This window comes from Aythya marila (assembly GCF_965140915.1).
Source record: "Aythya marila genome assembly, chromosome: 6".
Taxonomy (NCBI): Eukaryota; Metazoa; Chordata; class Aves; order Anseriformes; family Anatidae; genus Aythya; species Aythya marila.
The window spans coordinates 13,719,420-13,776,266 of record NC_139047.1 but is presented as its reverse complement, the minus strand read 5'-3'; the positions used below and the strand labels follow the sequence as shown (position 1 = coordinate 13,776,266).

Below are 56,847 nucleotides of genomic sequence, written 5' to 3'. Positions count from 1 at the left end.
TCAGCTAACCTCATGAAAACTTTAGGAATAGGAAAAGATCATACATATGAAGTGACAAAGTCAAGTATCTAAGTGATTGGAAATGAACTGTTTAAATTAGAGCAAGAGCTGCAATTTGGATAAGAAAAGAAGCCATACTCTTGAGAACACAATGATGTTTTGTGCCCTTTTAAAATCCTAGAAAACAAAGAAATGCAGATGAGTCGGGAGCTATTTGAAAAGAAGAAGAAAAAAAAAAGGAAGAAAAATTAAAAAATAATAATAAGAAGAAATAAAGCCCTTCTATACTCCAAGGATCAAAAGGAAACCATTAGGCAAAACTAAAAGCAAGACTGAGGGACCGGAGGCTCTGGGGAGGGCAATACTGATACAGCTGTTCATCAGCACAAGGAGAACTGACACACCATGGCTTGGTCTCTAGGGCTACCTGCAGTGGATAATTTCTCAGTGGTCCTGCTTCCCTCTCCTCTATTCCACCAGTCCAGTCTCTGTTTGCAATTGGTGCTTTGGTCTGTCCTCACTGTGGGAGAGGCACATGAGGAGGGATAAGGGGTAGAACAGGTCCATGGCCACGCTGAAGGGAGCCCACGCTGATGCCTCTTGGTTTTTGTTAGCGGTATTCCTAGGGCAGAGTCTCTTCATACATAGCTGCAGAGACACTAAAATGTTTCCACAGTTAGGACTCCTCTGCTTATCCTTTTCCAATATATGCCAGTGCAATGAATGGCTCTAGCTGCTCTCCTCTTTTGTTACTGCCCAATGCAATATATATTCTGCTAACCCTGTAACGAGCGGACAGCGTACTCCGTGCATTTTCAGTCTGTGTCCTAAATCCAGAAAGGATCTGACAGCCAGGGTGCAGAAGCATGCAGCAGGCATTATAAACATCGTGCAGTTACCTGAGCCAGAAGACATGACAGCAGCATTTTTCATCTCCAGGAGAGGGCAACTCAGCAAAAAGATAATGAATTTTCTAATTGTGTTGGGGGATTCTCCCTTCAGTTTAAGCTGGGACATTTCCACTGATAACTGCAGGTACACTCACAGAATTCAAATAAGGCATCAGGATATTTATCAAGAAACCACAAAGGTGGGCTAAGAGGGAATCTGACTTCTCTCTCTCTCTCTCTCTCAAAGCACAAGGGAATTTCAAAACTTTCAATATTGCAAGAAATTTACATCAATTACAAACCTTAAGAATCTTGTTAAAATTCCTAGACTGTAAATGGGTATACCAGGTAAGGCTGCTCCTACATTACATAGATAATTTTAAATAAAACACAGCTTAAAAACCTCAGAGGCTAAGGGAAAAGGAAGAACAGTTCATCCTTTTTACAACAGCCCAGTTTTCTTTAAAGTCTTCCTGCTAAGCACCTCCCATTTTCTCTCAAATAAATCACAGATAGCTACAGGCATTGATAGTTGAATATTTCTACTTTGTTGGACAGAAGTAAATAGTTATTAGCCAGAGCTCTCCAGTTACAAAAGCCATTAATGCACTCTCACGATCCGGCTGTTTCAAAGGGAGAGATGACATCAGGTCTGCAGGGCAAAGAAGAGTGAGCATTTATCAGGTGAGGCCAAGAGAAAAACTTTAAATAGTAAGACTTTAGTAAAAGCATCAGTTGAGCAGTGTGCTTTGCTGCATGCTGCCTCTATTTAGATGTCAATTGGACTACAGTCATACTCATTTATAACTCAGGATGTTTTTCCAGAAGGGAAGGTATAACAGATCAGCTCCTTCTTGCACTGTTTGGACTGCATTTAGATGGTAAGCTGATGTAGCACAATGCAAATGGACAAACCTAGATCACTGCTCTTAAAATATATTGGCATTCCTGGTGGCTGGGAAGGCAGGCAGGAGCGAGGCAGCAGGCCAAGGGAGGAAGGTTTCTGCTCCTGGGAGCGAGGAGAGCTGGGCTTCCTGAGCACACAGCTTCCCGAGGGGCCAGGTTTGGCCACCAGGAACTTGGAAACTGCCGTTCCCTTCTACCGTGGCGATGGGAACGGAGTGGTATGTATATGCTCTCGGTAAAGGAAGAGCACTGCACCTCTGGGGGATCCGCTTCTCCCCCGGTAGGGGCAACCCTGCAAAGCCCCAGGCAGGAGCACACATCCTGCAGCACAGAGACTGCACTGCACAGGGTGGGCTGCGCTGCTGGCAGGCGCTACTAGGTCTTGCAGAGGCACAGGGGAGACTTCCTAAGGGTAAAGCCACCAAACGAGTGAACTTCCTGTTCGAACACTTCCATTGCAGTGGTTTCACTTGGCTGTGCATCATGTGCTGCGGAGGGAGGAGGAGAGAAGCTGTGTGAGCAAGCGAGGGTGCAGCCTGGCCCCACGGGGACGGGACGGCTGGTGGCGTGGGGCCCGGGGAGACCTGGAGTGCCTGCAGGGGGTGGGGACAAGGCCGCGGGCCCACCATCAGCACCATGCTCCTGGGGATCCTCGTGGTGCTCTGCTTCATCCCCGCTGCCGATGTAACAGGTAACAAAAGCAGGGTGCCGACCCTTTCCGCCAGTTTTCAACATTTGCACCATTGGAGGGGGGAGAAGGTCTAGCACGGCTCTGAGTCTATTTTGCAGAAATTGGTCTGTTTGGATGTACAGGGGGAGACAGAGTATGCTGCTAGGACTGCATATGGATCAGCTTGCTGTAAAAGAGCCTGATTTTTCTTCTTCCACAAGCATCCCTCCAGGACCCAAGAGCTTTCTTTTTCATCCGCCATCTCTTGAGATGCATTTGGAAACTGCATGTGTATTTACAGGGGGGTTATTTCACCTTCCCCCAGCCCGTACAGATTTTGCTCACACAAGTGCTTCGTGGCTTTTTAGCCTCTGCTGGGGGGATCTGGGCTGAGCTGGTGCCAGTGCCCCCCTTGGGGCAGCCTCTCGGCCACCTGCAAGCCTGCTGTGTGCAGCTCCGTGGCCCAGCTCGGTGCCCACCTGCATCCCCCCAGAGCTAACACACAAAAGGAACAACAGCAGAGCAGCTTACGGAGCTCAAAGGTGGGAGCGTGGGAATTGCTGGGTTTCTGAGTTTTGCACTGTTTAGTAGTTTACTGGTACTAACGAGATACCCAGCTTCTTTCTGGAAATACCTGCAACAACACAAATGTCTATTTGTGATTTAGGAGCCTGGAGTCTTGGTGAATCTTTCTGAATCTTCAGTTGTTGTGGCTGAGGGTGTTTTGTCTGGGTGTTGTCTCTCACTTAAGCAGTATGTTCAGAGTTAACGTCTTTTCAAGGGATACATCAAAATGCAAAGCAAGGCGAGGGATGATGGTTTCTGTAAGGATAATCTTGAGACAGACAATTTTTCAAGTCACTGGTCTGTGAACTGTTGTTATTTGCTCTTCTCCAAATATCAGCATTTTGTATTTGATGGAGAATTTACAGGTAAGAACAAAAATCTGACTTCCAGTACAAAAACTTTCACATATAGAACATCTTTAAAGAGTTGCTTTTCCTAATACAAGAGATACAACTGATCACATTTTGCCTAACTTGTGTTATTTTTCTGCAACGCTTTTCCTCAGTGAAGGCATTGTGATTTGCATGAAGCAATGGTATGTCTTTGAGAGATGATAGTCTTTGCCTTCCTTGTCCTTCTACCATGTTTATCGTTCTGTGCTTGCAATGTCATAATGATTTCCACAGACGGCCACTGGGTTGTCAGAGAAGACATTAATTCCAGAAGGGGATAAGTAGCAGCAACGGGTTAACAGTTTTAAAAACATTTCCATGAGGTGTGAACAACTTTTATGCAACTCTTTTAAATTGCAACAAAATAAAGCGTGTGGTTATCAGACACTGGGGTTATGCCGTGATTCTCTAGACGTCTGCACACTTGCTTTACATTGAGAGCTTGAATTTCTCCAACAGCTTCACTGAGACTGTACAACTGCTTAAAGAGAAGCACACAAGTTAGCTTGCTTCTCAGGGCTCTCAGCTTTATTTCATATCTCTTTTCTACCTCTTCTTTTCATTTTGATCCTGAGATTAATGATCCTTACTGCATGGAAAAAACTAAGGCAGGTCAAGACCCTACAGGACTTCCTCGAGCCACAAAATGTATTATAGGCCTCAGATACTTTGTTCTAGTGAAGACAAACAAATTTGTCCCATTCTGCTGCTGTTAGACTGCCAGGGAGTACAGCAAGTTGAGCTTGAATGGTGGAACTCTAAAGCTGGGAAGAGACGTGAACGATCAGATTGCTCATTCCCCTTTTGCAGTAACACCGATGTTTACACAGCTTGTCCCTCCCCATCCCCATCACCCCCTCTCTGTTGACTAAATAATTATGTTGCTGCAGTCTGCCAGAGAGGCAGGCAGAGCACGTTGGCTACCTGTGTGTTTTATGAAATAAAGTAATGTACGTGGGTTCCCACTGCAGTGGACCACAAACGATCTCATCTTTTCAGTACTTGCCTCACATTCTGGCTGGTGTTAAAAACAGACTCAGGGTGTAAAAGTTAACCTCGAACCCACCGAGGTTACCAGAATGCAGAAGAAGTACACGGTGGTTAGCTGTGATTAGGATGACATCAACAAATGCTGGTTTAAAAAAAAAATCACAAATGGACAAGAAGAAATCCTGTGCTCCAACTGGGCTTGGTTACAGCAGGAATTACCTGTGCTTTGTGCAGCACTGTGCTTCCTGCAGTATTCGCCCCAAAGGAGGAAAGTTTAGCAAACCCCAAGTTTATCACGGTTAGAAGGGGCAGATCCCTCCAGCTGCACGCTACACCCACTGCTGGGTCACCTGGAACCAAAGTATCAGACAAAGACTCTTGTACCTGGGGAAGCAGAGTAAAAAGGTAATTGAACAACGAAACAGCAGCAGTAAAAAAATGGGATGGCTTGGTGTGTAACATAGCTGTGTATCTTTCCATTTGTGGATTAAGCAAGTTCCTTGCAGAATCCAGTGTCTATAGAAATCCCAACTTATCCCAGACTCCTTGCCTGGCAAATAGCTCCCTGGAATCAATTGGCATGGGAAAGAAAGGAGAGTAGAAAATATTTTTAGCAGAACGTTTTTTTTCCAATAGTTGATAATGATTCATGGAAACTTCTGGAAAAAAAAAATCAAAATAGTTAGTTTCCATACTCTGTCATCTTTATTTCACTTTCTTGGCAAAGAAAGAAAGAAAGAAACTTCAGTGAAGTTTTGCCTGCACCGGGGTCCATGATGAGGGAGTCTGTGTATTACAGATACGGATGGCCAACATTTTGTCATGATACAAAAAAACCTCACGTGTGATTATAAGATATGTCAAGCATGACAAATAACATACAAAAAAGCTCAACAGTGCACTGTTGCTTATACAACCTATGATCCCGAGAAAGCCCGCAGCATGCGCACTCTGATTTAAATGATTTTACTTTTCTAGACCTTACTGATTTTTGAAACTGTAGACAAAGATTTTTCGTAACTGACATTTTCTGGCTAAGGCCAAGACACAGATATTTATTACTATGCAGCATGACTGAACACAGCTTTGGAAATAGCAATCTTGAGCCTATTTAGGGGAAAACATATGCTATTGGAAACACATATGAGATGTTTCGGAGTTTCACCATTTTAACAAACCCAAAGAGACACGAGAAGAACTTCCTTTGTGAAGGCAAAAGCAACTTCAGCTCAAGTTTGCTCAGACTGGTCCAGATCCTACAAAGAATATACTCAAATCCTATTCAGAACAGAAATGAAAAAAGGGATGTTTTGCCTTACTTTCTCTTCACTGCAAAATTAGAACACATCTTGGCATGACTGATGCTCTTCGATTTGAAAAAAACGCGAGCCTGGAGGAGCAGGATGCCAGCAGGGCCTGTCTAACTTGCCTGTGGGGTAAGCCTGCCCTGCCCCAGCCCTGCTGGCATTGCAACCCAACCAATTCATGTGGTGCTCATTAGTTCCCATAAATGAAAAACAAAAGACCTCCCTCAACCAGTTCAGATTTGACATAGCAGAGCCACTTTCTGAAAGCAGATTCAGTTTAAGCTTGGCGTAAACAAATCACTTAGGCACAGTCTTTGTTTAATGCTCCGCAAGTAAGCTTTTTGCAACTGGTCAGCCACCTCAACATCATGAGGCTGGGTTATCATCACCCAGCCTGCATGGCAAGACTGGGCCAAAAGTCCAAGAAATAAGTTGAAGGAAATTATTTTCTTCACTGGCTGCATCTAAAATGTCCGGTTGACAATTAGCAAAATATCATGGCAGGGACAGAAATAGTTCAAAGCTGTAATGAAATAGCGGAGCTTGAGGCATGAAGCTATGTCCTGCTGTACATCAGGAATCCGGACTAGCTCACAGCAGCAAAAGGTGGGGGAAGGTCACTGGGCTCTGCAGAAGAGTGTAAACAGCACTTGAAGGTGGTCCCCCGGTTTTTCGGTGTTCTTTGTCTTTCCTCTGGACATAGTGAAAATCTGCTCAGGCTAAGCAATAAACATCCACCTGTTTTTCTGTAAGTACTTGCGCTGAAAAACAGGTGTTGGTAAGCACTTGCAGTGAAAAACAGGCAAGCATTTTTTCGGAGGTGTAGTGCTTCTGCAAGCGTCTCTTCCAGGATGCCTGTTTTGGTTGTAAGCTCTGAAACAGAAAAATCCCTTCTGAAGGTGTATTCGGTTCCTGTGACAGTCAGGGTTGTAGTGGTGGGCACTACTGGGGTGAAAATCAGAACGAGTGTCTCAAGTGAGATGTGCAGAATTCTGCTATGCTAAAAGCAGAACAACTCTGCTGGGGTCTTGCACATTCCCACCTGGGCCAAAGACCAGTTTTCTGGCCAAGAAAAATATGATCAAACACTTTGTCTAAAGGGGTGGAATGCAAACCTCACTCCTTGCTTAGAATGCCTTATAAGCCTATGTGAGAACCTTTGTCGGAAAGTGCTGATTCGATGAAACTGAAATGTTTTGCTGAAATGTCTTCATTTCGATGAAAATTCACCACAGGCAACACCTCCGATAGAAACCTGCCTTGTCTGCTGTTATTCGGCCTCCCTGTGCTGGGATTCCAAGACGTGTGGCTCTTTGTGCTGGAAAGCATGGAAATGCTCACTCTTCATCAAAATAAAAAGTTTCATGGTGTTTGGGTTCCCTGCTAACATGAGATTTGTGAGCTGTGACGAGCTCTGCTCCAACCTCCAAGCTAGCTGTGCTGAACGGAGAGACACAAGGAGGATGGACTGCGAAATCTTTCTTTGCTAAAGACAAGGCACTAGAGCATTCCTTGTCTCATGTCCTTCTGCTCTCATGAGAAGAAAGGGCTGCAAACGAGGCTTTCCGTGAGAAAATGAACAACTTCAGCAGTTTCATGGGCTGGGCTGGTAACTGGAGAACCTGCTGGCCGTGGATTGTTTTTACTGCCCACATCCTACCACTAGTCCTGGCAAAATCATGTATCTCTTCATGTTTACTTCACTCCCTGTTCCAGTCTTGTTCCCTTCGTGGCTTACAATTGGTATGCCAGGGTATACCTAGCAGAGGGTTTCTGGCTCAGCTTCTTAACTTCCTCATAAATCAGCAGTGGCTGATGAAAGAAATCTAGCACGAACTTCTCTCAAGCCTCTGGGGAGCTGGAGAGCAGCAGCCTTACAGACCCTTTTACCAGCTTACAGCTAAGTAGAGCTGCTTGGAAATTTTCAGATGCAGAGTGGTAGGAGAATGGGAGCTGGCAGGGAAATAGCAATTTATTAGGAAAATGTCTAGCAACCACAAAAATTAATAAGAATGGGAGCCAGAGCCTAGGATAATCACATGGAGAAAGGTTTTCACTCTGAATTTGGAAGACCCACACTCAAGTCCATCTTCTGTTTTGATTCTGAGCAGGGGTTACACCTGAATCTCTCATGTCCCCGATAGCCGTGACCACCATGTATGTTCACTGTCTTCACTCACAGCTCTCATAATGAAAGTTGAGCAAAGCGAGGTAGTTTCAACATGAAAAAGTGCCTTCATAACACCTGTGGATACACTGTGTGGTATTTGGAGCAGATGTTCTTCGGACCTGTGTAAATAATGTGTCAATTGTACTAACAGATCTGTTTTCTCTGCCTTTTGTCCTATGTCTGACTGAAAGCGGAGCACTAGACAGGATGACTTCAGTGGTCTGTTCCAGCCTAACATTTGTGCAGCTCCCAAGAAGCCCAGTCTCTCACCAAGCTTGAGGGAGGCAGGTGTAGGTCTCTCACCAAGCCAGAGCACAGAACTGAACTTGGGCCCCCTACACCCCAAAAGAGTGTCCTACTCAAGAGGCTGGGGTGGTCCCTCTTCCTGTGCCTGTGTGAACACACTGCATGTAGCCATTTAGTCCTAAATATTGAACACATTGAAACACTTATATTCCGGGCATTCTGGATCTGGCCCCCATCCCACTCCATTTCCCTAACCAGCCTTTTCAAGTATCCTCACGTGGATGAAGCAGAATGAAGGCAAGTTTTGCAGCAGACTTTGGAGGAGACACAATTGCCATTCTCTCAACCACAGCAATTCTCAGTGATCCATCAAAGGTTACTGAGACCTCCTATGAATTGCACTTGCATGTGGTTATATACACACACAAAAGGGCTTTCCTTGCTTCTGGCAAGTTCCTAGCTTAAGAACCCAAACCTCCTTCCTCTTACAGGTCACAATTTGAGAAGTAAGGCCCCATTGGCACAGGATGAATTGTCTTGGAAGAAGCTGTCTCTCTGCACAGCCTATGCAGTGTTTCATTGTTCAGCTAATCATAGCACGGAGTTCTACATGTCAGAAAACATTTCCTGTTTATCTATCAGTCCAGTCAATCCAAATTGAATTATACCTTCATATGACATGCTTTTTTGCAGGCCATTCAAATGCTAAGTGCCAACAGTGTCAGATTAGTCAGATCCCAACTCCTCTGAGAGATTAAGAATCTGCTGCAGCTGCTAGCTAGTGAAATGAATTATTTAAAATTAAAATGATAGCAGTTCATGCTTTTAGTGCTCTTTGTCCAAGGCCCAAACCCTTGAAACAGTTAAACAAATTCCACCTGCAAACTCTTCAAGACTGTCCTTGGATTACAAAGCAATTGTATCAATAATACTCTCTTACCTGACTACTTAAGTAAGCATTAAATTCATAGTATTTTGACTCTGTAGTGTTCCCTGGGAATCTGCTTGCTAAGGAAAGGGTAAAAAGGTGGCCTTAAATACACACAAACAAACAAATAAAGAAACAAGGCAGCCTTTTGGGCCTTGATGCTCAATCTTTATCACATGAGCCACTTTCTGTCCTAGTGTCCTGACTCTAAAGAAAAACACCCTCGACCTCACATGCTCCCCTAGTGACTTTGTAGTTGTTTATAAAGAGGGGGATTGCTGCAACAAGCTCCTGTGAGAAACTGCTTCTGCAGCTTGGTGGTTATGTGTTCCCCTGTAGGGAGCATCAGCAGAGGAGAGGAGACACGGAGAAGAGCTGCAGAGGAGGATGTGTGGTTCTGAAGCCTCATGGTGTACCTTGCAAACAAGTGTTTTTCTCTCTTTCTGCCCTCCCTTCCAGAAAACAAGATTTTAGTGGCTCAGCATCCTCTGCTCATCGTAGCCAACAAAACGGCAAACCTAGTCTGCAACTACTCATACAATGGAACAGGGAAGGAATTTCGAGCTTCGCTGCACAAAGGAACAAACAGTGCAGTTGAAGTCTGCTTTATTTCATGGAACAAGACCAAATCTAGCAGTAATTCCAACAAAGAATTCAACTGCCAGGGGACATTTTATGAAGACAAAGTAATCTTCAATCTTTGGAACATGAATGCCAACCAAACTGACATCTACTTCTGCAAAATTGAGGCCATGTATCCACCTCCGTATGTCTACAATGAGAAGAGCAACGGGACTGTCATTCATGTGAAAGGTAAGCTGAGGGATCTCTGTAGGCCAGTATCCTCCCTATAGACACTCCTTATACGATGGCTTGAGGCAGTTTGTTCCCTTATAAAGAAAAAAAAATAGTTGGGTTGCCTCCTAAAATGACATTCCTGCTGCTGATATCTCAAGAAAGATGTCTTAAACAGGTGTATGATACGGTTAATATAAATGGCATGTTGGAACAAAGAACAAGTAAGTGGAGACGGAGGTTTTTGCTTTTAAGTGCTTAAAGTTCTTTTTGTTCTTTTCTTTAAAGAGACACCCGTCCAAACACAAGAGCCTCAGTCTGCAATTTCTTACTGGGTTATGGTGGCAGTGACGGGACTTCTTGCTTTCTACAGTATCCTAATAACTGCAATCTTTATTAGCTACTGGGTAAGAAACCATTTTCCTTTGCTCTATATGCTCTTTGTTCTTAGCTCATCTCTCCGGCTATTCCTGCCTTATTTACCACAAGCTCACTGGTATCCCTCACTTCAGGATCGCAGCGCTTCTTTACCCCAGCTACACGTGCACACCTGTGCTGTGCCCCCAGACAGCTGGAACATCAGATGCTCACCAGGTGGGCAGTCAGCCTCTGTAGTAGAGTCCTAAAGCAAACAGTAACGCCATAACGTTTGCCATGCCCAGCACACCAGCCAAACTGGGACACGGTCTCCAGCTCCAGCCAGCTGTCCCTGTCAGGGAAATCTACCTCTCCAAGCACTCCTGGCAAACTCCCTTAAGGCTAATCTGACAGAAGGTGCTCACCTACAGTAAAACAATCTTTAGGGAGCCCTCAGCTGGCTCAAGACCATCCGCACTGATGTTTCGTGCTTATCCAGCAATTCCTTCTCATGCTCACTCTTTTTGGCAGCTTGACTGCAAGAGAACAGGGGCACAAGGGTCTCAATAGTGTATTTACCCTAAGAAAGCAGAGACAGCCTTGTGGCTCATTATTTTTGCTTTCTAATCTATCTGAACATTTGCCTGGCCCACATCGCATTCAGTTCTGCCTGGTTCAACAAGCAGCCCTGTTGGAGTAAAGAGAGTGTGGGGTGTGAGGCAGGGGCAGCAGAATGCCACCTCCCAGGACAAGTCCTGGGATCCCAATTTCCCAGAGGTGATTTTACTCTTCTTACTCCATGTGGGAAAGACTTGAGCAACGACCGTGAAGAGTTCTGTTCCTTGCACTCCTCTCCCCTCTATCTTTGCCATTAAATAGCTTCTTATGGTTATGATGTAGCCTGTATAAAAAAGGTCCCAGGGTCCCTGACAGGCTAAATGCTGCACGTGCACAGAAAACCACTCTCAGTGCTAGCTGAAGCTTGAGCTCTGCTAGCTGTTTCACAAAAATACACTTGCTCAGTATATACATATTTCTAATGCAAAACAGTTGAACCAGACATTGTCAAAGCAAGCTGCAAAGGCAGGTTACGTGGTCCCTCTTTGTGCCTTATGTAGAGACTGAGAGGAGAGCCAAGAGGATTACAGCAAACAGGTGCTGGTGTTACCGTGCTGTGTGACGGTGGCTGATGCGATATTATAGCTTCAAATCCATCGTTCACAATCTGAACCATTTTCTCTCTGCTATTTTCTTTCGATACCCAATGGCTACGCGCTGTGCTACTAAGATGTCTGCTCCCAGCAAGAGTGACAAGGCTGCACTGTGATGCGTGCTGTTTGCTGCATCAGTTTGTACCTGCTGTTATCGCTGCTGGTGGTATTCTCCTGATAACGCACGCCGTGAGCGTGGATGTACTTGGAGTGCTGTTGAATGTAAATAAAGCTGCCTACATGACATTGTAGACGTTAAAATGAGGTTCTAAAAATGATACCTGACAGCCATAGCAAGCCTGTTTCACTCGAGTTCCTGAAAGCAGCTAAAGATTTGTCTAATTCCTCACAGTTCTGCCTGCCTTGGAGGAAAACTGCTTTTCTCTCCAGAAGCAGCCATACTTTATCCCAGAACAATCCAGCACTCACTCACGCTAGCAAAATGTATTTCTCTAATGAGAAATTACCTCTTCAATTTCAACAGATTTTTTAATATATATTTTTTTTAATATTACGGAGATAAAGAAAGACAGATAAAACTTTTGTACCTAATGATTAAATGCACCATCTGCATTGCATAGCTTCAGCAGCATGTAATTTCCATTCAACACCTTGCATATATATAACATTAACATCAAAAAGCTTGAAGTGTCTCATAGCAATTAACTGCCTCACGCTGCAGGTAGAGCATAATTCAGCCATTAGATTTGCTAAGGCAGACCTCCTCCAATTCCACAGCATCACACATACACTGCAGCATATGTGTGTATGTATGTATGTAGAAAGGAGATTTCAGTAAAAAGGAGATTGTAAAAATGTATAATCAGTCTTAAGGAAAAAGAATGGAAGCACTTTCCCCAGTCCCTGTAGGAAGGCCTTAAGCTATGCAAGAACACTAACCTTATGCACAGCCTGCAGGAGCCACAGGTGCAAATTCTGCTGTAGCCACAAACTTCCTCTATCATTACAGGCAAACCATTTCACCTGTCTTCTGCTACTCTTAGTTCTGAAAGAGATGCCTTCCCTGTCTCACAGGGGCCCTATAAGGCAGAAATTCAACATTGGAAATGAGATTTTTAGGGCCCAGATAAAACATTAACATGAGCTCTGGCTCTTTTTCCTCTTGAAACAGTGCTCAGCACCACGTATACATTACGTGTTCCTGCTGTAAATGGTAGGCAAGTCATGATATATATAGCCTAGGCTGATTTTTCCTGCTTATTCTGCTTCAGTTAAGCCAATTTCTTTTCCTTCCTAATAAATGAGGACAGCTTTCACTGCTCAGGCTGCATCGCTTCTGCTGAGTCATTCCGTAGCTGAGAAACGGTGGTGAGAGAAATCAGTTTGTCTCCTTGGTCTGCAGCATTCCTTCACCTGGAGAACTGATGCTCCGCATCCCTCAGCAGATGAGCTGTAGACTTGTAGTAGGGTTTGGCAAATTCCATGGATTATATTATGAGAACATGTGTTCTAATTCTTCTGTAAACGTATTTAAACCTGAGGCTTTCTTATGAATACGCCTGCTTCCTTGAACCAGGACCCAGAGCCAGGACCATCAGCAGTTAATGTATCTGACAGTCAGATGAGACTATTTGTTAACTCAAAAAAGGAAAAAATAAAATGTATCGCTCATGTTTCTCACATCTTATTAATGCTCAAAAGCTCTCTGCTCAAAGGATCCCTCTTCCCTTTCTTTTCTTCCCCTTTTTGAATGTTCACCCCAGGTGGGACAGGCTACTTGCAGAAATGGTTTCACACTTTTCTTGCCCCTTCTCCCACAGCAAAAGTCCAAGAAGAACAGGTACCACCAGAGTGACTACATGAACATGACTCCCCGGCACCCACCCTACCAGAAGAACAAGGGCTACCCATCCTATGCACCAACACGAGACTACACTGCGTATCGCTCCTGGCAGCCGTGAGAGCCACCAGCCGAGCCACCACCATCCTCTTGTGCTTCTAGGCAGTCACTTGCTCCTGGACAGCGAAGGACAGCCTGTTTTTTTCTCATCATGTTTGTTATTAATGACCATGGATACCTACACCAAAGCAAGGATTGGCTAAACTTCAGTGTTATGCAAAAAGAAAAGGAAAGGGAAAAAAAAAAAAAAAGCAAACATAAAAATGGGGGAAAAGTAAAAAAGGATTGTTTTCCATGATGGCTGACAAGGAGATGCAACTTGTGTTGAGGGATGTCAGTGGGTAAGAGAGAAGGATGGCATCAGGTCTCGGAGCTGGTCTCCTCTTAACACTGGTGGTTTTGCCCAGCTGTTGGGGGAACCAGCACCAGAACATCTGACCTTTCCCAATAACTGCTCCCTTAGATTTAGCCTGTAATTTCTTTTCCTGAATGTCTAATCCTCAGAAACCATTGTTGCTGTTAAATATGGAAAAATGGGGAAAAAACAAGCTGTCTTCCCTCTGAGAGCAAGGCACAGTTTGAAAGTCAAGACACATGCTTGAAAGAGATGGAAAAGTCAGCCAGAAGGCACCAAGTAATTAGGCTACAGTGCAAATGGGCCATCGGGACAAACCAGGACCGAAAGAAAATGACTCAACATTCAACATGTGAGTCCTTAGGTTGGGCACTTTGTAAATGTTCATAAAGGCCATCTGAAGTCATAAGCAAGCAACTACACAGAGCATGAAACCAATGCATCTGAAGAAAAAATCAAATGGGAGAGGAAGAAAGGTCTGCTGTCATCATGAAAAGCCCCGTTTGTTTGCCTACAGCAAGGGAACACAAAGCAACATGGGAAGCATTAGAAGATGTGGAAGTCAGATTTGGAGGAGATCTTTACCCTCATTTTTGAATTTTTGTTTCTATCCAAAAGGCATTCTGCTGAGTCCTCCTGAAAAATCATCACTTTTTCTGGTACCAAGGCTGTACCAGAGCTCTCTTGAAAATCGGCATCCACTAAGGAGTGACTAAAGATCACTTGAATTTTTTCCTAGTAAGCAACCAACATTTTGGGTGCGAGAGGGTCCTCAGGTCCTACCATTGTGAACAGAGACTGCTCCAGGCACTTTGAACTTTGTGCTGACTGAAGGTTGCCTTTTTATCTAAAGATGTTCTTTAGGGATGCTCCGTGCTGGAGTGGAATGAAGTCTTCAACAAAAACCTGCTTCATACCTTTAATTAAGTATGTTTACATTAACAAGGCATCCTAAACTGTAATTGGGGTTGTCTTAGCGTAAGGTCCCTTTTCATACTGAGGAGATTAGATTTATTTTATAGAGACTACTGAGTAAACAAACAAAAAAATAAAAATAAATCCATACTCCCACTTTGAAATAAAATTGGGATTGTTCAAAATTTATTTTCCTTCAAATCAGGATGAGAAGATTCTTTTTCTTTTTGAGGGGACATGACAAAAACAGAGACACAGAAGTGTGGAAGTGTGGCAACAACCTGCTTTGACATCTTAACCCGAGTACAACTCTTGCTACTTCCAACTTGGAAGTTTTATTTGAATTTGTAGACCAGGCCCCAAACTATTCACTCTGGTTCCTACGCTTTACACTTTTCCACATACATTTTTGACTCTCTTCCTAAAATGCCCCTTACTGTGCCTTTGTACTACAGCCATGACAGTGAGAAGCATGTGGAGGGGCTTAGGGGAAGGGGCCAGGCAGGTCCCTGCATGGTCCCAGCTGGGCCCTGCTTGCTGGCACTGACCATTGGGATGCTCCCACCCTGCTCCTCCCTCCTTGCCTGGCCCCGTCAGCATGCTGGCCTTGTGTCGGGGCCTCCAGCCACTCTTTGCACAGCATCAGTCTGGTCGACTCTGTCTCACCCAGCTCCACACCATCCACCAGCGTTGTCATTGTGTAATGCAACATTAACAAGTGCTTTGATCTCAATGTGGTGTGAAAAATCACATCTTCTAGTGCAAATGTGAGGTGAGATGGCAAATGTGTACTGAAAGCATAAAACAGGGTCAACTTCTTCACTTCAACTGCTTGTGCACATTTTTACGTGTAGATGCATCTGTTTCACATCTATATTCTTTATAGTTTTATTATACTTTTTGCAATCTCCTCTTAAAATTATTAAATAGATACAGTAAATTAAATCTTGAATAAATGCATTGGGCCTGAGGCTAGTCAGGGGAAAGTATTACTTTCTAAAGCAAATGTTGGTATAATTTGTTTTCCTTCCCCTAACACTTTTGCAATTTCCATATTTTAAATGTACCGATGGCTCCCAGGACATGATACTGGAAAGTCAGACCTGGAACAGCTGGAATAACTATTAAATATGTTGGCTGACCAAAAAGAAAGGGAGATACAGCGAAACATCCTAAACAAATAATGAAAAAAATAATGAGGAGAACCAGGACAGGAAGAGCCTAAGCCCTGTGTTAGAATGGACACTGCCATTGAAGCACTTTAGTGACACGAATTACAGACTGCTGGAGATGAGATACCAGTATAAATACCTTTTATCCACCACTGTAAGGGACTAAAAGAAAGTGTTTGCAGAGAAGCAAGCCAGTTAAGCCTCAGGTCTGGCTCTGCATATGTGGATTAGCATAGATGACAAACAGAGCAATCCTAATTTATTCCATCTGGTCTCAGGCAACGCGTAACATGCCAGGACAGTCCTGGCCCACCCTGCCCCTGCCTTTGGGGTCTATATGCTCTTTATAGATGATGTAAAGAGAATCCTCCCTCTGCTGCTGCTCTCAACTTGGAAACTGGCCCTCATGGAGGGTGGTGAGAGATCAGTAGAGTTTTCTGCTTTGCAGACAGGGTTAATTCAAATGCAACTATCATCCCGATGAACAGTGATTTAATTTTTCATCCTCCTGTCTTCCATGTTTGGATCTCTGTGTCAAATGAGCATCTGAACTGCAGTCATCATATCTGAACAGCAATCAGCACGTGTTGCAAGGGGTCAAGCAAGGGTTGTGCAGCTCCAGCCCCTGCGTGTGATCCCTGTTCTGCACGTCTCCAGCACAGCACAAACCGAGGGGCTGGCTGTTCTGCACTTCCAGGAACCAAGCTCCTGGGAGACGGATGCTGAGGAGGTAGCCTGTGCTGTGCTTGCAAGTATCTCAAACCTTCACTGTAGGGGTTGTCAGGTTTACTGAAGCCAAAAGCCTTGGGCATCCCTTCAGGTTTGAATTCCCCAACTTCCCAAATCTCCTGTAGCAGATTTTTCAGAATGTCCCTTCTTTCTTCTCTGGCTATAAACACGAACCCTGCATGTCTGTCGAACAATATCATATCTTCCCCCTTTGCATATTATCACTTTTACTTTCATTTCTGTGCCAGACTCAGCAGTTCAGGAACCCATCCAACTTGTTAATCCCCAGCACCATTGTGCAACCTTCCACACGCAGCCATGAGCAGCTCCTTGCTTCACAGGCTGTGTTGTATGCCACGTTCCTCTTCACTGCTGGGTAGGGAGTTGCCATAGGAGATTGGAGCCATGTGGGGATTTGATATGCACTCGTCTTCTGTTTGAAGGATTTGGGGTCTTTCATCCCTTTGATTTTCCCATCATCTTTCCCATTGCCAAACAGCCATGTGGGAATCCCACACACCACGTGCTCCCCACAGTGCGTTTAACTTCTGTGCGTTTCGTTTCCTGTGCATAGCAGGCTTCTGACTCCTGCCAAGCTCATTATGCCTGTATACATGCCCTGACAGCAGAAGCAACTTTGGCTACTGATGGTATGTTTGATACCGATAACGTGGTACAAACTGCTTGAGTTTTAGGAGCACAAAAGCAAATGCTAAAGATCAAATCTTTCCGCTTTCAGCAAGGCTTTTGCTGTGTGACTGGAAAATAGTTTATTCAAGATGAATCACAGACCAAGACAATTTTGTTAGTCACTCGCACTAACCAGAAAACAGGTTAGGGTAATGAGTACAATACCAGCTTTGTCTGGTGAAGAATGGGGAAGCATTGAAAACAGTACTAGGCAGTAATTTGTAGCCAGTGGTGTCTGCAAGTGGCTGTGAGAGGGAAGCATTACTAGCTGCTTATCTTGATGCAAATGGATTGTTCTTCACAATTAGGCGCTTTTGTTAGAGCATCACATTACAGTATGTTACTATTCCAGCCTCAAGGGCATGCAGATAGTCTGATGTGGCCAATTTGGCTGACAAAGTATTATGAGGCTGCCAGTTTCATACAAACCCTTTTGCAAAGAGACAAAAAGTTGAATGGTCGCAAATTCATGATTTTTCTTTTTTCTTTTTTCTTTTCTTCCCTCCTTCCTTCCTTCCTTCCTTCCTTCCTTCCTTCCTTCCTTCCTTCCTTCCTTCCTTCCTTCCTTCCTTCCTTCCTTCCTTCCTTCCTTCCTTCCTTCCTTCCTTCCTTTTTTCCCTGCATCTCCAGGAGATTAGGGCAGTGGTTCTCACTTTTTTCTCCTGTTTGTTAATAAAAGCGTAACAAAATCTTTTTTTCAGGGCTCATAAACTCACCAGGAGCACCTCAGGTTTTGGGAGTTGGCTCTGTCTGATTTATGTGACTGTTGACATGACCAGGAGTTTTCAAACGTCACAGTTTTCCTAGCCATTATATCATTCTGTAGCCACATCATTCCTTTCCCTCACTTGGTTTTTTGTTCCTTCAGGGGAACTATTCTGGATCAGGCTGAAATGTTCTCATGCACTGGAACAACTCCTCTTTTTCAGTCCAGAAGGATCACTCTCTAACCAGCAAAAATGAAGGTGCAAACAAGCAATGTGTAACAGTGAGGTGGTGTGGAAATCAACGTAGTGGTTTCAATCTGGTAGGAGGATTAAATGGCCTTTTTGCAAAATCCTTTTGCTCTCAAATAAAGAAGCTAAAGAAGCTACAACAGACTGAAGGACCTTAACAGAAGAGGTCAGGTTGCCAAATTCAGCAATCCAAGGCAGAACAGCCAGCAGGAAGCTTTCCCACCCAGCCTCACTTCTGCCCCCTGCTGCGAGTGAAGTGGCTCCATCACCACGGGGGCATTTTGTGCTGCCCGCAGGAGCCGTGCCCTCTGCTCCCAGCACAGACACACAAAGAGGCTCCCCTCTCGCACAGATGCTGCAGGTCCAGAGCTCGAGTGAGCCCAAGCCCCTTGGACAGCGGGCAGCAGCAGGATACGGCCGTGGCCCTAACTCTGCCCTCAGGCGCCTGTGGCCAGCTGAGCCCACGCTGGCCTGGCCGGCACGTGTGGCCACGCGGGGCGAGGGAGGGCAACGTGGCTGCAAATTGCATCCAGCCACAGCCACAGAGGGAAGCGGGTGAAGGCTTGGACAATGCACCCAGGCCAGCCGGAGGAGGATAATAGCTAACTTAATGCCCGACGGCCTTGTCAGTGCCCCGTTAAATTAGATCACTCTGTTGTGAGTCAGAATGAACTCATTTTCCTGCTATGCTTGCTGCCTGTGACAGCCCTCGGGCTACTTTAATCTTCAAACACCAGTGGTCAAGATGAGAACTGATTTTTTGTCTTTTTTTTTTTTTTGGCTTGTGAAAACGATGAAGTAGGCTGCTCGCATTTCTTCGTGGGCTTCTCAGCCTTTCCCAGCCAAGTCAAAACTGGCTGGAGAATTGAAATCATTGCTCTCTTTGCACAGCTCATCCGCTGCTGATGCACAGGGACAGAGGCCGAAGTCCAGGGCAGAATGTCAGCTTTGGGAGCACTATCCCAGCTAGGTCTTTTTCTCATTAGCAGCATGCTGAGGTGATGCCAATGTTTTCTCTTAACAACAAGAATTAAGGATGACGCTGCGAAGATACAGCCACGGACAGAAGGGAATAACCACTGTCCCTGCTGCAGACGCACACAGTTGACACTAATTTCAAGTCCAGCCCTGTGATGGAGCAACCCACCACTAAAGGTGGGAGAAGCAAGAAGGGGTTAATGGAGAAACCACCCTAAAACCACTTCAGTGCAACTCTGGAAGAGTCCCGCAGGGATCAGCAATGAACAAACCAGCTGCAGGATGCACTACGCAAAGCAGACTTCTGCCTCTCCCTGGCCACACACTAGAAATAACAGCATTAAAAACACCCTGGTCCTTCTTGCCTCAAAAAGTACTTTTTAGTGCACAGGCTGCTCTGCACCAATGAGGAACTAACCGCACTGTTTGGGTCCTGTGAGCAGGCTTGGGCACACATTTGAATCCCAGGAAGTTTTCGAGACAAAGGCAGCAAATTATATTCATAGGGCAGGCAGTGGCCAAATAAACCACAGCAGGCTGGGAAGGCAGGACAGCTGAATGGCAGACTGCAGGAAAAGTGGAGCTAAGTGACTCCAGGGCTTGTCTCCAGCAGCTAGAGAAATGCATTAGTTTGGACTGAAGCTCCAGTGAATTTCCAATAAAAGCAGTCCTTGGAAGGATGGAGAATCTGTGGTTATTTCCTGAGATTATTAAAATCAAACTAACTATGCATATACGCTTAACTAAAAAAGGATTTTTTTAATACATTTATTTCTGCCTTTTCTTCTTTCTTAACTAAAGGATCTGTTACTTACAAATCCCACATTCCACTTGCAGTATAAGGTTTTAAAATCAGAGTATTCCCTTCTTGTTACTCTTTTTTTTTTTTTTTTTTTTCCTTGTTATGAAGGCATTTCTGTTGTAGTTCTGCAATCTGATTTCAAACCACTGAGGCAGAGAGGCAAACTGAGAACCAGGATATAAGCACAGGATGTATCTACTGCAGCTCTGCGCTTCACGGCAGTGCCAACACACCGTGAAAGGTAGCAAGCACAAGATGAAGTTCAAAGAGTCCACAGGTTACATGAGCGACTTGGTCTGTGAGGAAATGTCAGTTAGAAGCGAGCAGCACAAAACAGCTCTGTTTTCCTATTGCTGTGGCTTTGCTTGGTGACGATGACACACAAAGATTAAGTCTAACTGCACGAGCTCCAGTTGTTTATCTCCTTTATTATCATCGCCAGTAAGTGAAGGAGATGTGTGGGTGTCACCTGCAAAAAAAGAAGTTGCATTTCTGAGAGAAAAAACATCTGCAGATCAGAGAAGGCACATGGTCTTGTTTAATTCATGCATATCCAATTTCCTTCCTGTCACTAATCTGCAGCACTGAATTTAGTCTCCTGGATTTCCTTAGCTTTGCTATGCTGAGAGAGTTCAAGAGAGTGGGAGACGGAGGGACTTGAGCAACATCAAGAGCCCAGAAAGCCTGCAGAGCATCGAGGTCATTTGCAAATCACTAAGATAGCCTGGCTCCCACGGCACGGAATTTGATTTTCCCTCCCTCACTTCCCATCTGCTGAACTATGGGGATTTATCTGCTGTGCAATCAGTTTACAGAAGAACATTCTGTTCAGGATGCTATCGAGGGCTGCTAGCAGAAACTGGAAGCCCTGGGTCACCACCTATGGCACGAGTGTTAGCATCTGTGTAGAGTATGTGGAACATGTGGTTCCTCTGTGCTTGCACGCTTGTGGCTGTGACAGAGCGAATTCCTACACACAGTTAAATGCTGCTTGCTGCATACACCGCATGAGAAATTAGTATTTTAAGAAAGAAAGGTTTTAAGAAAAGACATCTACATTGGAACTACTAAGGGATACCTTATGTATGAACATGCAACCAGCTATACAAACACAGATACAAGCTTCTGTCTTTTCTCCCCATCATTACATAACTAAAAAAATAACAATAATAACCCAGAGTGAGTACCAATGCCTTAGACATCAAGCACAATACGCTCATTGGGTCTAAGACATCTCTACATTAATGACGTTTACCTTGGCTGTGTGCTGACTTGCCTGGATCAACTCACCATCCTCTGAGACATAAGAAGTACCAGAAAACTGAACAAAAATAAATTCAGAGGATCTGTATTTAAAAAAGATTTTTTTCCCACCTCCAAACTTGCTATAATTTGTTCTAGCCCTGGATGTGAGATATATTGAGAAGACTCTCCCTTTTAGCACTAAGCTCAGTGAAAACTCTGACAACCATCCCTTTCCAACTGCAGATCAGGGAGTGGATTCTCTCTGGCTCTGCTACAGCTTTTCAGCAAGCAAGAGGGCATTTTGCACTCTTGTTGTGCCCCAGCCACAGCTCAAGCAAACCAAGGACCTGACTAGTTCTTCTTGCCCAGGTGCAAAATGTGACATTCACCTGCCCCACTAAACAGACCTCTTTACAAAAATTAAACTCACTTGTTCTTGATAGCTGCCATAAGGAATGCTTGGTCAACAATTATTCATTCCTTGTTCTTGCAAATGACAAGTTGTTGTGCCCATTATACTGAGGGGAGGAATCCAATTGCTGTCAGCATGATAAGTTGGCTGAGAAAGTCACACAACTGTGCAACCTGCTGTGGGAGTGTCTTCTTCCCTCACATAAATGCTGGTTGCAGTCTGCGTCAACAAACTGATGTTTAGCACTTTTGGCTAGAGAACGGCACAAGAAAAATATCAGAAGCAAAGACCCATGCAATGTGGGGCACTGCTTAGACCAGTGCCTCTGGCTGAACGGCATGAGCACTAGCAACTGAGTACCATTTTGGGATTGGTGAGGAGTGAGCTCTGGCTGAAATCACTCTGGGTTTGGATCTCAGATGCACGCAGACTGCAAAGACACGGCAAAATGCTAAAGGATCCAAGGCAGGGGGGAAAGCACGGGGGAGCAACAGGCTTAACTTGCTGAAGGCAAACGGCACTTGCACTGGGAACAGGAAGCTGAGAGACTGTGCGAGGGATGTCGCAGGTGTCGGAAAGGCCGCCCCCGCAGTCGCTGTGCACACGTGGGTGACTGCCAGCTGGCACTCCGGGGTCCCTCCTCTCCCAGCTGGAGCCAGGGGGCTCATCCTGCCTGGCCTCTCCACGCCTCACCTCCGGTACGGTACCGTCTGGAAAGCAGTGGGGCTAGAAGCAGTACGTGTGACATGTTCAAACACACAGGAGTGATGTGCCAAGCGATGTGCTTGAGGTGCTTAAAAATGAAAAAAAAAAAAAAAAAAAAAAAAAAAAAAAACATCAAGAAAATAAGAGGGAAGCAGAGGCAGGGTGGTCTTCATGCAGAGGTATGAAGCTCAGCAGCTGTGAGGGCAGGAAGCAGATCTGGGTCTCCGGTACTTACTGCACCACACCAAGCTGGAACACACGACGTGTGCGTGGGCATCCTTGCCCCCCCTGCCCTGCAGGAACACGAGGAACTTGTGGTCTGAGCCAGGAAATGTCCACTCTGGTCACAGCTGCAGTTTCATTTCTACTCTTCTGCCACAGCTCAGACCTCCCAGCTGGGCTCCCAGACACCAGCTGCAGAGCACAACGATGCTTTTACAGGCCCTGCATTTCTCCTCTCCTCCCCTACCTTCTTGCACCACAAGAAATGGTCAGTTTGTGTTTGTGTGCCCTGCACGGATCCGCCTGCTTCTCAGCGACAAAACCTAACCCCTGTCTCATCACTTGCAGGGTTGTTTTGTTTTGCCTTCATAGTGAGTTCTTCTGTGGTCACAAAGTTGCCCGTCTGTCACAGACTGTCCATAATCCAGGCTGTCCCCTAACACTCATGGACAGAGGATCGCAACATTTCATTACCAGAAAATGAAGCTGGGAAGGAGATGACTTGTATGCTGCTGTGGGATTGAAGGTGTAAAGGGGCATGGCAGTACACTGTGGTATGGAAGTGTGACAAACTGAAGGCAGCAGAAAGCCCAAGATCTGTGTCAGAATGTGTTTGCACCAGCAGGCTGGCTGTTGTGAAGGTCATCTGTCCACATTGCTTTTCAGGAAAGATCGGGAACGTACCTCATCTCGCAGCAAGGAGGCAAGTGAAGGTGATGAGTCTGGCTTGGGAACAGGTTCAGACACACAGCTTTCTTCCTCACGAAGACTGCCAGGGTATGGACAGAGCAGTCTAGCCATACATTCCCCTGTAAACCATGGAACTTGCATTGTCTACCAAGATTACATTGCTCTACAATTTATTCTTGCATAAATAGTGAGCATATTCATGCATAGCAAGAATAAAGATATGTATGATACAAACAAAAAATACATTCTGCTATGCATACTAACCTACAATGTATTTGCTACTCACTAGAACAGACTGGACTCTATTCCTCCATCTATTGCTGCAGATGCCCTGAAGCTCTTTGAATCTCTGGGTAGGTACAAAGCCAGTCTAAGACACCTTCTGTCCCTGCAACTTCACAATTTGGTGGAAAGATCAACTGGGCTGAGTGGTCATCAGAAAGATTTGGCAGACACAGTGTAATGCTAGAGATGACACAGGAAAGTGGAGACAGATAAGCTTTACCCTCAGTACTGCCTCTGAGCTTCTGGCCCTTTCATTGACACTTCTCTTCCCATTCACCTTTCTTACCGACACAGCAAGCTCTTAGGGCTATGTGTTACTAGTCATTATGTCTTCGTACAGCATCTGGGACCCTAAGGCTTGGGCAAGACCTTCATATTGTAGCACAAACAGCTGTGCTAACTTTAGCAGGTGTTACATCAGATCCTAGGTCCATTCCTCAGCAAATGTCAGGACTGAATGGTACGGAAGGGAAAGCATTACTGAAAAAAATGTCAAATTGGAGGGACTGGGAGAGAAACAAGTCTATGTTCTCATTTTCTATCCTCCACACATTTCACTTCCTTCCTTATGGGTCTCTTATTTACCACTTGGAACATATCTGGCTGTCACAGCTTTGGTCCTATCAGTGTTTATTCTTCACTTTATCAGTTACTTATATGGCTACACAAGACACCATCAAAGAGAAGGCAAGAAAGCATTATCAGCAGAGAGCTCTGCAAGAGATCTCTCTCATTTCACAACCTAGAAACCACAGGTAATCCCCTCACACTGTATTTGAGCACTGTGCTGCTCTGAAGCAGTTCCACAGAGAGGGAGGATTGCTGATGCTTGACTCAACAACTTTGCAGCATCACAGTGCTGGGGATGATACAAGGAGGAACAGAGTGCATTTCAAGCACACATACACAAGCAAGAAGACAAATGAACATATCCCAAAGACCAGAAGGAAGATCTTTTACGGATCTCCAAAAGCCTCTTCCCAAAAGTAGCACACATAAAAATGTTTTTCCCCATGGGGAAGGTGTGTTTATGGTCGGGAAGGTGATAACATATACACATACAGGCAGTTCTGTGAATATCATGTTTCTTTTACAGTCATGCCAGCATCATTTTGCTATTTCCCCACTTTGCTCAATGTAAGGCCCCTTTGCACAGCTAGCCCGTGCTGCTCTCAGTGACTGCCGATTGCCCTGCTCTCTGGCTGGCAAAGCACGGCCCTTTCTAATGGGAAAAAACATGCGTGGGGAAACTTGCTATTTGAATGCATCCATCAGCTTTCTTACAAACTGCATCTTATTAGCTGTCTTGCCTCATCCAGGCATCCCAGAACTCTTGAGGCTTTTCACAAGCATTTTGCACCACGACATAAGCACACAGACCCATGCTCCATCTGGCAGTGGTATCTTGTTTCCAACAAACCTGGCTGCTCCAAATGAAGACATACAGCCTTCATGACCCGCTAGCTTGCCCTGAAAGAAATATGTTTCTCTCATTAGCTAGCAATCATCTCATGGCCTTTAACAGGAGCTTTGAGAAATAATCTTTATGATTTCCATTTTTCTGCAACTGCAATCATTGTGATCACAAATATGCACTTACATTACAGTAATAGTCAAAGATGTCTTTTCTTCACACCGTACAAGCTGAAAAGTAATATTCCATGCCCTGAAGAGTTTAAAGGTCAAAAGAAAAACAGGTGAGAGCTGATGGATTTGGAAATAGAATATAAGAAAATTGTAATGTCATTGGCATGTGTGGCTGTTTGCTTTGACACTGTGTGTATAACCAAGGGAAAAGGAAAGAAAGGAAAGGAATATATATTGTGAGCACCTTGTGGGCTTATCTAGCTTTCTGGTCAGTCGGGCACCAGATTAATGCTTGAGAAGAGGAAACATTCTGCCTTTCAGCTACACAGCACTGAACTGTCAGTGGTGACTGTATGGGCTTTATGCTGGTGCATGAGCATGAAACTTGGAACTGGACCCATCTTTTTTTTTTTTTCTTTTTCTCTTTTCGTAACAGCATAACCTGCCATAGCAAGGAATCTGCAAAGGACTGTCTCAAATTTCTGGCTATGTGATACAACAGCCTCTCTTTTCTTGGGTACTGACACTTTCATTAACTTCCTCTCTTCTCCCATGTATCATTCCCAAAGACTTTTGGTAGGAAGCTGCCAGATGCACTTGTGAAGAAAAGATTTCTTCGCACTGAAAGGGAGAGGGAGGTGATCCCATTTTCCTTTCCTCACAAGCTATGGTGCCTCTTCCTGCCAGCACGTGACTGAGGTACAGAACTGGGCTCTGTATTTTATGCCTCATCCTGGCCTTGATTGCAGCATTGCATCCACTTCATTCATTAATTACAAGTCTTCTTTATTGCAAGCTGTAAAACGGGAGTAATAAACCTAATGGCATTATGCACTGTAGTCTCCAAGTCACGTTATTATTCACTCAGAGCTGACACTGTGCAGAAGAAGGGACTGCTGCTTAATTAACCTCTTTCTGTAGTGAAGAAGCCTTGGCAATTGCATCAGGTTAATTTAGATTTCAGCAGTGATGCCCTGTTATCAGCAACCTTTTATTTCAAAGGAACACTCCCTTCCTTGGGTCTAAACAAATTTGTCATCTACAGCGCATTGGCCTGCAGGTTGCAGCTGTGCTTGCAAATATTGACGTAGAGGACAGGCAGGTTGGCTACTGTGATGCTGAATGAAAGCTAAAGCACTGCGTCCTCTTGTCAACATCAGCATGAGCTGATTTTGTCCAGCATGAGCTGATTTTGTCCGTCACACATTGAATCTCTGTGAGGACACTAACTGCGGGAAGGGATGCCCTCCGTGTTGCAGCAGGAATCTCATTCCCCAAGGAAATAGTATGGCACCTTTTAAGTTAGTTTGTTCCTAAAGCAAAGCCCTCTCGATGTGGTTGGTGAGTCCTGTGTGTGGATAGGACAGTCACGTGAAGAAGAGTTCCTTCAAAACCTCAGAAGAAATTCAGCCATCTGCTTGGCAGCACCCTGGGCCCAGAGAACATGGGAAGTCTTGCTGTGAAGAGTGAGATGCACAAAGAACAGCTGCACCTTCAAAGCAACCTTCTGTTGCAAAACAAACAAACAAACAAAAAACACAAGAAGGACAAGAAGCTCTTCAAGGAATCAGACTGAAGCAACAAAAACACAAATCAATATGAGATTCCTATTCCAGACAGACAAGTACCTGAAAGTGATTTAAATAAATCAGGATGTACCAGCAGAGACCAATTCAGGCACTATAAGGCTGAACTATGCATGCCAACTACATAATCCATTAAGTTTTCAGGACGTGAATTCTTTTAAAAGCCTTTGAATTTTCCATATACTTTGAGGGAGCCCCATATGAGACCAAAATGTTGGATCATCTTATCTTTTCCCTACTGAATAAAGGAAATCATTTTGCAAAACGTTTGCAGATGCTCTTACTTGAAACGTATTTCAGGAGACAGCTTGAATCTTTCATCTAAATGGAGAGCCTGACTGTCAACTTTTTATTTCTTTCACATGGCAAAGAGGATGGAGAGAAGGGATGCTCATTTGATCAGAAGGAAGTGGAAGTTTCTCCACTATGTCAAAGCTAAAATGTCATTCCATACCTGTGCAAAATCTGTTTCCTTTTCTAGGGAGTTGTTTTAGGTTCTGAAGGGCTAAATTACCAGTATGCAGCAACTCCAAACAGTGCAGAAAAAAAAGGCCATGGGATCTTTTCAGTGGTGTGCATGTGCATGCAGTGTGATGTATCTGCAAACCATACTGAATTATGTGATCAGAAAGTGTGAAGAAACAAAGGCAGCCCGCAGTGAGTAAATGAGATCCCATGCAGAATCCATCTGCCAGCAAAGCAATTAAAAAGATGGACTTAGGACAGCGGTGATTGTCATTTTTGCATGACACTCAGTGGGCTATCATTTCCTCAGACAATACTCATGCATTGCAGCACCTGGTGAAGGCTATGTGATGATCATTATGCAGGCTACTACATTTTCAATAGTCAGTGTTAGTTTAGTCCTGAGCTAAGTTATTTACTGGGTGAGAAAGAGAGTAAGGACTTGCTCTCCACACAGAGACAGTGTGGCAGAAAGATGCTTGTGTGGTTTTTATTTCCTGTAAATGTGTTTCTCAGAAGGTTTGTGGGCATGTATCTCCCTCCTCTGGTGCACAATAAAGTAACACCCTGGTGGAAGAAATGAGAGACTTGTAGCAAAAAATGAAAACTGGGAAAGAGCAGTGCTCAGTGAAGGAGCTCGATACTTAAATCTACATGGGAGACAGGGTATTCTCTTTGCTTCTCCTTTTCATTTGCTATCATCATGTAACTATTACAGCTGTCTTCTACACCTGGACACCTTACAATCATGAACATTTTGCCCTAGAAATAGGTTAGCTTGGCTAATGACTTGATGTCAAATCTCCATGGATTTGAGTCCATTATTTTGCTCCTGTCAAATTGATTCCAGGATCTATTTGCATACAAGGATTATGCAGAGATCCTTTCCCCCGTTTTCCTAGTTGCTTTGTTTACTCACGAAAAATAGTATTGTTGTAAGTTGTCAGTTCATGTGGTTTAAACTGCCTGTATTTCAGATATTTTAGGTAGTTCTATAATTAACAGTACAGGGAGTTCATAGTTACGGCCTATGACAGAGAGCCTAAAGAAATGGGGTTCATCTCATCTAAGTTAGACATCTCCAATAAACAGATTATTTCTCTCTGCTGATTTGAAAGGGGCTCCGTAAAATGACCTTAGATGAAGACATCTGCATTGGCTAGCAGCCTGCCTCAGGCAGCTCCAAGGGAAAAGGCTATCCATCACTTGTGTTTCACTCTACCTTCTCTTTGGTTCATTTTCTGAGCTGGCTATTCTGCCAGAAATCCTCGGTGAATTATCCGCTTGCATGGCTGTCAGTGGCCTAGTCTGCAACATCAGCTGGAAAGGAAGAGTGATCTGGACAGGGAGCAACAAGTCATCACACTGACATGCATATGCTGAAGAACAAGTATTTCCTCACAGGTGGGTAGAAAACTGGTTGCTGCTCCTCCAAGCGCTGTGGTGACCTCCAAGCCCCACTGACGAGAGCAGTGGGACCTTTTCTCTAAGGGAACATTCCTGTCTGCTGTCACCCACACCTGCATATTCAGACTCAGATGCTTCAAATGTGGAGTGACTCTTGCCTAAGCTGGACTAGTCACGATGGTACAGAAAAATCATTTTAGAGGAGAAATTTTTTCCAGTGCAGACTTCTTTGTCACGGTTGAAGGAACCATCTTCAAAGGAGGCAGTGTTTCCTGCCTGTCCTCCTCCCCCCTCCCCCGGATAAATCCATCTTGTTCAACAGCTTCAAAAGAAACTGCTATTTTGAGAACAGAAATGTCTCACCCCCTTTTGCAACTTGATTTTTAAATGTTTCTGATGCTGTTTTGTCCATTTGCCAGACTAAATAGAAAAAATAAAGAATAAAAAACTAACACTATAGCACTGAGAGAAAATATTAAACATACTTTAAACCAGAATTGAAGCTGACTTGAAGCTAGTCAGTACCTCAATTATGATTTCCTACTGGATGCTCCATCGTGCAACCACAGCAGCACTTCTCATCCATTATAAGGGTTGTGTTTGTTCAACACAACTCTACTACACCCAGCAGCCACTTCTATGAGCATTTACACAACAGAAAATAGGCAAGCATTTTAAAATGTTGATGCATTAGAATGATGTTTCTAGAGAGACTGTTTCTGTCCTCATCATTCACTGCCATCTAATCAAACAAGAACTGCAGCCAGAGCTGTGCTGTCAGTGATGATGTTCGGATACTCACCAGCATCAGATGCTGTGCCCCGATTCACACTAATGCCAGGAATGGGGCTCTGTCTGCTGGCTCTGATCTGCTGGAACATGCTGATTAATAACAGCACAACCTCATCCACCACTCTTAAGTCCTGCCTAGCTAACTCCAAGAGTTTTCTCAGACCAGCTGAAGAGAAGTTGTGGAAAGCACGTTGGTTCTGCAGTCCTTGAAGGCCATCTGCTTCTGGCTGGAGCGAAGCTACGCTGTGAACCCACAGCAAGAAGATCCTCAGCCAGCTCCTCACGCAGCCTGCTGCTGTTGGGCTCAAGACTCTCAAAGATTTCACAGAGGAAGAGAGACACAAGCTAAGGGAAGCCCTCGGGGAAGAACAACTCTGTAGGCTTAAGTGATCACTATGAGAAAATGAATGAAAAGGCTTTATTGTGTCCAGAGCTTCGCAGAAGCAGCTGCCAAAGAGCTATTTTGCTTAAATAGCCTCACAAAAACTCCCTGTCTCTGTATCATGGCTGCTCAGATAACCGTATCAGTTGTACAATAACTCATGTAGGGTTATCCTGGGGGGACGAGGAGGCACACTGCTCGTCTATCTGGACACCCAGACATCCTCTAATTGCTACAACAGTCACAGGAGTCTGAGGTGTTGCCTGAAGTAACCAGGTCTCACAGGGGAAAAGGCATAAGCAACAGCTCAGCTCTGTTTACTTTTTCAGTTTTTATTCGGCTTTCCAGCAATTCAGCTTTTCCCTTGAAAACAGGGAATCTAAACCTCACAGCTTCCATCATCTCAGGTGGGAATGTTACCCACCCAGCATTCAGGGGTCATTTGGACTCATGGTCTGACTGATCGTGTTGGAAAGCCAGAATATTTGGATGGTGACTCAGCAGTGCTCTGAGAGGGGATTTTTCTTTGGTCAGTTGCTAATTATGGTAGAGAGGATGTGTGCTAAAGAGTCAGACAGTGGGTTTTTGCAGTACACCAGTGAGCTTTTGCATGCAAAGGTTGAGTAACATGGTAAATGACAGCTAGCAATTGATAAAGGGTAGATATGGTTTTGGTTAAAAATATACATACATATATATAGCTTCATGCCAAGCCCTCAAAATAATAAAGCAAACTAAGCTTCTGCACGTGGGTAGCCTTTAAGCTATACAAAGATAAAGAAAACAGGAGATAAATGAATCAAGAATTAAAAGGAACATCTAATGATAAGAGAAGAAATAATGAAATACAGAGTATGATCCCGAAACATAACGCTCACCAATGCCTTTCTTGCTCTCAGAATAGAACAGGAACCACCTTTTAAATAAATCACTGTATGTGCCCTATACCTAGAAATTCATTTGCTTTGCTAACTGTGACACAAGTGTGTAAGGCAGAGTGATTTTAAAGGACTGAAATTTCATTAAGAAATAAAATCTGCAAGTCATTTCCCTGCCTTTAACCTTGCAGTGTTTGTACAGTGTGTCAGCGCCGTCCCCAGACTAAAAAAAGAATTCATTCTTTCACAGGAGCTCTTGAGTCACAGATATTAAGCAAGAAATGCTCCAGTGGGGTTGAAGAGGCCACGTTTTTCTTCTCCAGGCTCTCCAGCCAGGGGATTCATCTTGCTCTGTAAGCTGCAGTGATGGAAAAGCACTGGGCTTCAGCAGCATCCAGAATCTGCAGAAAGCTGTGCTCATGCTTCCATCTCCTTTCCCCGCACCGTGGCCTCAGATCTGGCGAGGCAGGCTGCACCCGCACCGCCTGGAGCCTGCGATGCTGCCGGCACTGTGCTGTGCGGGAAGGTGGGGAGTGCCCCAACGCCCTCGCACCAGGTCTTTGCAACCCCCAGCAGGCACCTTCCTCTTGTGCACACCTCCCCTCTTGTGTGCACCTTCCCTGAAGGGCAAAGCACGGCCCAGGGCTGCATCCTGACTCCCCTCAGCCTCTCACTGACCCGCAGCCCTTCTGCCACAAGTGCCTGGGAGCAGTGGGGTGCAGCTGGCAGGGGTGACTGATCCTGGGGCCTGAGTCAGCGGTGTTTCCCCACTTGCTGATCCTTACGGATCAAAATGCTCCTTCTGCCCTTAAAGGCACACGTGGAAGAAGGAGCTATCAGCTCCCTACAGATTTTGGGACACGGTTTGCCTCAGTTCTGGGCCATGCACCTAGTTGTGCTGCTGCAAGAAGAGGAAGTCATGTAGCTGGAAGCTGCGCATCCCTCCTGGCAAACCCTCTACTCTGGCGTGCTGCTAAGCACAAGGGGCTGCAATCCTCTCAGCAGTGTGGGCAGTTTGTAACCGAGCCTAGGAAAACAGTACGTGGGAAAAGGTGCCTCTTCTGCTGAGATCGCGGCCGGCCTCTCCCCAGGGTCCCCGGGAATGTGGTGCATTTCCGAGAGCAGCAAATGCTCTTGCAAGCAGTGACTTCCCGGGCTGAGTAGCAGAGGTCTCCCAGGCCTGGCCTGGCCAGTTCCCACACAAGAGGGTGTGGGGAGGGAGAGGAGGATCGGGGGTCTGTTAGCTGATTCCTTCTTTCTGTGAACACAGAGTGAGTGCCCAGGTGGCTCCAGGAGGTTCTCCACAGCTCTCGCAATCTTTCATTCTATAGTGCTCTCTTGGCTCCAACACCAAAGCCAAATGGTGCAAAACCCAGGAACACATTTTGCTTCATCTAGTCAACAGTTCCTGGTTTAGCCTTGTGCCTCCTGGCTCAGATGTGTGCAGGCTGAATGTGAGCCCACCCCAGGAGAGCAGGAGATATTCCCCACATTCCCCTCAAGCTCCCAAACTACCGACAAACCGCGGGGTTCTCCCCTCGCACCACTTTGCACCGACGCTCCTTCAGCCCCACAACAGCTCGGAGTCACAACCGCAGCGGCACCGAGCACCGCGTGGTGCTGATGAAATGCTCCCTGGCAGGAGGTTCGGCTCTGCACAAACACGGCCATGCAAGCAGTCCTGGGCTGGCGTGCACACCGCTCTGACAGCCCACCCTGAGGCTGAGGGGCCCCGGCCCGGCATGCTGGCAGCCTGAACGCTGTGCTGATTGCTGGGGTAAGGCCACAGCACCTCAAGGGCTTTTCTACACGGCACTTCCACCTGAATGGCTGCGAGGATGCTACGCCCGCAGCGCCTTCCCTGCTGACAGGAGCTTGGCGCTGCGTTGCCTGAGCAGGGAGGAAGCAACGTGGAGAGCTGGATGTGCACCAGCTCTGGGCTGGTCCCTGTGACAGTGACAGCATGTTTCCTTGTCCCTCGTACGTGGTCACACGAGTCTCTGCAGCCGGACATGGTGACAACGGGTCTGTCACCAACAGAAGGGCAGCGAGCTCTGAGCTGTGGTCAGCCCGGCAGGGCTGTGAGCAAGATGGAGCAGAGAAGAGAGGGTGCACATTCCCTTCTTGACAACACATGACAGGGGGACCCAGCTGTGCTGCACGTTCACTCAGTGTTCAGGCAAGAAGCAGCAGCGCTGAGGAGGCTGTGCAGGGAAAGGCAGGGCTCACGCGTGTTTCGGTCACCCTCGGCGTGTCGTCATCCGTGCCCAGGGCGCAGCGCTGCTGCTTCTGAGAACGCAGCGTGCCAAGTGACATTTGGCTGTGGCGGAGCTGTTTGACAATGACGCCTCGAACAAACCCACAACTCTCACGCAGAGAAGGGGGAGGGCTTGCGAGAAATGAATTCTTCAGGAAGGAATGGCAGATGCTTTTCTAAGAATATATTGCATGATAACTTCTAATGCTCTGGCCAAAGGGGAAAGGCGTAAGGATCTGTGTGGAGCCATCTACTGAGGAGGTCTGATAAAACCAGCAGTGTGCACTCAACTCAATTTTCCTTGCTTTTAAGTTAGTTTTTCTTTGTTGTCCATTTATAGCAGAGTTTTTACCTAATCGACTATAGTTAAATATTTTAGGGGAAAGCTGAATTCAGAGAAATTCAACCGAGATTCACCCCCACACACTAATTTATCTTTCCTCATCTGCTGGGCAGACAAGCTACTGCGGTCAGCAACCGTCTCTTCTTGTGACAGCAGCAATCACAGCCCTGTTTACAAATACTAGATTCAGAGATTACGAAACCGGGCTGGAAGGCGATGGTGAGGATGACCAGACTATCAATGTGAAGCATGAATATGTGGGTGTATTTAAGGGGGAGGGAGGGGAAAAGCTAGTGATGCTTCTAAGATCTGAGGCCCACTCTTTAATGTAAGAGCTATGTTCTTCCTAGAAGGGGAGAATCTCATGACTTATTTATAAAGCCTCAGGGTGCCAAACCCGAGTTACAGGAACATCTGCTCAGGAAGCTTGTAAAAAAAGCTCCCTCTGCACCATTTCCCTGTGGCTAAATCTCATTTTGGACTGTATGACTTGTGTCTGTTAGTAAATGAAATAGGTCCAGGAACAGCCCTGGGAAAAGCCTGCAGCCTCCCAAACTGTGTGGCTGCATCCAAGCTGCTTGCTTGGAGCTGGTGCTGGAATGGCCTCGCTCAGGACGCGTGGGTCCCTTGGTGAGGGCACCCACTGGCTCCCTGCAGCCGCTGGGACGATGGCCCATGCCTGGGCTGGGTGGCTGACCCCCTCCTGCCATCGCTTCTGGCTGAGCTTCGGTGCTGCTCTTACCACGGACAGCAAACTGGTAGTGAACACCCCACTGCTGAGTGTAAATGCCGCTCAGGCACAGCTGCTGGACAACACGGCTGGGTGCAGCCAGAGCATTCCTCAAGGCCAGAGCTGTTCGTTCCACAGCAAGCATCTGATGGCAAACACCCAGAGCACTGCCTGCTGCTCACACAGGCACGTAGCTGGGTTCCTCACATCTCCCTCATTCCTATGGCTGTTAATGATCCAGCAGGATTTACCTTATAAGCACAGAAAGCTGCAGTGAAATCCTGGGCACCCAGAAGTCCCTTTCCCTGAGCTTCCTCTCTTGATGAGGAAGATACTCAAGAGTTGCCCGATCCTTTGGGGAGCTCAGCCCAGCTTTAATCCAGTCCATTTGCTTGCCATGCCTGTCTCTCTGGAATGACCTGTGCGGATCTGTCTCTAGAAGACATTCCCCTGCCCAAATTCAGTATCGCTGATAGTGACACAGCAATCGCTCAACCAGCCCCACCTTCAGCCCCTTCTATCACAGCAAATGTGGCATCTTCTCAGACTTTACTACTGCAGTCATTACTTGAGGCCTTTGGTGTCACAGCTGAGTAAATCTCCAGTGCCTCATCAAGCAACTGCAGAAATACATTTCTATTTTAAAGATTCATTCCATTGATTTACTCACTGAGCTGTCACTGCTCACACAGCCCAGCCGTATCACAGATCACATGTTTAGGATTTAATTACCTTCACTATGCATTAAATATACTGTATATGGTGCACTGGAGAGTCAAGACTCAGAAAGATTTATACACAAATGAAATGCACATGGTTGAAGTGAAAGCCTTGAGGAATACTCGAGCTCTGCCTTGACTGTCAGAAGAGTTTTGCTCCTTGTAATCTTTTAGTCCGTGCTTTCATGATCCGCTTTACCTGCTCTCAGTCAGCACTGCCAAGAAAAGGCAGTGCCATCTAGCTGGCCCCTGCCCTCCAATTAATGCTGACGCTGACATTAATTTGGGTGTGGGATGAACTACAGCAGGAAAATGATTTAGCTTGCACAGCTGCACAAGGGCTGGTTCTTCTCTGAGGGAGGCAGAGGAATGGGGCTAAGGCCTCTGGGGGCAGGGAATGAATGACCCTGCCCATTTTGGTAGTGGTTGCTCTTTCCCGGGGTCAGTCTGATGGTGAAAGATATCACAGGACAGGGGCCCCTCCTTCTTTTTTGGGCTATCAGAAGATTGGGGCATTGTGCAGTGTCTTCACATTCTGATCGCACTAATGAATACAGTAAAACCCCACCAGTTTGACAGGTTAGAAGATGGCAGTTTTGGCCTGAGAGAAATGCTGAGGTGGGAGGGCAACAGGCACGCTCCCTGCCAGGTACCAGCTGACCCCTGGCAGCGGCACGCCCAACAGCTGGACTCGCGGCACGCCAGTCCTCCCCTTGGCAGGGAACACCTCACACTGCTGTGTGCGAGGCTGCTCTCACAACAGGAACCTTTTAGCAGCTCTACAGCAGCACAGCAATGCCTACAACAAACACGTGCCTGCAGTGTAACAGGAGAGGTGGCCCTGTGCTGGCACGCAGTGCTGCTCCCTGGGGAGCATTTCAGCTCGGAGGCTCCTGATTGCCAATGCAAATAGGAGCTGCCTGCAGCCTGCAGCTAAAGAGCACGAGGACAAACTCTGCCGTGTCTCACCAGAAGCCAAGCCACATGGAATGTGATTTCCCACTGCAATATGTTAATTGACCATGTTGATTATCCCTGAAATGAGCACAAACAGCTTAGAAGATAAGATGCCATCAGTAAGCCTTCCTCTTGTGTGCTCCGTGCAAGGACTGGAGCTCTTAGCGGCACTGGGATTAAATAACAGATGTGTCCTTGATAAAAAAATACCTTGGTATCTGCTCTCCCTTTCCTGTTCAGTGGGTGACGGTCCCGTTAGGCACCCACTCTTGTAGAAAACATCCAGCTATCGAGGTGGAAAAATGGCCAACAACTATGTAGACAACCATGACAGGCATTTACGGAGTTTGGTGTGCACAAACACCAGCTGAGGCCTTTAGGCCTTTATGCCATCTGCTGTTAAACCATGTCGCTGGGCAAAAAAACTCCTGAAGGAACTATGGGCGCTTGATAGCAAAGAGATAGCAAAGATCCCATCAACAGCACATGCAGGTTAGCTAAAAATGTAGTAAGCCCCTGAAAGTGTGGCACATACATGTATGGAGTGCAGTGTGCACTGTACAGACGTGGCTCTGTGTTTCAGTGCAAAGCAAAGGACAGGAATGCTGCGGGGAGCACCTGTGCTCGGCTGGGGCAGCCGGGACAGCACACGTGGGAGCTGCTGGCCCTGCGCATGAGCTAGAGGAGCAGGAAAGCGAGCCCGACACGTGCGCGAACTGCAAGCAGCAATACTAAAAGCAAGAGGCAGGTGTGTTCCTCTTTAAGGTCAGCCGAAGGGCCTGGTAGTACATGGGTGAATGAGGCCAGGATCCTGCTTCAGGGAGGCTGCTGGGGAGGGAAAGAGTGTGATTCACTTCAGGAGAGAGCTGGTTGACTGCGAGGAGGAGGCTGGCAGCCCTCGCTTCCCACCACGCTGGCTCGTGCAGTGTCTGCAGTCACGGGGTACAGAGAAGAAGGAAATGAAGAGAGCAGGGTGGCTGCAAGAGGAAGGAGGGAACAAAGTTTCTTCCTCTCTCCCCTCTGCTTCTGGCTCCTCATCGCTCAGTGTCTCCCTGGAGGCCCAGTGGGGAGGCCAGACCCGTGCGAGGAGCTCCCCTTCCTCCCCGTGCCCTGCCCCACATCCTGACAACACGGCTGCTAGGCCAGGCCCTCCGACCCAACCTGTACCTGCACTGCTCACCTGCCCTGCACGCCTCGGGGTTCATGGGGCCATGCACGGCTGCTGGCAAAATGCCCCCTGCAGCACCGGCACCCCGACACCGCCCAGCCTCCGCGCCCCTTCTGCCGGCACCGAAGGAGCAGGGAGGCAGCATGTTCTAGCAGCAACTGCACCAGCAAAGACGTTTAACCATTTCTGTCCTCCCCGCTGCATTTGCCTCACAGGATGGCAGCGTTTGATATTTCGAAAGATAAAGAATATTTTGTTGTAAGCAAAGGAAAAACAGAGAATATCGATGGTGGTAGTAGGGGGGAAATGAGCTGAAAACCATAGATGAGGCAAAAGTCTGAATAATCAGATGAGTGAGGAGGGTTATAGTGTGCAAGCGAAGAGGCATTGAGTCACATTGCGAGCTTGTACCATAAAATGATCTACACCTATTTCCCAGAAGGTGATTAGTTTGCATAATTGAGAAGTTTTATGAAGGGTGTTCATTGGAACTCGATGAATAATTAATTTTTTGTGTTTCGTTGGCAGATTTGGAAAGTTAAGAGGACTCATTTCAATCACACTGAAAGGAAAAAAATTTGATTTTTTTTGTGAATTGAAAAGTAAAACAAGTAATAATTTGTAGGCTTCAAGTGAGACATTTGTTCCTAAAAAAAAAATATTAATGTTTTAATTAATTTTGATGGTGGCTATTTAAATATGATTTGAATATTTCAAAATAACCGGGATTTTTGAACAAAAATGTTGCTTTGAACAAGAAAAATCAGAACAGTTAATTTGAAGAAGAAAGTTAAGAACTATTTCACTGGAAATTCTGAAGTTTTTGTGTTTTTTTTTTTTTTTTCTCCCCATGAAACTAAAGAATATGACAGTATAGGCCAAAGTCCTGAACTATTTCACCATCTCCTAAACTTTTGGCTGCAGTTGTTCTTTTCAAAACCAAAAGCCCCTTCCCTGTCCCAGCTGTTCATCAGGCAGATCCACAAGTCTCAGGACTCCAGAGTCCGCTGCCCCACATGCCCCTGTGCAGCCCAGCTCCTCAGCACTCCAGGAGCTCAGCAAAGCATTGAGTAGTGACTGCAAAGTCACTCGAATGCAGACAGAAACTACAGCTACACTCTCTTCAGAGCCTGCGTTTGCCAGGTCAGTGTACATGTATTCTGACCTACTGCACAGCCCACTGTTAAATAGCTTGCAAATGAAATTATTCAGTTTCGGGATGCAGTATTAAAAAAGCAACAACAAAGTCACTCATATCGTTTGTAGTTAAATCCCTTCAAGACAGGAATAGACAGTTCTGTAGTTTTGTAGCTGTTGAAGGAATCGAGGAAGGATAATGGAGGTAGACTGAGTTCTGCCTAAGTCATCTGGCCCAAAGACCCTGGTACAGAGATGCCACTTATTTTCAATGAATTTTAACATCTGGCAATAGTTAACACACTACAGGCTGATACATCTATGCCAATGCAACTGCAATCATTCTAGAGAAGGTAATGCTGCAGCAACGCCACTTCTAAGGTTGTGGAAGCAATATTTGTTGATGCATTCAGGTCTTTACAGTGATGAGAACCAGGCCTTCTACTTAGCACTTTTTCTTTTACAAGACTTAGGTTTGTTGCTGACATTTGAAAATCATAAAAAGTGGGTTAATATGATGGCCATTTAAATGAGCAAACATAGCAAAAAAACTTAGGAAGTGAAACTTTCTCAAGAAAGCTCTGCTTAACTGCAGTTGCTCTTGCTGCAAAGGGTTCCCTTCGCATTTTTCTCATTTCACCACGTACTGGTTCTAGGCAGAAAAAAGGCATATATGACATTCTGCCAATACGTAAGAGAACTTTATTTTCTTTACAACAAAGCTGATGATTTAAAAATGAAAAATGATGGGGGGAGGGGGCTGGAAAAAAGCTTTAGGAAAAGATATATATGCATTTTCTCAAAAATTTTCCCCTGTCCTTCAACATTTTATCAAATTTTAAAATTCAAAACATTTCCCCTATTTTGCGTAGGACTTGATTTTCATTGGACCCCATCCAACACATTTGTTTTCTTTGTATGTACCAGATATAATCTCACTGCTATCTGAAAGAAAAATTCCCCAGGTGGTGGTTACCCACAAGCCCATCCTCCTTTTTATCCCTTCTTACTGGCTCTGCAGCCCTATTTCATAACCTCTGTCCCCTCCTAGAAACTACATCCTCAATTCATCCCTAGCCCCCATACCAACCAAACTACTCACTATCATACTTTTTTGGTATCCACTATCTCTGTGGCCAAAACTTTAAGAGATCTTTTGGATGCTGCATGTGAATTTTAAAATGTAGGATTTCCTAGCTGGGTTTGCAGGTGATGACAGTGGGAGCAGGCAGCTGGAGCTGAGAAGACACACATTAGTTGGATGCTTGCTACAACCAGAGGCTTTACAACAGCATTGACTCAAATAAGCAGGCGGGTGAGGTAGCCACACACTGACATTTAAATTAATACTCTGAGAGTTGCTAATAGATACAGCTAATAGATAAAGCTTGCAGGGAGTGGTATGTCAGTAAAGAGGTATAATAAGAAAGAGCTTCTGAGCACAGGGGTAGAGGCTCACCAGCTTTTTCAAACTACCAGTTTGGCTAATGAAAGACTGTGTCCCCTTGCACATCTGGCCTCCCTGACATTTCATCTTTTCTTTTTTTTTTTTTTTTCATACTTGTTGTTCATGTGGCCTTTGGGAAAGGGGAATTGCTAAGTCCTAAAGTGTGGTTTTCAACACTTTGTAAACTAGTAAAGACAAAGGAAGTTTGAGTTATCGCTAACATAAGGGTAAGATTTTGTACACAAGATCAGATTCTGTGGTGAAGAGTGGGCTGAACAACAAATCCTGCAGACGATCAATTTTGGAAAGCATAGGACTTGTTTTAGTTCACTGACTCACATGATGCCAGCCACAAACCCAGTGCTTGGCTACACCATCCCACTTGCCGAGAGGTCTGGGTTATGGGGTGACAATTTGTTTTGCAACTGTTGCACTGCAAAAAACAGGAAGATTCTTGTGAAGTCTGGGATTTATTGTAAAACCTCCTGTCAAAAATCCCTTACCTTCATTTTCCAGAGCCTCCAGCCTATTATTTACCACATATTCTAATGCAAACTTACAAATCTTTCACATATCACTGTAAATTTTTAGCAACATGTGATGGCCCATGGACCAAAGGAATACAGAACAAGTGTATCACTTCGATACATCAGGGCACCACCCATGCGGATATTAGACATGATTCCCAGGAAGAGGTTCTCTGACAAGCTCTGGATAAACGACCTGTAATAAAGACACTATCAATTCCATGTTTTTTGTAGATAAAACTGCAAGAAAGTAGGCAAGGAGAAGGAGTGGAAAGCAGAAAAACAAAGCAAGGTTAGAGCAAGCAGGGATTCTGAAGCACCAGTACGCGGTCCCCATCCCTTGGCGCTGTGTTTTCCTTACCACCTTGCTCTGTCATGCAAATTTTAAAGAGCCTTAATGAAGTGGATGCAGGTGGTGCACTATCTGGACTTCACTAAAATATGCTTTTATTTGTAATTGGCTTCTGGGTAGCTTTTGTCTGTGAATATGCTTTATTCCCAGCCTAACAGTTACATCTGAAAGCTACACACTTCATTCATCCAGCCACTCATATTTCTCCACAAAACATCCCTTCCCCTCTTGGCATTCTCATTTCCCTATTTCTGTCTCATCAAGAGCCCTGTCAGATTTTTTAATGCAGAAGCTGTTTCCCTAGGATGTCCAAAACTTGTAGCTCCTGTTCCCAAATTCTGTGTGCCCACGGGAAGGGATACCCATGTTGCAGTCCTGAGATCCATTCCCTACACAGGCAAATCACACTGAATGTAGAGGTGTGACAAAACACCTTTAGAAGCCTTCATCCATGATCCCAAGTCACATCTTGATTGCTGAAACATTCTCTTCTCAGGCCTTGACAAACCTTGGCTCACTGCTAAGTATTCAAAATGTTACTGCGAATCTGTCACTTTGAATGCCTTGTCATTCTCTTTGTGTCTGTCCACTGGTTTCCCCCTTCTGCTATACTATTAAGTTTTCTTTTCTACGTTTCATTTCGTTTCATTTCATTTCATTTCATTTCATTTCATTTCATTTCATTTTCCAGTCCATTCCATTCTAACTATCAGCTCTCATTCATTCTTCAGAAATGGCCTCCAGACTTGAACTGGTGAGCAAAGCTGATCTTCATTACCCACTTGTCGTTAATTCAAAGAAATGTGCTCCATGCCATCCTTGGATTTGAAAATAATTCCCCATTGTGAGTTTAGGAGAATGCCTTTCTTTGTCAGGTCTCCTATCTTTAAAATATTTGGATTCTGCATATGTACACTGATTTGGAGCACTATCTCCTTTACGTAAAATTGTTTCAATGCTTTGTTTGATGTATGTTGAATGGAAAGGTTTAAAGGCTTTCCAGGAGTCCTGCTTTAACCTTGTGGTTTGAAATGCCATAACAATTAAAAAAAAAAAAAAAAAGAAAAAAAAAAGAAAAGAAAGAAAGAAAGAAATACAGGGAATATTTAGCCCTATGAAAACTGAACAGGAAGCAAGATCTTAAAGTATATACTACGGGTGAGTTACATGTCTCCTCTGTACCCTTTAAAAATTATTTCTTAGGCTTCTTACTTTTGAGGAGAACAGTGCTCCTCACATGTTTTCAACAAATCTTTATAATGATTTATGCTTGAGATCCTTGTTAAGTGCAAACTTCTGTACTGTCAGAGCCTGAGACTATTAGATTACAACTATCTTTAGCTGGTTTTCCTTTTTGCAATGTTTTAAGAAACAAAGGAAAGCAGAAGTAAAACCATTCTCCAGTATTTTTCCATGTCTTCACATTTGCAGCTAATCACAGGGTATACCCAACTGCTTTGCCTTCAGATGTGAGGGATTCCTTCAGCTCTTTTTTTGCTTTCTCCTGACCACCACGTAGTTTTTAGTGATCACTCCAGGATGAAGGTGTCCCCTTAATTGTGTGTTCAATCCTGAGTGACCAGCCTCCTAAGAAGAGCTTTGTGGTGCTCTGCTTTGCAAAGCTCCTTTCTTAAAGGCAAGTCCTTACACATCTGCCAAGTCACTTTAGGGCTTGTTTGAGTTCCTCCTAAAATCTCTCCCTTGCCATAACCCTCTATAGAAAACTGGAGAATAAGGAAGCTGATGTGTAAAGGTTTTTTGCCTGTTACTTCTCAGTCTTTATTTCCTCTTACTTCTGCCTGTACCTTTTTCCATAGTCTCCCATCTTACCTTTTGACTGCAAGCTGCATGGGGCACAGGGTCCTGGTTGCTGGCAGGTGTGCACTTACTGGTCAAATACACAAATACCGTGTACCAAACCCAGGCAGATAAGAGATACAAGGCAGACCTTCAAGGCCAGCTGAGAACTGTTAACATGGAAAGCTGGGAGGCAATTCCTCTTTGTTAGGTAACTGTGGATGCCCTGAATTTCAGGAAAAAAACTTGGATGTAATTAGCTTTACAGTAGTGGAAACAAAGCCTGGAGTTTAAAAAGGAAGTACCAACAGCACAAATAAAAGGCACTGTCACACACCCACCTGTGCCTCAAATCCTTCTGGACAGTTGAGCAGCCAGCAGAAGGGCACAAGAAGTGCAACCCCCGTGTGCCCTGAGAGGCAGTGGCATGAGAATTCCTCAGTCAGTGCTGTCCTCGCCTCTGCTCATCTCTGCTGAGGCTGGACGGAGGGCATAGGCTTAGGACTAGAGAGCAGCACCTGCGAATCCAGGTTAGAAGCTGGCAGAAAGGCCACAGTTCTGAGAGATTTAAGAATCGGTGGTTTTGTGATGTGAGTTGTGGTTCCTTCAGGAACCAAGACCGATCCACCAAACTTGGTCATATCTAGGGCTTTACTTAGACTAACCAGGTTTTAGTCCTTTAATGGTAATGAAACAATATTTTTTTCCAGTTACTGTGTTATTTCCTTTTCTCTTTACCTATTGTTTTGTAGAAAAGGCTTTTTCTTCAGCCATATCACCTAGAGGTCTGGATTTTTTTTTCAAATGACAATGCACTTCAAAACCCCAATAGGTTTGTGGCAAACTACCACGGTAAAAACGTGAACTGTTTAACATAATAAGACATGATCTCACATTCTGAGTTTAACAAAATATCCTGAAACCAGATACTTATGCAAATGATAAGCTTCTCTTCTCCCCATTACACCTCAAGCAATTCACCAAGCTATTTTTTTTAAGTTCCTGTCAGAGAAGAAGAAAACATAGGCAGCATGAGGCAACTTTTTCTCTCAAGTGTGAAAATAAATTTGTGAATAATAACGTTTTGCAGTGGGAATTCTGACAGTGTGTCAGCAGAAGGTGCACCCTAACAAGTATTCTATGAAGAAAAGCAATTCAGATCACTAAAATGTGAACGACCAACCCAAAACGACAAAGAAGCTTAAATGAAAAACCTAGTTATTTAACTTACTAGCAATATGACTAATCACAGTAGCATAGTCCAGTGCATGGTGCACTCAAGTCCTTCGCTGTGCTAAGTTCACGGAGGCCATGAGACCAGGGCTGCTGCTAAGCTGATTCCTCAGCTTAAGACTACAGCTTAGCTCTGCAAGGCCCTCAGTCCCTTCCACTGTCCTGACTCTTTGCTGTGGAAGCACGTGTGGAGCGTAAAGGTTGCCCCTGATCTGGGGACTAACATCACCCCTAAGAACAAAGGGAATAGAACTATAATCTAAGCATGTACATTAAAGGAAAGATTTATCTAACACAGAGCTTTTGAACTTGGCAAGTGCAGAGCTCAGGCTCTTGGAGTCAGCCTGAGGAATATCCTTCCTAAAAGACCTTCTGAATAACAGAGTCAAGGGACAGGCTCTTCTTTGACCCAGTCCCTTGCCCTGGCCCTAGGCCAGGTGTCACATTCCAGTTATGGGGAAAGGGTGATAGAAAAAAAGTTCAAAAGATGAGGAAGTCAGGGTGGGAAGATGCCAGACTGCACAGATAAGAAGAATCTGTAACTAGGTAAGATAGGTCCTTTGCCTGTAGCCCACAAAGCCTGTGTGGTATACAGGGAAGGTGCACCAAGCCGAAGATCCAGAGACTTCATCAGCTGAAGGGTTGTTAGAAGAGGAGAAGAGCAGAGAGAAAAGGCCTCCCTGACCATTCTTGTGGAACTCATTTTAGGGGGTAACTCATTCAGTTATCAATACCTTGTTTCATGTCGTAACTGAGCTCCAAAGGACAGGAGCAGTGAAAGGCAGATCATTGGGAACAAGAATCCTATTTTGCTATGTCATCAATCTGGTATCTGCATATGTTAACTCCAGATCCAAAGCTTGATTAGCAAGGAGAGGTAATCAATCACTCTGTGTAAAGGTAATCTCTGTCCACTGGAAGGGGATTCTCTGGGCTCACCTTAGGTTGCCCTAGCCATGAAGAGACTCCCCAGGGAGACACACTGTGCCTTGCTTAGAAGAGCAGCCATCATGTGAAGCTTTGAGGAAAACCAAGGGTAGAACATATCAAGTGGTAGACCTGAAAGGACACCATGAGAATGAAACAGCCCAGAAACAAGATGGATAACAATGGAAACACAATGATTGCCAGAGTGGTTTTGATTGCTGGAGATACAGGCACCCGGAGCTACCTCTCTCTCTGGCTATACACAATCCTGTGGTTACGTGGGGCAGTAAGCACTTGGTTTTACATGGCAATCTTTTGCAGTTGTTTAGTGGTCAATTGTACCATCAATTTGCAGCCTCAATCAATTATCAGGAGATGACATTATGACTGATGATGACTGACTCAAATACATGATTTGTTTAACTGCATACAAGGCCCAAGACAAAAAGATACATAGGACAGGCAATTTGGTTACTACTCTGGATATGAAAATGTCAGGCATAACCTGGTAATTTCATGCCATAAATCTCACTGATATCCTGGCACATGATGTTGCAGTAGCATTAATTTGATATTAAATTTATTATTAACATTGATTTAATCCTGTCTAACCAGTAATACCATATGGCCCAGACTCATTATTCAGGTGTAGTTTTTCATTTTCCTAGAGCCGTATTTTTACTTATCATCTATTCTGATTTGAATGCTGGTTGAAATCAAATTGGCTATGAATCTGTCATTATGAACAATTGTTGCATCACCTAAATATAGAAGTAGTAAATTTATTTTTATCATTATGTATTTATGTGATTTCAAGATCAAATATTTATCTTGTGTCTTTGGATTGAGCAAGCTACTGTTCAAGAATGAATGCTGTTATTTTTTCTAGGTCACAGTTCAAAAGTAGGTCTTTGTAATCTACTAGATCTACATGTATAAACAAAGCACCTCCTAAAAGAACTTCTCAAAGTAGGAAAAAAAAAAAGAATGATGACCTTCGGGGTAACTGCATTTTTATGAAATTCTTTAGGCAATGATTCATGGATGTGACAGCCTGTCACATAAAAAAGCACAACGATTTTCAGACCTTACATGACTTTTAAAAGGCCATTGGGTGAAAACTGTTTCACTGAGATTTGAAATGAGGCAGTCTCTCTAAGCACAGATAGCAATAATCAAAGCTCCTGCAGTGTTTTTCATCTGGTGATCTCAAGGTACTTAGACAGGAAAGTCTTTAGGAAGGAAAGTACTGCACAGATGTGGAAGTCATTAGCTATAAACCTAGATAATTTTTTTCTTGGAAACACAAAATCCTAAAGAAGCTGCGTTATGATTCAAGTCACATTGCTGATATGAAAAGTTGAAGCTGTTGCAATTGTAATCAGTATTTTGAAGGGGGCAGCAGTTTTTAAACATCAAAAGCATTAACATTAAAGGAAGCAAAGAAATTGGGGGCGGAGGGAAGTCCTCCACAAAAAGGCTAGCTTGCACTGATTCACTGTGTCACATTAGGCAGAAATACAGTTCTCTGTGTGTTGTCCTAGTGGGAAATACCTGATGATTGCTAAAATTTTAATGACTATGATTGTGCAAGCAGGCTGCACCAAAGGGCCTGCACTGCTCTATTGGATGATTACCTTTCCTCCCCCAATTCTTAAAGCAGAATGGATGGCAGTTTCAGATTGAATATATATTTTCCATCTGCTGAATAGTTGTTTTTGTTCATCTGTTTGAGGTTAACTATGCACGTACTAATCAAACCCACTACTTCCTTTCTCGTAAAACCAAAACAAAGCTTCATATTACTTTCAGGTACAGCATCTGGGATCAAAGCTATATATATACACACTGACTCTGTGTGGGTTCAAACATTTCGAAGATTCAGTATCCTGAAAGGTGTCACCTGTTTTCCAGTCCTTCTGGGAGTTCCAGTTTGTCTTAACGTCTGAAGGCATCAGACACCTTCAGTCCCTTCAGCATCTGTCCCAGCGCAGGAATGCTCTCAATATTGATCACCGTGGGATTTCTCTGCACAGCCACTGCCATTGCAGAAGGTGGGTAGATGAAGGAGGCAAGGTAGCCAGGGGTATCTGCATTTTCTCAGTTTCACATCTTTGTAGGACAGGGGCTGGGTACAAGAGGGAGAGGGAGATGACATGGAGCCTCTTCGCAGGACAGACTGAGAACTGAGAGGTGTCTGGAAAACCAGACGCAGACTTCAGAGCAGAGGCATCTGCAGAGAGGCTGGGCAGGATTCAGAGTAGCTCAAGAAGGGAGAAATATTTTGACAAACTAGGCCTCGTGAGTGAAGCTGGCAGCTGATGATAAGGCAGAGACAGAGGTTGGAATGGATGGAGAGATTTTACTCCTCTCTCTCCCAAATTCTGGCACTGAAGAATTGGGGAAGATAAGCCCTGACCACAAATGGACTGATATAATATGAAATCCAATACTGTGTCCTGACAGCTTTTAAAGAAAAAATAATTGCATTCCCATACTATAGTGGGACAGAGTACAGCAGTTCTAAAAGGTAGCCAGTGGTACACTAGTTTCCCCTTAAGATTTGTTATGATTTTTTTTCAGTATGTTTACCAGGCTTTGCTGTGCATTTCTGTGCTGTGGCTTAGGATATGGATGCTATTGCTGTACAGTGGCTTGGGAATAGCTAGTGCAAAAAGATCAAAATCAAAAGAAATGCAAATACAGTTTCTGTTCAGTTTTACTGTTACCCTAATGGTTCTGGTTTGGGCAACAAGTGATTGCTGAGATTTATAATATAATTTACAGTAATTAAAGCACTTCAGTGTTTCTAAGTATATTAATGGTGCCACTATGTGAATTGTGGTTGTTGGTTTATTTTTGAAAGAGTTTATCAGCATTTCTAGGAGTTACCCATGGTTGACAGGGTGTGGTAGGACACTCCTCCTATTGCACAGGTTTCAAGTAAATATTACATGACTGCAGATAATTTCTTGACAGTTCATTTACTATCATGTCCTTTGCTTCCTTACAGTAATGGAAGTGTCTCAGCCAGCAATGGTGCTAGCCAACAGGCAAGGAGTTGCCAGCTTGGTGTGTAAATACAAGCACATCGGGAATGCAAAGGAAATTCGAGTGACTCTGCTGAAACAGACGGGTGACCAGTTCACTGAGATCTGTGCTTCAACCTACACGACGGAGTTTAAAATGTTCAGCGTGGAAGAGGTCATTCAGTGCCGTGTTAGCCCTAGCCGAAACAATGTGACCCTCACCCTCACCGGCCTGCAAGTTAACGATACTGGTCTTTATGTCTGCAAGATGGAGCGGATGTACCCCCCACCCTATTTTATGAACAAGGGCAACGGGACACAGCTCTACGTGATTGGTAAGCCAAGCAGCTTTACAGAACTGTGGCACTCCCAGCTTAAGGGTGTTGCTATTATGCCTCAGAGATCTTCAAAGTTCTATTTGTAAGAAGTGTGGTTGGACACTTATTCAAGCTTTGAGAATCGTGCTCTTATTCCTTTAATGTCTCCCTGTAGATACCTAAAGCAGGTGTATTCACAGGCATGCAATGTATTTAGTAATGTATGAGCATTGGACAGCATAAGCAATACCATACAGCGTATATGCTGTGTCCAGGCAGGAAGGCATGTAGGTGCTGAAACAGCAAAGCTAAGATGTGTGTTCTTCTGCAGATAAAACTATTTTCCTTGGAAGTTGAGTGGGCAGGGACTCACAGCTCAGTCATGGTAGTATCTTGCAATAGTGCAGGTTAGAGAAAAGCAGTGTGGAGGCTAATCTTTGACTCCAGGGGATTCCTTATGTTGTGTCCGGGCAGTAAGGAATGTAAGTGCAGAAACAGCAAAGAGTAAGATGTATGTTCTTCTGCATGTGTAACATGACTTGTGTGATACGATATATTTTAGATCCAGAACCGTGTCCAGACACTGCCATATATCTCTGGGTATTAGGAGCTACTGCCTCAGGATTCTTTCTTTACAGCTTCATCATCTCAGCTGTTGTCGTGGGCAAAGCGGTAAGTCCTGTCAACTCAGCCCCATCCTGCTAATAATACTCCTCTGTGTGCCAAGGAAAAGGAGAAAGAACTGAGAAGAGGGAAGAATGTTGGGAGCAAAGGCATGGGGGTGTTCTGGCTCCCTTTTACTGGTGCAATGCAGTGCTGTTACAATAATGCAAGATGAGATCTTCCTGGACCTACCGTGACAACTTGTTCATGGATCAGTTGTGTTGCCAGAGTACCAGAAAGCAGCCAGCTTCTATCAGCTGGACTGATCCTTGGCTTACGTTTGGATGCTTAGAACAGGACGGAGTCTTGGATGCTTCTGGAATCAAAGGCAACAGACTTCAGGTGTACAGAGGCATGAGAAACCTGGGTTGCCCTTTTTAGTGTGGGTCTGGTGTGCTCAGCCTGTTAGAAATAAAACTGATGCCAAAGCATAAAACCAAAAAGTACTCCTGCCCTGTATTTTTCAATCCACCCTTGTCCCTAGAAGCCAAATGAAGCAGTAAGGTGTCAACATTCATAGATTTGAACTGTTGCTGGACTCTGCAGCAAGAGCAGTTTCAAAGTGCTAACTGAATAGTAGGACTCCATCTTTTCCTAAACAGCCACGGTAACTCCTGATTATCCCTCAAATAGTCTTAATGGATCTTCTACAAAGAGAGGTGAATGGGAAAGGTGTCTAGAATATGTTTTACTCGCTAAAGGCAGTACACCTAGCACTCTTTAAAATGTGCTCGTCAGTGATTACACTGCGATTACTTGTTCATTTTTGTGTCTTCCCATATTTTACAGATACAGAGAAGACGACGTCTCACTACTGGAGTCTATGTGAAAATGCCTTCTGAAAAGCTAGAGAAAAAAGTGATTCCATTTCACATCACTGTGAATTGAAACAGGGAGAGGGAGCCTGTTTCCTAGCTGGGGTGGAGAATCTGCTAACTGACTTAAGTCAAAGAAATAAAATTTGTTATCTTATTACAAAGGTGTATGGGAAAGAGAGATAATATTCCTTGTAACTTCTATGGTTCGGAGGAGAATAAATATAGTTTATGCATTAATATTTCAAGGTTAACCCTGTTACATAAAAATGGCTACATTAGGCCATTGATTCTTTGAGTTGTATTGTACCAATATGTAGTCTCTATATATATGCATATATATATGTATAGCATTAAGTGCTATTGCTGTTGCAGCAGAACATCTTATTGTTAAATTGTGCCATATCTACTGATCAACTGAGATCCAAACACTATTAAGACAGAAGCTCGTGTGTCATTGCAAGGCTAATCCTACAGGTCTGGGAGGCAGAGGAGCACACTAATGTACAAAGGAATGTTGACTTGTTTCCGTGCAGTGCTATTTATTGGTTCCATTTCTTGCATTAGTGCTTTGCGCTTCAACAGAGGCATCACTGTAGGCTGGCAGTGATGATACTGCTGCTCTAAAAGCCTGATCTCAGCACCTTTCTCTGGCATTGTGTCCCAGCAGTGCTGCGCTGGAGTTAACATTGATGATATCTGAGCCAGTGCTTGGACAGAAAAGCTGCCCAGCTGGAGACCTCTTAAGCTGTTGCTGGGAAGATGTTCCAGCTCTGCTGGGGCCTCACATTTTACAAATGCTAAATTAGCATCTATCCAAAAGGCAGAAGTATGTTGCTGTGTTTATCTGATTCTATTTTCCATGAAAATACCAACAGTGTATAATCTTGTTTATTAGTTATGTACCATTCAATAAAAACCTTGAAGCTTTGCCCAAATTCAAGTTCATTTCTTATTCACCATTCTCAGAAGCAACAGGAAGTGGCTACATGTTAGAAAGCAGCGATGACAAGATGAACCTTTCCCCTCTGACCCTGTGTTTTGCCTTTCTGAGGAGCTTGTGTGCTCATGCCAACACTTACTTTCTCAGCCCTCCTCCTCAGGGGTCACCATTAAAATCTGCCAAGTCTTCTGTTTATTTAGTTAGAGGCGCTGTGATGTGGCTCGCAGACGCTACCAGCCGCCTTTACGCTTCCAGCAAAGTTACTTGCTTGCAGAAGGTAACAGTAACGACTTTGGTAGCATCTCCGTTACCTGTTTATACAAAAAGCTAGTTCTAGTTTCAAATCCTGTTTTCTTTGCACCTCCTTGACACTCTCACTCACTTAATGCTACCTGACACACAAAGCTTTTAGAGCTTAAAACCATTTGAGAATTCTCAGATCTACCGTTTTAATTCTTTGTGATCAAAATTTCACCTTACAACCCCAAAACTTTGCAGAATGTACCTCTGTTTAACAGTTGTGAATGCATCTTTTTGCCTCAGTAACTGCGTGATCAAATCCCCACAGCCCCCTACATTGCTCCTGCAGCAGCAGCAGCTTGCAGGACACCAAATCTCATTGCTCTCTTGGTTAGCTTTTTCCCTCTTCCCCCATTCATCTTTCACCAGCTCCCACTGTACAAATAAACATTCACCTTCTCAGTTTGCTACCAACTCAAACATTTGCAGGTGCCAACTGCTTTCCCAATGTTGACCTACAATTGTAGTGCATTGAGTAAAAGTAGCATCTGGTGACATGCTTTCTTTGAAGCCATTTTTTCATATTTTGACAACAGTCTGGGTTTTTCCCTAATTTTCCACTAGCCTGTTGTTCTGGGCGTTAAAAATGGTAAAAACTCACATGGCTGACCTCACTGCAAAATGACCAAATTTCTGTCTATTCAAGTGCAGTCTGCTAAGAGAAATGTGTTCCATGACTGGCAGAAACAGATTTGACCCACACATCCACTTGTTTGAGCTGTAAAACCTTCCAATAAATTTACCCTGGCAAAGCAAGAATAATTACTCGGGTCAACTTTTTTTTTCCCAGCACAGGAAGTAATAGCTCAGATATTCCCTGAATTGTGTCCAATTGCTAATCAGGAACCAAGTGTTTCTTCTTTTTCTCTCCCTTGACAATTTGTATGCACTACAACCAAGTGCTTCCTTCTCTTGAGCAATCTAAAGCAGCTCAAGTAAATGATTTTCTACATTTGTCCCTTCTGGGGGAAGGGATGCTTTGGGCCTCTGTCAACAATCTCATGACCTCTGGCCACAGCTGTGAATCTGTGTCACCATAGAATCCAAGTATAAATAATAATCACTTTCTTTGCTGGCAGGTAAGCTGACCATGGTTAGGCCTTCTGCATCCACCAGGACTAATCCCGCTCAGTACACTAGCATTTCCTTGAGACATGCAGCCTGTAACGGGCAGTGGAGAATTCTGACTTAAAAGAACTGCAAGTTGCTAAATTACCCAAATAGCGAAGATTATGTGACACCTGAGCAGAAACAATCATGTCATATACAGCAATAGCAGTATTTTATGTTTGCTCCTGCACTTAAGTAATTTCTGGTATGATGCTTTTTAACTATTGTATTGGAAATTAGTTGGCCTATATTCTCTATCTGTTCTGAACTTCTCTTCATTCTCAGTTGCTTCCAACCCAAACTTTTTCCAACCTTCTCTTATTTCTGCAGTGCTGACTTTGCTCTGTCTTTTCTTACCATTATAGCAGCTTTACCTGAGCTGAATGTTACACAAGTATGCGTTACCATTTTTGTTCAAAGCCAAGTTCCTCTTTTGAATTTTCTGGCAGAGTACAAGATGCACTCAAAACAGCAGATGTAGCAATGAAGACCAAAGTGGGATTTCAGTTCAGATTCTATTGACAATAATACTCTCGTAATTTATATCTGGCACTACAGAAATGAGTGGAGCCCAAGTGCCCACAGAGATGTTATTTATGCCTGTCCCCATATGGTCCATACAGCAGCTCTGAAGAGTGCAGAGCACAAACCTCAGGGAATTTCCATTCTGCTCATGCCCTGTGCCGCCCTTCAGGACCTTGAGCTCTGTGCTTTCTCCTGATACTCGGAGAGTATCTTGTCACAATCAGCATTCAAAAAAATTGACATATGCAAGTCAGATATGCTTTTCTCTCAGACTACAGCAATACCAATAAAAAATATTACTCTACATCCCAAAAAATGTAAAAAGGAGGAAATGCTGACTCGGGGAAGAATGTGAAATGTAGAAGCCAAAGGAATTGGTCTCAGAAGAATTTAGGGCTCATTAAAACAGGGAGTTCAAAAACATAACTGAGTATCTTACCTGGGCAGCCAAACAATGAGACCGCACTGCTTGTTGAGGTTTAGGAAGGGTCTCTTTTGATGTCCCCTTTACCCAGATAGGAGATACGTCAGCCTGTTTGAGAAACAGAAATAGTGAGTTTCTGGCTGCATCTGCCTGGGCATTCACGTGTATACTTGTCTGCATCAAAGGCAATGGCATATGCACACACACACCGATATTCTACTTTCATTTTCATCTGCTTTTTTATATGAACAATTTTTCTCCTTATCATTGTCAACTACCAGATTCCTGTCTGATGCAGAAAAACATGCAACAAAGTCTCTCATCTGGCTATTCTATGATTTGGCAGAGTGGTCCATCACTTTAGCATTAGAGATCTTCCTGTGAAAAAGGAAACAACTATGCACATCTGAACTTGCTACTCAGTCAGCCCTTGAGATCTATAGGGAAAATCAATTCATGCTGTTTTCCACATCAATTTTTTCCTTACTAAATTAGAACAAATATAATCAAGGGCCCCCAAGCTATTCAACCGCAGACCTGTTTCTATTCTTCCTAACTTCTGAACTTTGCTCAAGAAGCGCTTGGGACTTATTTCTAGTTTTTCAGTAAAAAACACCTCCATTGTCCAGGTAACTCCTAGCTTGTTTAATACAATTCCTGTCTTCTGACTTTAAGCTTTGCAGCTCCAAAGAGCATCAGAATTTGTGTAAGGAACTGAGGTGAGATTTGGAGGCAACAGTCTCTAAAGGTGAGGCTGTAAGTCTGGCTTCTTCCTTTTGCTAGAGAAAAGCTATTGCTGGGGAGAGAGCTCTGAGGAATAAAAAAAAGTTTCAGTCCTCCCTGTGATGGGAACAGTCTGAACCATGACTAAAGAGCTGTGCCTCTAAAAGGAGAGGCATAAATAGGAATCAGATGATGTAGCCAAGAGTTATGTCATGAAATCCAAACCAAAGAAGGCTGGTGTATAGCAGATGGTTTTATGCATTACTAAAACCAATTTACTTTTGACATTTGTAAACTTCATGCTTGCTTGAACACATAAACGGTACTTTAAGCTAGTTTCTCTCACTGTGGAGCCTCTACATTCCCTGGGAGTGCAATGTCATTTTGAGTGCAGGCTTATGGCTGGGGACAAAAGGTGTGGGGAAGAGGTGAAATTCAGAAAACTTCTGAGCTGCAGAGAAAGAGAAAAGAATCACAAATACAGGGCACCGTACAGTTGATACTGCAAATTCCTGAGCACTTGTGCATGATTATTCCTCTACTTCTACATCCAGATATTTAGCACTTAAGAGACTTTGTTATCATTTTGTGTGAATGTTTTCTGTGACTGATAAAAGAACAGTCTTATTTAAGGCACTCTTACATCGCGTATCAAAGAAGAATGTTGAGGAACTGTGGCATGTTTGAACAAATTAACAGCTACTGATACAAGATCTTAGTAAGTCGGGGCAGGAGAGTTGTAAAAATGGCCCCTGAAATTAGTTTAGAAATTCCTGTTGTTTGCTAGAGGGATACAGCAAGGAAGCGTTCAGATAGGGGAGAAAACTCCATTTGGAATCATTAATAATTCCTTTCGATGTGACCTGGCAGATATTTCAATGAAACAGATTATTAACTATTCAAAATGTCACTTTTCTACTTTTCTTTCCTTTTTCTTTTAACTTCTAAAATGGAGTTTTCTTTCAATTTCCAAAGTCAGTTGCCTTAACCACATACACGGTTTTAATTCTTAATGAACGTTTTTTAGTGGTTATGAAGTTACAGTTGAACAAAAAGTTCTCAGTTTCTTCACTGACAGTTTTTCTCCTTCATTCTCTTCTGGCTGTTGTTTTGAAAAAGTAGTTCTTTAATCTGCTCAGTTTGATCTGCTTCATTCTCTGCTCTGGGGTGGGACATTTCTACACAACACCACGTCTGTTCTGTTCAAACATCCACATGATACAAATGAGGTTCTGAACATTTTAAGTTACTTTAACTCACAGGAGCATCTACAGGCAAACTTCTTGCAGCACAAGCGGTAAGACAGACATTTTTCAATGTAAGTATATTACAAATTGAAAACAAATATATGTGATTGCAGTCCAAATTAGGACTAAAGAATATGGATGAATTCTGTTATAATATTTATTGGCATACAGTTTTCTTGCAAACATGCTATGTAGTACTTCTTTATTTGCAATGAAATTGATAATAAGAAAGTGTATCTTACTAATTATGAAGTAATTGACTGTTCAAAATGAAAAGTAGCATACTGATGGTTCTTTATTTTCATTACAAACTCTTTACACAAAGAGCAGCCATTAGAGTCATCTTTGGTATCACAGACAGCAACTGGGCAGCTGCAATTGCACAGAGCTGTCCTGCCACAGTGATGGAAAAGCATGGCAGAAATCTGAAACCATATATCAAGCAACCAGACAGTCATGACTTTTATTAAAAAAAATAAAATAAAAATTTTTTTCTTTCCTTATTGGATGCCTTCTGGATTAGTTTGTTAGGTTTTTGGTTTGGTTTCTTGTTTTGTTTTGTTTTGTTGTTTTGTTTTGTTTTCAACAGTAGGCAAGCACTTGTTTTTAAGGAAAACAAAATTTCTCACATAATTAATTACATGATTCCAGTAGGTGGGCCTTTGAGAAGAACAACTCCTGTTAGAGGTTATGTGATACAACGGGGAGAGCTTGAATTACCGGGTAACATCTGGTTGGACCGTGTTGTGCCGTGGGTGGAGTTTATCAGCATTCAGGCTCTGCCCTGTGATGCAGCAGCTTGTGTTGAAAGCTGGAGCAAGCAGCAGGATGTCTTGTTCTTCCCGGCCAGGATCAGTGCCCAGGATGTGGGTTTTCTGTTAGAACTGGACATTAATGTTTGGGCTGAGAGCTCTTGAAAGAAAGGATTCCTGTTTGCATGTAATACATAGGATTGCTCTTTTTATATAAATAAAAATAGCTACACCTAGCAAATACTCCAGGCTTCTTTCAAGGTACGAATTGAGTGGCCAGTCTCCAAAGACTTCTACAACTCAGTATGCACAGGAAGTAAATGAATGCTGCTCTTCATGGAATGGGTTACTGTTAACTTACTACTTGTTAGGCAGCTCTTAGGCTTGCTTTTAGAGCTTCTCCTTGGGGATTTGCAGCTTCCTTGAACTAGCAATGAAAGGGGCCCGCGGAAGTGCTTAATTTGCAAAGTCTCTTTCCAAAGTTTGAGGGGATAGGCATGTAGTGACTTCCATAGTACTTTGCGCTGGGCACTTGCGTCATCATGAACTATAAGAAATATTTCAAACTCCTTTTCTGTGAAAATTCTCCTTGGTCTCTGTTGGCCTTCAGTCACACTGCAGAGCCACACTGCTCTTCATGTACAGCTGTTTGGGGAAAGCTGAGCTGTTTGAAGCTCTGTAGGAGCTCTGATAAGACTTCTTTTTCTTATATGTTTTCAGAGTCTGTATTCTTACCTGCTAGACGAAGTCTCTAGTTCCTGCTATTGTCATCTTTTTACTTAATTTGAACCCAAACAAATAGAACAAATAGGTGACTAAAAATAGGCTGTCTCTTTGCCTATGCTAGAAACTGTGCCAGGCAGTACTACGGAAACACAAAACCTGCTCTAACTTATTTGTGTCATACAGATTAAAAACTTAGATGCAATCAACTGGTCAAAAATTGTAGAAATAATTGGGGGGGGGGAACAAGAACTAAAAATAACCCACATTTGAAACTGTTATAAATTGTGGTATGCTAGCAGCACTTAATCAAGATCAGAAAGCAAAACAGTTCATTTCTCTGTAAGTTATTAAATCCTTCTGGTAAGTGACACTCTGGAAACATTCAATAGCTTCATAACTGGCTGACTTAATGTTTTACATGCAGGAAAGATGGCTAGAACAGCAGTAATCAGCAGAATAAGTTGGTTTCATAGTTGAGCTTTGGTGAGGTGTTACATCGTGTGGGTAGCATTTATAAGAGCTCTCTCACTTTTAATTCGGTAGCAAAGATGACTGTCTGCTTCACAAATTAATAATATTTTCCTTTCTCTTATAATACCAAGCTAATTCATTATATCATATTTTATTTTATGACTCTTCGCTTAGCCTGCTCTTTATAGTATCTCTCACTGAGATAAACCATCTTTTAAGTTCTTTTTCTCTACTTGTCTCTGCGCAATAATATAATGTAATTACACCAGTAGTTTCCAAACTCATGTTACCCCCTCCCATATGTGAACCACAGATGCATATCCTGTGTAAAGATTCTTCACATTAACGTCATCATTTATATTGTAACTTTCAGATTAACTTCCATTATTGTTTCTCATCTTTTTACTTTGTATTCTATGATTGAGAAAGTCCAGGTTTCCATACCAGTTTTACTAAATACAGCAATTTCTTGGCTATCCCTGAGCACAAGCTACTAGTCGTTCTTTGATGGATATGGACAAAGTCACTTCACTCTCAGGTTTCAGAGGCCTCAGTCTGAAATGCACCTTAAACATTTGCTCTGTGGTTCCAGGAACTAGGACAGTCATGATGTTAAATGTGGACATCTATTTCCTTTCTCCTCTTTCATTTTTCAATGGTGCATG

General features: G+C 44.1%; 2 protein-coding genes across 3 annotated transcripts; both read left to right on the top strand.

Annotated features, from left to right (window-relative positions):
- The first annotated feature begins 2,333 nt into the window (after positions 1 to 2,333).
- CD28 (CD28 molecule) lies at positions 2,334 to 15,374 on the top strand. Of its 2 annotated transcripts, none has more exons than XM_082764049.1 (4): positions 2,334 to 2,487; positions 9,526 to 9,879; positions 10,150 to 10,268; positions 13,211 to 15,374. In XM_082764049.1, the coding sequence occupies exons 1-4, from the start codon at positions 2,433 to 2,435 to the stop codon at positions 13,349 to 13,351; spliced, it is 669 nt and encodes a 222-aa protein (XP_082620175.1). In that variant the 5' UTR covers positions 2,334 to 2,432; the 3' UTR covers positions 13,352 to 15,374. The 2 variants fall into 2 exon arrangements, with proteins under 2 accessions (XP_082620175.1, XP_082620176.1); XM_082764050.1 differs by having other exon boundaries at positions 2,400 to 2,487; positions 9,406 to 9,879.
- Positions 15,375 to 46,017: 30,643 nt separating this feature from the next.
- On the top strand, positions 46,018 to 49,886 carry CTLA4 (cytotoxic T-lymphocyte associated protein 4). The gene is made up of 4 exons (XM_082763926.1): positions 46,018 to 46,191; positions 47,151 to 47,501; positions 48,046 to 48,155; positions 48,936 to 49,886. Exons 1-4 carry the CDS (start codon positions 46,134 to 46,136, stop codon positions 49,032 to 49,034), a joined length of 618 nt encoding a protein of 205 aa, XP_082620052.1. The 5' UTR covers positions 46,018 to 46,133; the 3' UTR covers positions 49,035 to 49,886.
- The last annotated feature ends 6,961 nt before the right edge of the window (positions 49,887 to 56,847 follow it).

Bases quoted from the DNA above. Each gene is read 5' to 3' on its own strand.
- CD28 (XM_082764049.1), top strand. From the start codon at position 2,433: ATGCTCCTGGGGATCCTCGTGGTGCTCTGCTTCATCCCCGCTGCCGAT. The intron at 2,488-9,525 runs GTAACAAAAGCA...CCTCCCTTCCAG, and splicing joins CCCCGCTGCCGATGTAACAG to AAAACAAGATTTTAGTGGCT. The intron at 10,269-13,210 runs GTAAGAAACCAT...CTTCTCCCACAG, and splicing joins CAATCTTTATTAGCTACTGG to CAAAAGTCCAAGAAGAACAG.
- CTLA4 (XM_082763926.1), top strand. From the start codon at position 46,134: ATGCTCTCAATATTGATCACCGTGGGATTTCTCTGCACAGCCACTGCC. The intron at 46,192-47,150 runs GTGGGTAGATGA...GCTTCCTTACAG, and splicing joins AGCCACTGCCATTGCAGAAG to TAATGGAAGTGTCTCAGCCA. The intron at 48,156-48,935 runs GTAAGTCCTGTC...CATATTTTACAG, and splicing joins CTGTTGTCGTGGGCAAAGCG to ATACAGAGAAGACGACGTCT.